General features: G+C 46.0%; 5 protein-coding genes across 5 annotated transcripts; all 5 read left to right on the top strand.

Moving 5' to 3' along the window:
* Nucleotides 1-5730: 5730 nt before the first annotated feature.
* On the top strand, nt 5731-9656 carry LOC138391576 (keratin, type I cuticular Ha4). Its single transcript, XM_069481409.1, has 7 exons — nt 5731-6205; nt 6309-6391; nt 6877-7033; nt 7898-8059; nt 8156-8281; nt 8457-8677; nt 9170-9656. Exons 1-7 carry the CDS (start codon nt 5858-5860, stop codon nt 9255-9257), a joined length of 1185 nt encoding a protein of 394 aa, XP_069337510.1. The 5' UTR covers nt 5731-5857; the 3' UTR covers nt 9258-9656.
* Nucleotides 9657-16312: 6656 nt separating this feature from the next.
* Nucleotides 16313-21885, top strand: LOC138391575 (keratin, type I cuticular Ha3-I-like). Its single transcript, XM_069481408.1, has 7 exons — nt 16313-16723; nt 18108-18190; nt 19161-19317; nt 20248-20409; nt 20505-20630; nt 20806-21026; nt 21439-21885. Exons 1-7 carry the CDS (start codon nt 16376-16378, stop codon nt 21554-21556), a joined length of 1215 nt encoding a protein of 404 aa, XP_069337509.1. The 5' UTR covers nt 16313-16375; the 3' UTR covers nt 21557-21885.
* A 6227-nt stretch (nt 21886-28112) lies between these two features.
* Nucleotides 28113-32559, top strand: LOC138391574 (keratin, type I cuticular Ha3-I). Its single transcript, XM_069481407.1, has 7 exons — nt 28113-28460; nt 29486-29568; nt 30063-30219; nt 31463-31624; nt 31720-31845; nt 32021-32241; nt 32442-32559. The coding sequence occupies exons 1-7, from the start codon at nt 28113-28115 to the stop codon at nt 32557-32559; spliced, it is 1215 nt and encodes a 404-aa protein (XP_069337508.1).
* A 16553-nt stretch (nt 32560-49112) lies between these two features.
* KRTAP17-1 (keratin associated protein 17-1) lies at nt 49113-49445 on the top strand. Its single transcript, XM_069481834.1, has one exon. The coding sequence runs from the start codon at nt 49113-49115 to the stop codon at nt 49443-49445; it is 333 nt and encodes a 110-aa protein (XP_069337935.1).
* Nucleotides 49446-54295: 4850 nt separating this feature from the next.
* On the top strand, nt 54296-55744 carry KRTAP16-1 (keratin associated protein 16-1). The gene has a single exon (XM_069481406.1). The coding sequence runs from the start codon at nt 54296-54298 to the stop codon at nt 55742-55744; it is 1449 nt and encodes a 482-aa protein (XP_069337507.1).
* The last annotated feature ends 5204 nt before the right edge of the window (nt 55745-60948 follow it).

The following is a 60948-nucleotide window of genomic DNA, read 5'->3' as shown; positions in this document are numbered from 1 at the left end:
AATGCTACATGTCTTTTTCCTCCTTGGCTAAGTTTATCCCTAAGTATTCTATTTCCTTTGATGTTATTATAAGTGTGATTTTTGTCTTAATTTCCTTTACAGGTTGTTCATTGCTAGTGTATAGAAATGTGACTTAATGCCTTAATTTTAACACAGCATATGACTTTGATTTTAGATGCATTTTAAACTTCTGACCTACAGAACTTTAAGGTAATAAACTTGTGTTGTTTTAAGCCACTAACTTTGTAGTAATTTATGACAGCGGCAAGGGGAAACTAGGATAGCTCTCATCTATTGAACATCTACTATGAATTAGGCAAAATAATAGGAACTTATCTTCATTAATCTTCATAACAATGCTGGAAATTAAACCGATTTTACAGATCAGGGAACTGAGGTTTGAAAACTTGCTCAACATCATGGTTGGTTATTAGCAACTGAAGGATTTGAACCAGGTTCTATCTATAATTTACACATAAGACACAACTATAAAGTGTGGAGAATGATTTTTACGAGTCAGAGCTGAACAAATACATACAGGTCAATGACATTCTTCAAAATTGTCCCCTATGCACAAAGTCCAGCTATTTGGCAACTCTCTTTAGGAATTGGCGTTAGAGTCAATTGTGAGTCACAAGCATAAGGTGACTCACAAGGTTTTTTTTCCTTGTTTGTTTTTTAAATTATCTAATTTGATTGTCTACCTCATTCACAAGGTTTCTCTTTGAATGGCTTCAAACAAGTCAAACCCATCCTCAAAGTACAAAAGGTTTGCTATCAATAAATTGGATATTAAAAAGATGCAGACATTACCAAAACAAAAATCTCGCTACATGCTTTGACTAGAGATAGCATCCCGGAATAAAGAAAATTCTGTCCAGAGGCAAAACTGATAGGATTTGTAAATTTGCATGTTTTTTTTTTTTTTAAATCTCGATGTTCGTAGCTTTGCCTTAATTTTGTAAATAAACGTGATCTACCTCTCCTAAACACTTCCACATGGCTTTTAAATTATTTCCAGTTGCTCTGTCATCATCATCAATCACACAGCACGGCAGTGGTTCTCAACCTTGGCTGTGCTTCGGAATCACCCAGGGAACATAAACAAATTTTGAGGATCGTATCTGCCCTCTGAGGATCTGATCAAATTGGTCTTGGACTCAGCCTGGCCACTGGGAGTTTCAGATTCTCTAAAGGTGATGACTCTTTCATGAGCCAGGTTGAGACCCACTTAGCAGAACCTGGATTCTAGTTCTGACTTGCCCCCTTGACAGCTCTGTCTTTGAACAAGACACACGGCTTCTCTGAGCATTATTTTCCTCACAGGTAAAGTGGAGCTAACAGTCTCTTCTCTACTTACTTTATACACTTTCCATAAGGAGCATGGAAAACTGTTTATGGAAACACTTTGTACACCAGATATTTTTATTAGGATTATTAATCATTTTGGTTATTGCTGGTCCCAACACGTAGCTAAGATTCTTAAGGGTAGAATAGTCCAGTTACCTTTTTACTTTTTGGTTTTATGCCCAACAGTAGAATTTATATACTGTCTCATTGTCTTTCACACCACCAATTCTTTCTTCTTTAAACTCAGCTCCACACCACCAGCTCTGTATGTTCTACTTGGCACTATTTGACATTTGTTGGCTCCAGGCTCATCTTGTGAGGGGCCCAGGTTCCTTCTTGGTTGACTGGGCTATTTGGCATGTCTAGTGGTCTTTGGCGACCTATTTTATGGGTTCCTGGGCTGTCCTGGTCTAAACTCTTAGCCTGCCGTGCATATTACTCTTGAATATTTGACTTTCCCCTGAGCTTCCCTCTGGAATATGTTTGCTGATTATTTTCCCTTTTTTCCCCCCTACAAGTCTTATATTTGCTACGGGATAGATCCAAGGCACTTTTTTTCATCCTTATACCTGGGGTCAAAGCCATCATTTGAGTTCCTTGTGGCCCGAGGCTGCTGTCAGCATCCGCGGGAAGAGCAGCAGGGTTGCCCAGGAGTGCTCAGCATTTTCTTCTGTAAATGACCATCCCATCAATTCAGGCATCATGGCTCATGACAAGCTTGTAGAATTTGTTACTTTTTAACTCCCAGTTTACTAAGGAGTAGAGCCATGTGCAGGAAGCCTAGGTGTCTTCTTGCCTGTGTGCTCACAGCTGACATTGGAGGTCATGTGAAGCCCTATGTTTTCTCCCACCCTAGCCTAGGTCAGGGTCTCAGCTCTCTAACTCACAATCAGTGATGGGCCAGGCAGACTTGAGTCTGTTTACTTATGTCATTTTGAACAAGTTTAATTTCCACCCAACGTCTCAGATTCTTCATCTCTGGTACATGGTGACAATAATGGAATTTGAACACCCAGGGTTTGGGGTGAGGATGAAATACTGTGTGTGAAGGTATTCAGCAGACTGTCTAACTAGAAAGTGATCTATTGATATTCATTGCCTTACTATCTCACTGTCTGGCCACTGGTTTTATCCTCCATAAATTCAGCTCCTTCTAGCTTTAGAATTCTTTGATTCTTTAGACTTCTTTGATTCTGGGAAACAGAACTTCCTTCTGAGGTAAACTTTTACAGAGTTAAAAGTTTGGGGTTAGGAAGGTAGGCTTCCTCCTAGGTTCTAAATCACCTTAGGTCATGTGATTGTGCATCTTCATTGCTTAGATATTCATAAAAGGTGATCTAATTTCACATCTAGACGAATCAACCAACTACGCAAAAGGATAGTAGTTTCCCCATGGAGAAAGGTAAATGAGTGAAACTCTTGGTCTTAGTTCAGGAAGGTACCATGGAGAGTAGCTCGGTGCCCAAAGGCTTAGGCAGAGAGGCCTTTGGAGGACTGAGGGAGTATGAAGGGGGTGGGGAACAGGGCCCCAGAAGGGACCAGAAAGAAAAACTACAAAGCAGGGGGCAATGGGCAGCAATGAATCTAAGATTTCCTTTTCCTCACAAAACCAGAGAAGTCTTTGTGCTAAATATGAGGTTTTTGCACTGTGTTTAGGTGTTCAGGATCAGGAATCAGACACCTGAGTTGCTCAAATCTCTGCTCCATCCCTTATTGGCTATATCTTGGGCAAATTTTCAGCCTTTCTCAATTTGTTTCTTAATCTGTACAATGGTAATAATAGGCCAAACTTATAGGGTTGTTGGGAGGATCAAGTGAGAAATGTGCCAAAGTGCTTAGCATCTAGTTTGGCACCTGATAAGTACCATGAAATGGTAGAATCATCACCATCCTCGTCATCATCAACAATAACAACATGGCCATCATCATCATTATTATAGATGCTTGCTGAGAGCTGTAAGGCTGGAAGATTCCCAGAGGATGAGTAGGGCCTGTTTCAATGCCAGACCAGAAAGGAGGCTTTGGTGATAATATAATTCCATGGTCCTCCTCAAGACCTACCCCAAATAACCAACCTGACAAGCTTAGGCACTCAACAGATAAGGTAGGGGACAATGGTTGTCAGCCAACTTCCTATTCCAGCCACTAAGTTAATGTCAAAATTTGCATTTTTGTTGATTGATTTATGAGTAGAGTTCTGTGTCCCTAGTGCTTACAAGGTGCATGAGTGAGGTTTGCTCACCACTGGGTTAGCATGGACAATGTGCCCAGGTATCTACTTAACAGTCGTATTTTCACAAAATACTTCACCTGGGTAATCTGGGCCAACATTAGGAAGGATGAAGTTTACAGAAATAGTCTTCATCACTTCCTCCTATAACCATGTTCACACATAGTATATTACTCAACTTTCACACAAAAAGACTATGAGGTAGGCAGCATTATTATGATTTCAACTTAAGCGATGAGAAAAACAAGACCAAACAAAGTAAATTAACTTCTCTGAGCTCATCTTGTAGGTAAGGGTGTAAATCCAAGTCATTTAACTTCAAATGTGTGGTTTTGTTGGGAGTGACATCTGCAAGATGATAGAATCGGAAGCCCCCATGGACACACTGATTCAACAATGATATGCAGATCGATTCCCTTTTTGAGAAATTCAGTAACTAGCTGAAAGGTTCTTGCACCTGGGTGAGTGCCAAAGCAGCCAATCAGAGCTGGCAGAAAGATTGTGGACACCCTCTCACAATAATCCCTACCTCCCAGCTTCATGTCATTTGGTCAGGAGGAAACCCCAAACTCCCAGCTCCTCAGTGGGAGGGAAGGAAAGGACTGGATCATATGTCCAACATTCAGATTTTTCTGGGGCTGCCAAGGCACTAGCTTATGACTTGCCTATGGTAGAGTGTGGATGAGACCCAGCAAACACTAGACGCAGGAGCCATTGAGAACAAGGATGATGATTTGAACTAGCACAATGACACCCACCACACCTCCTTCCCCAGCCCAATGCAGAGCGAGGCAGTGAAAAACTCTAGATCCCAGGTTCCTCCTGGGGAGAGAACAAGTTGGACTGTGTGTCCGGTATTCTGAATTTTCTGGGGACTGCCTGAGGGATGGGCTTCTGTCTCACCTGTGTCAGCGTGCTGATGGAACCGGGAACACTCGAGATGCCTGGAGGCTGCAACGAACCAGCATGGTGTTTTAGACCAGCACAAAGACTGGAGAGGCCCCCAAGTCTCTGGCAAGGAAGATCAGAGAGGGTCTACTTCTGTAAGAGGCCAGCCCATGAAGAATGGGACAGGTGGCTGTTTTGTCTAAGGCACAGATACCAACACAAAGAGTCGAGGAAAATGAAGAAAGAGGGAGAGATGTCCCAAACAAAGCTATGAAATAATTCCTCTGAGTAATGGGGACAGCCTTTCAGATAAGGTCACCATGGATACAGAGATAACTCTGAGCACCTCGTTCTGGTTTTCCTTTCTTGGCGAGTCTAAGGCATTATGCTTCATATTTGTGCTTAACACTTCCACCTGGGCTAGCACACTTCTGGACTATTCTCAGCAACATTTTCCTTCTAGATATTTCTTCTCTTTCTCACCTTTAGAGAGACTGTTGCTGCATTGCAGGTTGGCAAACTTTTTTATTTTAGGCTTTGCAGGCCCTGTAGTCCCTGTTGCAACTACTCAACTCTGCCAGTGTAATGCAGAAGCAGCCGTATGCAACACCTAAACGAATGGGTATGGCTGTGTTCCATTCAAACTTTATTTACAAGAAATGCAGCAGGTCAAACTTGGCCACGGGCCATGTAGTTTGCCAATCTGCCCCTTGAGTGCTATTCCCATTCATCCCCCCGGTTTCCATTGTGCTTTCTCATTTCCCAACCAGGAACATACAATTGTTCTCGATCTCTCCACGTGTTGGCAAATTCCTTAAACCCCAACCAAGAGCAATGCTCAGGATCCTTACAGCTAACACAGGATGAGTTTCTGGTGGAAGGACAAGTTGAACAGAACACTGAAACATGGATAGACTTGAGGAGAGGGCACTTTGAACAGTATTCACCCAAAGCTCTTTTTCCAGGGAGTACAGTGGCAGAATCTTGTGGGTGAGGAATTCCTGATTCCCAGACGACTCCACCCCATGTCCCTGGCTGTCCTCCCCTCTGAGTAATGGGGAGAGCCTTTGGGGCTGTAATAATTCCGCCTCCTTTGAAGCTATCTGATGAAACTCTGATTTCACCAACCACTGGCACCCAGGAAGAGCCTGGTGTGACACAAGCTGAATGGAATAATTTTATGGGGTGAGGGGGGACTCTTTGGAAGCATCTAAATAGCATATTTTGGAGAAAAATTAGCGAAAGCATTAGGAAATGAAACTATGCTGTATGCCAAGCCCCCACCCACCATTAAGGGTATAAAAGGACCATAGAGAAAGGAGAGCCTCAAACAGCACTCACGTCCACGTCCAGAAGCTCACCTGCTCTCCCATTACCTGTCCCAACACCATGTCTCTCACCTGCTGCCGGCCCAGCCTCAGCTGCCGCACCAGCTGCTCCTCCCGGCCCTGTGTGGCCCCCAGCTGCCACAGCTGCACCCTGCCCGGGGCTTGTAACATCCCCGCCAACGTGGGCAACTGCAACTGGTTCTGCGAGGGCTCCTTCAATGGCAGCGAGAAGGAGACCATGCAGTTCCTGAATGACCGCCTGGCCAGCTACCTGGAGAAGGTGCGTCGGCTGGAGCGGGAGAACGCGGAGCTGGAGAGCCTGATCCGGGAGCGGTGCCAGGAGCAGGACCCCTTGGTGTGTGCCAACTACCAGTCCTACTTCCGGACCATCGAGGAGCTCCAGCAGAAGGTGAGGGGTGGGCCAGGTGGGGGCCCAGCAGATGCTGGCCCTCTTTGAACAGTAAAACATTCTCAAGTTCAAGTGGACCTCACAAGAGAAATTTTCTTTTCAGATTCTGTGTGCCAAGTCTGAAAATGCCAGGCTGGTGACGAAGATAGACAATGGCAAGCTGGCCTCTGATGACTTCAGAACCAAGTATGTCGAGCCCTTTGGGCCAGATGACCAAGACCCCTGTGGCTCTTCCATGGCCCTATGGGCCTAATGTTGCCTGGAAGGAAAGAGAAAGCCATTTCTCCCTTTTTATTTCTCAAGTCTGGCTAAGCAATGTCAGTTTCAAACAGGGATTCACGCTTGTGGATGGCCTGCTCTTCAGTCCATATGGGTCTTTCTGGAAGGGCTTCTTAAATTCAGAGATTGAAATAAGTTCTTTTTTGGAATGGATTGATTTGGTGGTATGTTAACCAGCAAAACTGGGAGCAGAGTGAGAGACATCTCATGAGTGCTTGGGGTGTTGGGGTGAGTTAGGGGACCTCTCCAGCCTATCCGTACATAGCTCGAGGGAAACATACGGAAGAGAAGAAGCAGAAAATGGTGCAAGTTCAAAAAGATCCAGGGCAAACAAAACACGAGAGAGGAAGGTGGGCTTCTTTCCTGGCTTATGCTCTGATCTGTGTGTGCAGGTACGAGACCGAGCGGTCCCTGCGGCAGCTGGTGGAGTCGGACATCAACAGTCTGCGCAGGATCCTGGACGAGCTGACCCTGTGCAGGTCTGACCTGGAGGCCCAGGTGGAGTCCCTGAGGGAGGAGCTGCTCTGCCTCAAGAAGAACCACGAGGAGGTGAGAAGAAAGTGAAAAATGCAGGCTTCCCAGAGCCGACCCTGTCCCTTGGGGAACCAGGAGGCAGTTACTGTTAGGCTGCCTGGCCTGGGACCCTTCCCTGGGGAACGCAAAGTTAGCTCAGAGGATGATGATGCCAGACCCGTATTGAGGCGGGAGGTGACCTGCTAATTCTCAAGCAGCCGGGTGAGGGTTTGGCAGGTGCTGGACTCGTGGAGGAAGCACATCGTTTATTGAGCCCTGCTCTCTGCTGGTCACTGTTAGGTCCTGAATTTGGTGGTAGAGATGGAGAAAAAAAGATAAATAAGACATGGCTCGTCCCTTCAAAGAGCTCACAGTCTAGTGTGGAGAGACAGCCACGTAACCACAGTGTACGATACAAGGCAGAGTGAAGTGAGCACATGTGAGGGCTACCAGCAGCGTGGTCTGGCAATGACCCCGCCTGCCCGAGGGGACACGGGGGACTCTGCTCAGGTGCCAGGAGGAGGCTTTCAGTCCTTGGGTGTTCCAGTCTGAGGGAAGAGGCTGAGCAAAGGCTCAGGAGGGGCAAAGCAGGGCATGTTCGAGGATGGCTGGGGACATACGGCACCTACGGGATGTGATGGGAAGTGGGGGAGGACTCACACATGCCAAGGGGTTTGGACTTAGTCTTACAGGAAATGTGAAGTTGTTTCAGCTTTTTGGGGAAAGGTATTGCTGTGATTCCTATTTGAGTTTACTGCTCCTCCATGTGATGTATTAATCTTTGGGAATGAGCAGGATATTCCTTTTAGTGCTTTCGTGGCAGGGTTGTGTTCACTTTCCTAGAGCAGGAAGATAGCAGATCCACTGCTCTGGGTTCATTCTTGTCCCTTTCTCTATCAGGAAGTCAACACCCTGCGCTGCCAGATCGGAGACCGCCTCAACGTGGAGGTGGACGCTGCCCCCACCGTGGACCTGAACCAGGTGCTGAACGAGACCAGGAGTCAGTACGAGGCCCTGGTGGAGACCAACCGCAGGGAAGTGGAGGAATGGTTCACCAGGCAGGTGGGTATCGCTCAGCACATGGTCACTCAGCCCCCAGACCCCCCCAGGGCCCTTGAGGCAGGGTCTGATCCTGTGTCCTCCCCTTGTGTGTTTCAGACCGAGGAGCTGAGCAAGCAGGTGGTGTCGAGCTCAGAGCAGCTGCAGTCCTACCAGGCGGAGATCATCGAGCTGCGCCGCACGGTCAACGCCCTGGAGATCGAGCTGCAGGCCCAGCACAACCTGGTGTGTGCTGCTCAGCCCTGCTGGAGAGCCAGGGGCAGTCGGGGAGGCGGGGCCGCGGGGATGCCCTTTGGGCCACATGCTCTCCTTAGTCTTGGATCTTGTGGAGTCTTCAGACCCCCATGGAGACACCGTTTAAAGGCGCAGTTCTCTGACATGCTTTATCTCTGCCTCACAGAGAAACTCTCTGGAAAACACGCTGACGGAGAGCGAGGCCCGCTACAGCTCCCAGCTGTCCCAGGTGCAGGGCCTGATCACCAACGTGGAGTCCCAGCTGGCTGAGATCCGGGCTGACCTGGAGCGGCAGAACCAGGAGTACCAGGTGCTGCTGGACGTGCGGGCCCGGCTGGAGTGCGAGATCAACACGTACCGGGGGCTGCTGGACGGGGAGGACTGCAAGTGAGTATGGGGCAAAGGATTTCTGGGAAGAATTTATGTAGTGGGACATTGTGGGCACACACACATGGTGGCCGTATTTTCAACTTGCCAAACAACATCCATTAACTGAGTGTCTACTATGTGCTCAGTAATCTGTGATAGCTGAACAAACATGGAAGGAAAAAGATGAAAGGAACAGCCCCTGCCTCTGGGGGCTAGCTCTAGAGAGGTGGTAGGGAGCTGGCCCGTCACAGCATGACTGTTGGGTAAGGCAGATTGTGTTAAGTTCCATGAGAGTTCAAGGGCATGAAATAATATGTTTCAAAGGACAATTTCCCACCTCTGTGCATGGCATTCCGGGAAAGAGAGAAGGATTTGATGACAATCAAAATTTGATTCCAACTAACTCCAACCACTGGGAATTCATAGATTGTCTCATTAAGGACAAGGAACTCTGTGCACCTGAGGTTTCTCTCCGCTCCCCAATCTATTCTAATCTTCTCTGTCCCCCAGGCTCCCCTGCAACCCATGCGCCACCACCAATGCCAGTGGCAACTCCTGTGGACCCTGTGGCTTCTCTCAAAAGTGTGGCTGTAATTGAAAACCTTATGTCCTCTTTGAAGACGTCAACAAAGCCACTTAGATCAAGCACAGGAAAAAAAAAACAAACCCTCAGGTTCTGCCTTTGCTGGAGCTCAGCTGACATTAAGAAACCACGTCATGCCAACTGTGATACTTCTAGACACTGAAATGCCTTCCTGGTCTAACAAGCAAAGACACATATCATCAACTTCCAATATTTGGAAAATGCATTTGGGTTAAGAGTTGAGCTTCTTTGTTTCTGAAAATGTTCAGCTCCCTGTCATCTGAGCTCCAGTTATTAGTTTAGGGTGTTTCCTGTACCTACTGGATTTCCTGCTTTCCTGTCTTCTTTGGTATTCTCCGGAATGCAAGGAGGTTACTTCATTTACTTCCCAATAAACTTTATTTCTCTGGCATAGTAAATGTGCTTCTCATCCATATTCATGCATTGTAAATTACTCATGATGGCTGTTTCATAAAAATACCCCTTCATTAGGAGGATAAAGTGGATTGAATGACTGTGCTCAGCCATTAGGCACCCCCAGAAAGACTGATGAAGAGGGAGGGATGCCCTCCTGCAAGGCTCCCACCATGGGTAGGCCACACAGAAGACCAAACCTGGGCTTCATTACCCATCCCCATCTTGCCTTGACTGCAGGGCCTTTGGCAATTTGGAGAATCTTCCCCAACCCTCACTGCTATCTCCCGCAGTCACCCTCATCAAAATGGAATTTTCTGCTTCCTTTTCTCCTAAACTGCCTGAAGACTAGGTTCTGTAGAAACTGCTCGAAGAGCAGTAAACCTTTCCTCTCAACCTCTCTGCTGCACCTGCATTGCCAATATAGGTACCTCCTCCTCCCTCGAAATGCACCTTCATTGATTTCCGTAACCCTGCACACTCTAGGTCCTTTTGTAACAGCTCGGATTACCTGCCTTCCCTTTTTTGTCCCAAATGAAGGAAATACTTAGATCCCGAGCCCTCTGTTTTTCTCCTTCTATATCCCTGTTCACGGAGAATCAGCACCTCTATCCTGATGGCGCCCACATCTCGCTCTCACCTCAGCTTAAGTTCCAGGTTTTCAGTTGCCCGTAAGACAGTTTCACTGGGCACCAGACCATTACATCATGTTTAATTGGACTAAAACTTAACTTTGACAAACTGGTTCATCTTGCTACCCACTTGTTATACCTGAAATGTCCTCCAAAAGGACCCTTTAAGTGCAGTCAGCCCTCTCTCCTTACCTTTCCCTCTTCAAGTTTCTTCTTTCTCCTTCTTTGCTCTTATCTACAATGTTCTTCCATGGCCTCCTGGTCATTTCATTTCCTATAATTCCAAGAAAGGCTGATGTTCATTAAGCATCTCCCCCAAAACCGTCAATTTTACTGCACCGCTACTTGCCTCATCTCTGAATTTTTAAAGCTCTCAAGTCCATATGCCACAATCTCAATTATCTATTCAAATTAATTCTATCTGATCAATGCAACTGCCGTCGATCATCTGTTGTGTGTGCCAGGCACTGTGTGGGGTACCGAGAAGCACAAATAAGTGAGCCCCAGTCCTGACCCACGGCACGTTGACAGTCCAGAGTGGACGAGACAAACAGGTGGCCACACACATCAGTGCGACTTGAGAAAGGTGTAAGTAAAGAATTGTGAATTTCAGAGGTGTAAGAGAGTGGTAGGAAGAGGCCCCAAGAAGGAGGTAGCATTCACACAGGACTTTGAAAAGCCAAGTGCTCTTTTCATGTAAATTTTGTCTGCCTGTCAGGTGGACTACAGGCCCTTCAACAGAGACAGTATCACCACCTGATTGGAGCCTAGTGTGCACCGTGGAATACTGGCAGTGGAATAAGTAAGGAAGAGTGACACTAATGAGAATTCATGGGAAGGTTATTAAAACTTTATATACTTCCCACAGTTTTAACTTCAATCAGCTATTACTATAGGATATTAGCATAATTCTGAAATAAAGTTTGCTGACATACATTTGGACACATGAGTGTGTGTAGGCCTGAGAAGAGGGAAAGTTTTTCCGAGCATGAACTTTGCCTGGTAAGGAGATGCGGAATCAGGAGGTGTGTTTAGAGACCAACAGCCCAATTCCTACCCTAGAACAGAGGGTAAATGTGGTAATAGAAGATGAAACTGCAAGGTAGTTAGGTAGGACCATATCTGGCAGTGCTTTGAATGGTTCATGAGATGTTCTTGCAAGGAAGGCTGCCATAGGGTATATCTGGCAGCTGTGTACAGGCTGCTTAGTGAGGGGGCCTCTAAGTTGGTGGGGTTGGGTGAAATAGAAAGAAGATCAATTAGGAGATGAGTGACAACAGGACTGAGGTGGGTGGAGCTGGGCGGGACAGAAGAAGGGTGGATTTTAGAAGCATGACTTAGGATATGGAAGCTGATTCGAGGTAGGAACAATGGTGAGGGAAGGAAGGAAACTAGTACTGATCAAATGCGATTAGTCAGGCTCTCCAGGGAAACACAACCAACAGGAGATATATAGAAAGAGTTTTATGATGAAGAGTTGGCTTATGTGATTATGGAGGCTGAGGGCTCCCACAAGGTACTGTCTTCAAGAGAGAGGTCCAGGAAAGCTGGTGGCTTGGTTCTAACACAGGCCCAAAGGACCAGGAATCAGAAGGACTGCTGGAGTAAGTCCTGGCCCAAGTCTGAAGTCCCAAGAACCACTGATGTCAGAGGGCAGGAGATGATGGATATCCCAGCTCAATAAGAGAGAAAGAATTTGCCCTTCCTCTGCCTTTTTGTTCTATCTGGGCCGTCAGCAGATTGGATGGGGCCCACCCACACTCGGGAGAGTGATCTTCTTTACTCAGTCTACTGACGCAAATTCTGATCTCTTCCAGAAACACCCTCATAGACACACCCAGAAATAATGTTTTACCAATGTCTGGGCATCCCTCAGCCCAGTCAAGTTGACACATAAAATTAACCATCACAAACACCTATTGTGGTTCTGAACTTCTTGAGCCTGAGGAAATGAAACAACAGTGGGTCTCCATTGGAGAGAGCTGGAAAAGAATGACTGGATTTGAGAGAGATATCAGAGAGCTAAATAATGATTGTTAGAGCTGTAGGAGTTCAGGCTGCCAAGGGGAAGATGGTAGAGTGTAGAAGAACATTGGGGGCCACTGATAGGAATGATAGTGCTGACCTGGGGCTCTCTAAAGTCCCTGAAATGGGGTTCAGCCCTGGTTTTGGCAGCTCTCAAGGATAGAAATGACAACTGGGTATGAGCAGTTGGAGAGGGACATGGAAAAGCAGTTGAAGTGACACAGAAGCCAAAGGAAAAATTGCAATGAAGGGGTGGCCAACAGCATCCATGGCAAGGACAGTGAGAATCAGAAAAATCTACTGGTTCTAGCACTGGGGAGGTCACTGATGACTATAAAGAGAACAAGGACTGTAGGATGCTGGGGAAAGAAGCCATATTTCAGTGTTTTCTTTCCAAGTCTGTCTCAAATCACCAACTTGATAGTGAACTTAATGCAAAAGTTCAACATACATAGTAAGCATGAAGCTTACTTTATCCTCTGTGTACTGCTTAAAATGTTTTATCACCTGTGTTTCCCCTTGATCTGCAGAGCAGTAGACATAAACAGGCTTTTCACCCCTTCTCTGAGTGGTCAGTCCAGCTTGCCCAGGAAGTCAAGCACAATTAAATTACATTGCCCTGGATTGTTTTATGTTCTTCTCCTCTCTTCTAGATTGGGTAGAGTTGAAAACATAGCACAGATGAACTTTGTGTTTTTCTGACTTGGCTTGGTCCCTGAAGACCCCAAGTTCCATTCCCACTGGGGGACCAGGATAGAGTGTAAGAGAAACAATGGCAGCTTGGGACAGGGTTTGTGGAATTAGCCTCTGAATCCCGATTAGAGGTGTCTGTAGCTGTCTTTGCTCAGCCTGGCTTACAGCTGACACAGCTGATTCTCCAAGTCTCTCCTGCTTGTCCCTCATTGGAAGCCCTGCTGAATAGAGCCAAGCCTGTTGGCTTAGTTCCTGGATTTCCACCACAATTTGTCCCCTCAATGTCGTGAGGCTGGAGGATTGCCCAGTTGGCCACAGTCGCCTTTATGGAACAGCTTGTGGAAGCCCTATCTCATGTTCTTATAAGCAACTCTAACGGGCTGGCCCAGCAGCATGGGCTGGGGTTGATATTGGACAGTGTTTCTGCTTTTCTAATTCCCCTCTGGGATCCCTCTTTGGCATAAAGTCAGTCTTCTTGCTCTGTGTGCAACCAACGATACTACTCCTGGCCTCTCCTTGATAATTGTATATGTTAAAATATACTTAATCTGCAAGTGGCTGGATATGTTACTTTGCATTTCTAAAAGAATACCTTTTCCATTTTTCATGGTGAGAATTTCAGGCACCAGGACCTGGCCATCAGGGAAGATGGTTTTGGGAAGGAGGGAGGCCTCCTAATGCCTTTAAAGTCCTGCCCCAGGAAGGGTGGCCTTAGGAGAAGACCTGTCCTAGCTCCACTCCATGTTGAGTACCACTGGTTTGTTTGCATGTGATCTCTTTCCACAGAAATAGCCTTGGCTTCCATAATAAATAGTATCCTTAAACCTCAACTGCAATTTGCTCACATCTTAAGACCAGAAGCCTCAACCACAGCGTCTGCCACAATTACATGGGCAAGTATAAAACCTTTCTGTTTGTTAGGATTTGATTTGCTCATCATGTTTATGGAAGGGTCATTGACCAGAGACAATAACATTACTTATGTAAAGGTAAGAATTCACACTGCACAGTAAGTAGAATAAATAAAAAGCAATTGCCTTCTAGACTTCCTGGGAAGCTCATTGATACTTGGCTCTTTTCTCAATAAACCCAAGTCCTCTCAACCATTGTTATCTAATGGCCATGTAACTGTGCAGAAATCATGGTTGCTTCTACTCAAGATGTGGGAATAGTAGTGTTTTCTAAACTCTGCCTACCACCTTCAAAGGCACAAGGGTACTTCCCTCTAGATTATTCCACTGTGACTGAGGTAGAGGCTACAGCAACGGCGATGTGGATCGCCATGGACATGTAATCAACAACACTCTATTTCTTTCCTCTTCTTTAAAAAGAACCATTATCTAGATTTTTCTTTTTTGAAGCTTGGGCATAGAAGGAGGGGAGAAGGACAGGAGGTAATTCTAGAAGAGCTAATGAATTCAGCTATTTGCTTTATGTTATTTGATCTCAACCAATAGGACTTTAATCAGCTTGGTACTGATTTTAAACCAACACACCCATTTCACATCTCACACATGGTGGGGTCATTTTAAAGGCAGAGATTCAGGCTGAGGGGCAGAGAGTTGTGGATTGCGAACATGGAGGAGGAGGAGGTAGGTGCCTCCAATGCATTTGCTCTGCAAGATCACACAAAGCTGCTATTCTTTATAAAAGCATGTTTGAAGCTCCTCCTTGGAAATGATTTTCAGAACCATCCACAAAAAGGCACATTATTATTTTGCAATCACAACTTGTTTCTGATCCAGTAAAGATGTTACTCAGCTTATGTACCCTACTCACTAGGCGTGGTTTCAAATGACATCTGGCTGGTTCAAAACATAAACACACCCTTAGAAGATGAAGATTTGCCTTCAATGAGGATGACCAAAAGAATGTGTCTCAGGTTGTGAGGGCAAGTTTGAAGAAAGGGTGATCTGAGCAATGGCTGTACGGCAGGAGTTAGCATGTAGCTCCAAAATGAGCAACTTTGAGGAGTATCTTCCATATTTTGATCACTAAGAGATTAAACACAAAATCCTCATAGTTGATAGCTCCATCTGGAAGAGCACGAGGGCAGAACATCTGTTTGCCAAAATGTACTGATGGTCACACGATGCCACTCAAGCACATGATGACGTGGTGGCTTTGCAGGGTCACATCATTTGGAGAACTAGGAGCAGGTTATCTCCACATCAGATCAGCTGAGGGTTTCCTTTTTTCAAGCTTCTAGTGGGTATCATGCATTCTTACTTAGTAAACGTCCTTCCATTAGAATAGAAATGACTTTTGGTTCTTTGATAAAGAACAGGCTTGTTATCTCTTGGCCCGTTCTAATTTAGGAGGGGATATTGTCTAGTACTAATTGAGCTCCACTGAGCACACTCCATTCTGCATCTCAGTCGTGAGAGGCAACGGGGAAAGAGAGGCAGTGCAGTGTGATGGAGAGAGTGTAGCCACCAGAATCAGAGACACCTGTGTTTGAATCCAGGCTCCACCATGTAGCAGCTCTGTGACCGTGGGCGACCTCTCAGGGGCTCGGTGTCTTCATCTACAAGCTCTTGCAGGGTTTCGTGAGAACTGAAGGACATAATGCATGTGAAGTTCCTAGCACAGTGCCTAGCGCACCGTGGGAGCTCTGTGAGCAGGAGCCATGACCGGTGACAGAGTCACACTGTGTGTGGGTATATAGTACAGTGCTTCATGCATAGTAGGTGCTCCAAAAAATTTAGTTTTCTTAACATTCTTGTGAACACTGAACAATAGTAGAAATGGAGGCTTCCTGTAGACCCGTAGGAAGAGGAGAGAGTTGCCTCCGTCTGTCTGGATGGGATGGCAAAGGGACATTGAACTGGATGGCCTTGCAAGTCCTTTCCAATCTTAGCTTTCAGGGTCCCCACCCAAACAGTCTTGTTTCCAGATGGGCTTCTGTACGTGTTTTTTCTAACAGGCTCCTAACTGAGTATGAGCTGGAAGAAGCACAAACCTTACCTCCTGTAGGAGACAGAAGTACAGAAGTGCCCCCAACTCTTGGGGACAGGGCACAGCTGTCACCCTAACTCAATGCCCCATGAATAAGCACTGCTGCAGGCAAGTTTGGTCACTTTGAAGCCAAACCATGAAGCTCTTCCTTAACCAACCGGCGTGATTGGTGAGGAGTCCTAACTTAGCAAGAAGCCAGAGTAAAACATTTTATGAGGTAAAGGACTCATGTGAGGTGGCTAAATCACAGATGGAAAAATCAGTAAAGAAGGTAAAAGGAGGAACGCTTCACGCAGTCGCCACACCCACGGTTGCCAGGATATAAAGCCCTGGAGAGGACTAGGGCTTATCCCAGAGGAAAGGAATCAGGCTTTGAAACTGACCTTCAGAGCTCCGCTCCCTGCCAACACCATGTCTTTCTCCTGCTTCCTGCCCAGCTTCAGCTGCCGCACCAGCTGCTCCTCCCGGCCCTGCGTGCCCCCCAGCTGCCACAGCTGCACCCTGCCCGGAGCCCGCAACATTCCCGCCAACGTGGGCAACTGCAACTGGTTCTGTGAGGGCTCCTTCAATGGCAGCGAGAAGGAGACCATGCAGTTCCTGAACGACCGCCTGGCCAGCTACCTGGAGAAGGTGCGTCGGCTGGAGCGGGAGAACGCGGAGCTGGAGAGCCTGATCCGGGAGCGGTGCCAGGAGCAGGACCCCTTGGTGTGTGCCAACTACCAGTCCTACTTCCGGACCATTGAGGAGCTCCAGCAGAAGGTGAGGGGTGGGCACCACGCTGCCAGTTTAATGACCTGTTTATCTAAATTTAGCATACCAACTTCTGAATGGATCCAAGGCTGTTCACAGCTAATGTTGAGAATGATAAAGGTCTACAATTCATTGGCTTAGGTATGACATCAAGTGGTCTTAGAAAATATATTTTGGAACCACAAGGGAAGGGTACAGGCTGGGGACTGAGTGAGGTGTTAGACCGAAATCAGTCAGCAGTCTTATGTTGCTTTTTACCCACAACCAGAATATCAGATTCTTTAGTTCAATTATGATATTCTGGTTTTGTTTTCAGAGCATTATGGCACTTTGAAAAAATAATATGCACCCAAATTATTTCTCTGTGCTAGGGATTTTCTGAGCGAATCTTCAAATATTTATAGCCTTTCAAAGCTGTAGCAAAAGACGGTTTCTACAGCTAGGCAAGAGGGCCATTGACTCCAGAAATCTAAGTAGCACGTGTGGACACATGTACCATCCTCTCGAGCAGTCATGTACACAGATGACAGCTCAGGGCCCTACAAGCAAGAGCAGCAGTGGGTGTAAGTAAAGAGTCCACACAGAGGTGGGACTTCATACCTGGGGTAGGTGAGGGAGGGCTTCCCGGAAGAGGCAATACCTGAGTGGGGTTTGAAGGATGACAGGAGTTTACACCCAACTGTATAAGCCCCTGATTCTTGGAGGGAATTGGCTGTCCACTGTTCTGTCGTTCTGGCAAAGCGAATGCCAGAAAGGGGCCGTGCTACTGGAGTATCATTCATTCATTTACCCGTAGTTGGAGGGTATTAGGCCGGTGCTAGGGTGGGGCATAAAGCACTGAGTAAGACGATCTCTTTCCTTCAGCAGCTCACAATCTAACAGGGAGATAAATGTGGAAACAATTGACCACAGGAAGGTCACAGAAGTGTTACTGGATAAGTGTAAACTCCGTAGGTTACACAAGGGGCCCTGCTAGGTACAGGGCATTCGAGGTCCTTCCAGGTGGAAGGAGAGGCTTTGTGCAAAAGCATGGGCGAGGGGAATATGAAGGTGGGTTTGTCCTGGTTTGCCTGGAACTCTTCTGGTTTAGCATCCCAGGAACCCCCTCAGTCCTGAGCAAGCTGAGACGGCTGCTCGGTGAATTCAGTTCAGGCGGGAAGCTAGAGGCAGACCAAGAGGAGTAGAGTTCACGATGAAAGGCACATTTCACCTTGACGTCCTGGTTTTGAAACAATCAGTCCTATGAATGAATCTTCATTTTATCCCCAAACTAAAAATCTGAAAGGACTCAAAGCTGTTTGGAGGGAATATGGTTGAAAGAAAATAGCTTTCGCTTTGAGGCACAGGGCAATCCTTTTGGGCGTGACGCATTTCCAATTCATCCCGTCCCCAGATCCTCTGCAGCAAGTCTGAGAACGCCAGGCTGGTGGTGCAGATAGACAACGCCAAGCTGGCCGCGGATGACTTCAGGACCAAGTAAGATTTTTCTAATGATCAGAGCGGTCTAGTAACAAGACAGGTGGAACTGCAAAGTCATGAACTTCCTATCTTGGGAGTGTGCAAGCAGAAGCTTCCGGATGATATTGGGAGGATTCTTGTATTGGGTTAGAGTTAGGTGAAATGTCAGCGTCTCCTTCCTGGGCGCTAAGATTCTTGAAGTTTGGTTGTAAGAAAATACCCATTCCTTCTCCTTTTCAACTCAACAACTGGACCAAGTTTAAAAGTGAATTGCATACTGATCTCTTAGTCTACAGTAGCCACTATCAGTCCAGCAAAACACGTTATTAAAACACAAAAATATGAGGCAAAATCTATTGCTTTCAGAGAATCAATTAATATTTTTAGAGATGACTATTATAATCATGAGAATCCTTTGCATTTTTATGAGACTTTAGAATTTACAATGTAATTTTACCTACATTTATTTCATCATCTTCAGCCCAACCCTGTGAAGTGTTCATTTCTCTTCATTTTACGGATGAGGAAACCAAGGCTCAGAGAGATTAAGGAATCTGTCCACAGCCAGTTAATGGCAAGGCTGGATCGAACTGCCATCTACTTTTGTGCTTCTCTCATGAGATTGCTTCTCAGCATGGCTGCAAAGGACAGCAAGGTAGTCTGTAGCGGGCTTACGAAGTGCGCCCACTTGCTTCAGGCAGCAGAAATGGCAGGGCTCAGTGGACAGCACCTTGTGAATGGGACTCTTCGAGCAACTGGAGGTAACCTTAGATGAAACTATACACAGGCATCCCACCAGTACCTTCAGTGTGGGTCGCAGGGACGAAATAGACCTTCTTACTTAGCACAGCGGTATTTTTTCCCCTTTAAAACAACTTAAAAAAAAATTCAAAACATAATGAATTTGGCTATGTCAGTCAAGTAGAGCCCAGGAAACAGTCTTCTTCTTTGACCCCCTTATTCTTTTGACCTCTGGCTGTGTGTGCAGGTACGAGACCGAGCGGTCCCTGCGGCAGCTGGTGGAGTCGGACATCAACAGTCTGCGCAGGATCCTGGACGAGCTGACCCTGTGCAGGTCTGACCTGGAGGCCCAGGTGGAGTCCCTAAGGGAGGAGCTGCTGACCCTCAAGCAGAACCATGAGCAGGTAAGAGGGTTATAGCCCCCAACATCTCGATACTGAGAGCTCCATGACTCTCCTGAGTAGGGTAAACACCTATCTTGAGTTCCTTAGTGTTTAGGCAACATTTTGCTGGTTGATCAAAGTATACTTTGGGGCTTGCTGGGGAATGTGTTATAGCTTGTCTCTTTTACACAAACGAATGTGGTCAGCCAAACTATTTCCACTTGGGGACAGATACGTGAGGCCAAAAGGCCACACAAAGATCTTTAAAATATCTTTTGCTGTTTGATAAGATCTATTATTTTCTGGATAGGTGCCAAATTAACAGCCAAGACTGGAAGGAGAGAGCAAACATCCACATACTCTGTTTTACCGAGATAATCAGAGCTCAGGCTGGATAAATGGGTGGACGGATGGATGGATGGATGGATGGGGAAAAATGGGAGAAATGAAAGAACTGAATAATGGTTGATTCAGCTCTTGTGGTGAATGCAGTACTAGAAAATCAGATATGTGTTTCAAACATTAGATGTCATCATGAGGTGTTTTTATACCTTTGATAGACAGTATATAAAAGTAGATGTGAAATGAATGAGGGAAGTTAAACCTGGTTTCTTATAGTTAAGTAGCAACACTTACAAACCAATTATCATGCCAGGCTTATCACTGAGCAAAGGGGAAATCAGAGAGAAATGATAGAACCCTAGAGTGGGAAGAAATATTAATAGTCATTTAGACAAGCAGCTCATTATTCAGATGAGGACACAGACTCAGAGGGGGCCTGACTCTCCAAGGGTGACTTAGCTGGGTGACTTCAACTGGGCTTCAATTCATGTTTCCTAAATTCCAATGTAATCCTCTTCCCTCTGAGTTGGACTTCCACAAAAAGGTTATTTATAGACGGTTTTTTTTTTTTTTTTCCTGTGGGTTTATTCCTTCCCTTTTCTCTATCAGGAAGTCAACACCCTGCGCTGCCAGATCGGAGACCGCCTCAACGTGGAGGTGGACGCTGCCCCCGCCGTGGACCTGAACCAGGTGCTGAACGAGACCAGGAGTCAGTACGAGGCCCTGGTGGAGACCAACCGCAGGGAAGTGGAGGAATGGTTCACCAGGCAGGTGGGTATCGCTCAGCACGTGGCCACTCAGCCCCCAGACCCCCCAGGGCCCTCGAGGCAGGGTCTGATCCTGTGTCTTCCTCTTGTGTGTTTCAGACCGAGGAGCTGAGCAAGCAGGTGGTGTCGAGCTCGGAGCAGCTGCAGTCCTACCAGGCGGAGATCATCGAGCTGCGCCGCACAGTCAACGCCCTGGAGATTGAGCTGCAGGCCCAGCACAACCTGGTGTGTGCTGCTCAGCCCTGCTGGAGAGCCAGGGGCAGTCGGGGAGGCGGGGCCGCGGGGATGCCCTTTGGGCCACATGCTCTCCTTAGTCTTGGATCTTGTGGAGTCTTCAGACCCCCATGGAGACACCGTTTAAAGGCGCAGTTCTCTGACATGCTTCATCTCTGCCTCACAGAGAAACTCTCTGGAAAACACGCTGACGGAGAGCGAGGCCCGCTACAGCTCCCAGCTGTCCCAGGTGCAGGGCCTGATCACCAACGTGGAGTCCCAGCTGGCCGAGATCCGGGCCGACCTGGAGCGGCAGAACCAGGAGTACCAGGTGCTGCTGGACGTGCGGGCCCGGCTAGAGTGTGAGATCAACACGTACCGGGGCCTGCTGGAGAGTGAGGACTGCAAGTGAGTACCTGGCAGGCGGCCCCTCTGTAAGACACACACACGCACAGATCTACTAAAGGATAAAACAGGGACCTTGCAGATCAGGTTTCAAATGCTGACCTGTCTGTAGAGACCAGAGTTTTATATTATAGCAGTAGGAAGCATAGGGTATTGGTTGCTTACATACCTGGGGTAAATGTATTTTCTGTTCCAAAAGATAGTCACGAGGCGAGACTGCTTCTCCCACTGGTGATCCTTTCCGTGCTGATGGGCAAAGGAAGCCTTACACCTTGAGGGTGGCTTGGTGCATCAAAAGGGAAAACAAAACTGTAACAATCACAGGTTCTGCTTGTTCCTGTGTCTCCTTGGGTTGAGCCCCCTACTTTTAAAATCACCCTCCTTGTGCTGATGATCTAATGATTCTGTGTTCCAGGCTGCCCTGCAACCCCTGCGCCACAACCAACGCGTGTGACAAGCCCATCGGACCCTGCGTCACCAATCCTTGTGGGCCTCGCTCCCGCTGCGGGCCCTGCAACAACTTTGTGTGCTAGATACCCTGGGGCCAGCAGGAGGATGGCAAGAAGGCAGAAACACCATCGTCCGACCTGCTCTGCCTCTCTGACGGCCACAGAACCCCACCCCATCCCCATCGGTCATGGCCTGGAAGGAGAACAAATGCCCAGCGTCACGGCCTGGCTCTGAGCCCAGGCCCATCTGATCCTCTCCAGCCACGGCCTCTCTCGTAGTCAGCCTGTGTTCTGACAGTCTGAGGGGTTTGAGCAGTGAAGGTGCCATACGAGGTGTTTTGTGGATCTCTCTGTTGCTTCTACCTCCCTTGCAGTTCCCCAAACCTCCTAATAAACTTTCCTCTTGCAAAGCAGACATAATTCTCATTGGCATTCATTCTTTTCAAAGTGTTCACTCTGTGTGTGCTTCTTATAAAGCCACTTGAAAGCCCAAGAGGACTTTATAGTTTAACCCTCTCCTAAAAGGTCTTCACCACCATTCATTAACATTCATTAAGCACGGTGAGCCCCAGCTTCCACTCAGGTCAGCATAAAACCAGCAGGATCCCTAGGGCAGGAGCCTCATCTGAATATGATAAACACACTCATTATGGGACCTTCTCAGTAAAATGCAACGGTTAGCACTTCTAGAAAGTTCCACTTTTTCTTTTCCAAGTTCCTACCCAAAGAGGACAGAAGCTAATATTTACTGATCACCTACCAAGTACCAGGAACCGTGCTACTAATTTTTTCTCTTATTACTATATAGCGTGGAAGGAGCAATGACAGGGCTGAACCCAGAGTTCACTCTGCACGCCAGTTACATGTGAGGTGCAGCTACGAGAGAAGAAAACTGATTCCAGGCGAACACATGGGGTTCACACATCCTCCTGGGGAGACATGAGGCTGTCAGCGCCCAAAACATCTCCGGAACCCTCCTGTGGGAAATACTGAAAAACTCATAATAGTAAAAGGGATCATCTTTCTTATTTGAGTAATAGCCAACAGATCTTTAAAGTGTTTCTCTTCTCATTTGAAATTTTTAACCGCTGGAACTAAATTTGAATTTTGGGACCCTCCCCCCTAAAAGTTATTTAGAACAAAACTAGGATATTAACGATTCCTTCCTTCTCAATGTTGTGGAATAATTTCTGCAGTATAGGTACCAGTTCTTCTTTGTAGGTTTGGTAAAATTCGTGTGTGAACCCGTCTGGTCCGGGACTCTTTTTCTGTTGGAAGATTTTTTTTTTTTTTTATTGCTGCTTCAATTTCAGTGCTTGATATCGGTCTGATGAGGAATTCTATTTCTTCCTGATTGAGCTGAGGGAGGTTGCATGTTTCTAAGAATTAGTCCATTTCCTCCACGTTTTCAAGTTTTGGGGCATAGAGATTTTTATAGTATTCAAAGATGATGTTTTTAATTTCCATGATGTCAGTTGTGACTTCTCCTTTTTCATTATTGAGCTTATTAAAGTCCTTTCCTTTCTGCTTCTGGTCAATCTAGCAAGAGGCCTGTCAATTTTGTTTATCTTTTCAAAGAACCAAACATACTTTGGACCTTCACATTCTAGCTCATCTGTCACTGTCCAAATCTCTCTGTGATACGTTCTGGTAAATTTCCTTAGATATCCTTCCCAGCTCACGTGTTCTTTTTCCGTCTTTGTCTAATCTGATGTTTAACCCATTGATTGAGTTTTCCAATTTATTTTTTTTAGAGAATAAAGGCTTTTAAATTAATTTTTAATGATTTGACTTTAATAAATGCAATTCTAAGTGGGATTATAATACACTGGCTTTGTAAGAAAAGAATCTTTCAGTTATTAAAGCTAACAATAATTTGATACATAAAACATGATTGCACACATAAAAGTACATAAAGAGAATGATGAAGCAGAAATGTATATCTTGTGTTTTAATATAAATAAGGAAATGTGATATTTCATTTGAAAACCAACAAAATAACATCAGTCCCCAGACAAAAAACTAGTAGGAGGTCTACTTAATTCTATAAAAATAAATTTGTCATTTGATTAAATGTCCAATAGGATTATAAGAGTCAGAACTTTGCTTTTAATTATAATTTTGTTAGCTCACCAGAAGTGGAGAGAAAGCTTAGTACCTTGAATGATATTACTGATGTCAAAAGAAACTCTTGACTTTCTGAAGCTAATAGAGATCTAGTGACTAAAAATTTACCTTTAAAATTTATATTAATAATTATATTTTCATTTCTAGAAGTTCTGTTTGATTTTTAAAAAACATGCATAATTTATGCATTTTTGCATAATGGGTACCATTTTTTAGGGGTTTGATTCCTTATTTTGTACTATAATCTCTTTAAACATAGTTGCTTAACATTCTATACTTTAATCTCTGATTTCTTGTGTCTTCTACTCCTTGCTCATTGTGAATTATTTCCTTGTGTGTTTTGTTAATTTATCAACATGAAGTTCCTGAATCATATGGGTAGTGTAGATTCAACCCCCAAACCATGGTGATAAACAGGTCTGTGGTTTAACTATCTTGTGCTATTATTATTTTTAATTTAGAGCCTAGTAAAAGATAGTTCAATTTTTTAAAAATATTCCTATGGCAATGAGCATGCTTTATTTTTCTAGTTTACCTTTTTACTAAGGGTGCAGTATTTTGAGGGACTTGCATTTTTCAGTGGTCTTAGTTCTAACTCTCATAAAGATCAAAGCCTTGTCCCCCTTCCTCATCTCTCTGGTCTAATATATCCTTTTCCAATTTGGACTCTTTCACAAACTCTGTGTGTGAGCTTGGGCAAGTCACTTCCCTTTTGGGTCAAAGTTATGTCATTTGTAAAATGAGAGAGTCCGGTGAAATGACCAGTTAGGTCCTTGGCAGCTCCAACATGCTAAGCTTCTAGGCTTCATCTGACTTAGCTACTATTTCCAGAAAAGAGATTCCATTATCCTTTATCTGTATGTGGGAAGTCCACTGTAAGGAAGTGGGTCAGGATGAGGTCATGTTAACATCCGATCTTGGACTATGGGCTGGCAGTCAATGGCAGAATATTGCTTCTGGAGTTGTTTCCCTTTGACCTTTCCTTCACCAGAAGCTCAGACCACATGCTGGCAATTCAAGAGCTACAAGCAGCCTGGTTTCCCTTCATCAGTCCTTAATAGCTCACCTTTGGAATTAGCAAAGTCAACAGTTCTCACAAGGGTGTGAAAGCCAATGATGGCGAAGGCTTTATTTCTAGGCTAACGAGCTCAAAGTGCAATTCAGTGATTATGTCTGGGTAGAGACCTTATCAGCTCCTTTTACAACCCATTGCTTCCTTAGAAGACTTGTAAGAATTTCCTTTTGGAATTTTTAAGGTAAATTTTATTTTGTTTCTTGTGCAGAAGTAATACGTATGTTTTCAAAAAATTTGGAGAGAGCAAAAAAGTATAGAGAAGGAAAAAGAAAAAGCAGTCATAATCCCAGCATTTAAAAACATTCAATGTCTTCATGGCAGAAGACAGGGTAGTGGTTTTTTATCTCTTAATCATCCCCTCATTTTAAAACTAATTTAATTTTTAATGTTGCTATGACAATATTTGTGTACCTTATTTTGGGTAAGTGTATTACTATCAAGTAGAGTCATCATTGTTTGACTGATTGTTCTAAGTTGCCCCAAACTGATGGGATATAATTCTATATCTGATGGGATACAGTTGTATCTGAATTACTCCAAATCATTGGGATATAAATGTATCATCAACTTAGAAACCACAACTGAAATCAGAGAGGCAACGAGGAACCTCAGTACTGCTGAATTCTATATTTCCACATTCACCTTATTTCTTCTTCAACAGAGCATACCTGTGGATAACAAGATTTTGTTTTCTATTTTCTTTCTTTTTTTCTCACTGCCTTTGGTTTCTGCACTGAGGCAATGGCAGATCGGAGTGGTTGTGAAATTAGTCAGCGTTTCTGTAGCACGGCGATGGGGCTGGGAGAGCAGTGGGAACTGGCAGCTTTGGGTCCTAAATAAATGATACCAAGCAAGTCATTTCCCCATCCTGAGCCTCAGTTTCCCCATTTGTAAAATGAGGGGGTTGGGTGAGATGACCATTAAGATCCCCAATATCTTTCTTGTTCTGACATTTCCCTCTCTCCTTTGACCTCTTTGAGATTTGGGATCTACATTAGGAGGTGGGAGACAGGAGAGGAAGGGCCCAGTGCAAAGCAGTCTGGGTTTTGATCGCAGCTGTCGCTGGAATGTGCTGGGTAGTGAGCACCCTTCTCAGTGCTCTGCTTTGTCCTCTGCTAGCAAGGACGTAAGGAGCGTCTCCCCTCCCTGGGCAATGTGTACCTTCTAGGCACATAATTGAATTTCTTCCTCATTGTTTCTCTTTAGGATACCAGATAGGGGTCAAAACAGAAGTGGTGTCATATGCATGGGCAGTTCATTACCTATGCTTCTTGGATAATTGTTCTTAAATCACAAACTACTGTGAATCATCAAGTTCAAACAAACCCGTCATCTCTGAACTGCTTAAAGCATACTCCAATTATCGTATGAAAGTCTGTATTGGGTAGACCAACGCTCACAAGCTTTGTGATCAGGTGTACGCATGGATTGTGGCAGAACTTCTCCAAGTAATGAATATCTCAGCTCCATGTGTTTGAAGTCTGAGTTTACAAAAGACCAACCTGGGCCTTACTTTAAGAATGTGCATACAGTAGGCACACCTGTGTGACCCGGAAAAGACCAATGCCAGGACCCGCTCCATGGTCATGATCATATGTGGCCCCTTTGCTCTCCTCCCTGACTTTCTGTAATACTACAAACTCGTCCTCTTCATCTTTTTCTCACCATTTCTCCATTTATACCTGATTCTTTTTCCTTCTTTTTGACCTCTGGTTGAGAAATCCTCTGAAGTCCGGTCTCAGCCCGGAGTTGCTCTTCTCTTTGCGTGCTCTGTGTAGGCTCGTTTCTGTAATGCTTGGCTTGTCCTAAAACCTTGTCTGACATTTATCATCTCAGCCATGAACTCTAGTCTTCTTGGACTGGTGCAGGAACCTTCTTGCTGTTCTCTGTGCCTCCAATCTTTCCTTCATTTTTCCAAAACAGATAAACGTTTGCTAAAACATGTCCTAAAACAGCTTTTGTCACTCCATACGCAGGCTCAAAAGCTTACACTTCCCTTTCAGGGAAGCCCAAGCTCCTCACTTTGCCATTGAGACCTCCACATGGGACCATGACTCCCCCCACAGCTGTATTTTCCACCACTTCCCTTTATAACTCTCCCCTCGCAGCTGCCCAGACTTACCTGGGCACCCCCATCAGCCAGGCCCTGAGCTTTCCTGCCCTGTTCCTGTGTGCACCCCGTCCTCCCACCTGCAGCTCCTACTTTCCCCCTCTGCTTCCTAGACACTTTCCCACCCCAGCATAAATCCGTTCTGTGAACCTCCAGTCCTGGAGGCACTTGCTTTCCCCAGTGTCTAAGCCACCCACTTGCCACCTGTCACCTCCTGCCTCAGATTGTTATGTCCTGCTCATCCCATCACCACTTAGCACACACCTGTTCAACACTGCCTGCTGTGTACCAGGTGCCTAGAGCTGGGGGCTCAAAGTTGAAATAGACCCCACTCTTGCCTTCAGGAAACTCAAATAGAGAGCAAGCTAAGCAATGTCATGCTCAAGATCAAATGAGAGCCCAGAGAGAAGGAAGGGATGACCCTACCTGAAGAAGTTGGGGAAGGAGGTAGGCCATTTCTATTTAAGCAGCATGATGCGGTGGAAAGAACTTCTTATCCCTACCCTCTATGCCTCAGTTTGCCCATCTGTAGAATGGGAATTATATCATTTACCTTGAGGGGCTGTGTTGAGGAGTGAATGTGATCATGTTTGTGAAAAGTGTCTAGCACCACCTGTGAGGTGCTCGACAGGTACAAGCTGCTCTGACCACAGCACTGGTCCCACCCTCCTCTCCTCGCAGTGTCTAGTTCGCTGCCCTGGACCAATCACGATCCTGGTGGATATCCATCGTTTCGTGGATTGACATTGTCATTATCCACCATGTCAGGAAATAGGGCCACCAGGGACCAGGTGGTTTGAACTGTTCCAGAAAGGATCTATTCCTTTTTCTGAGAACCACAAATTTGGAATTTGGCATTTGGAAATTTGACATAGCGAAAGATACATGGGCAAGAGCTATGTTTCTCCATCTCAGCAAGGAGTTGGGGCCCTCAAGCCAGAAAGCAGAGTGACACTGTCCCGTGCCCACCACACCCCACTAATGAACCCGGGGCTTTCATGAGTCTGGCTCTTTGAAGCCACACCATGAAGCTCTTACATCATGACACGCAGCATGGAAAAGGAGTCCTGACTTAGCGAGAAGCCCGAGTGGAGTCTTTTATGAGGGGAGGGACTCTTCTGAGGAGACACAGCAAACGGAGGGGAGGGCTTTTGATATCAACAAATGAGCAAAAAAAAAAAAAAAAAAAAAAAAGGAGGGGAGGCCTCACATGTCCACACCCTTTGCAGCGGGGTATAAATGCTGGGCAGAGGAAGGGGACCCACAGCTCTGCGGCTTGGAGAACTCGGACTCTGTCTTCAGCCAGGCACACGCTCCCTCCCAGCACCATGTCTTTCTCCTGCTTCCTGCCCAGCTTCAGCTGCCGCACCAGCTGCTCCTCCCGGCCCTGCGTGCCCCCCAGCTGCCACAGCTGCACCCTGCCCGGAGCCCGCAACATTCCCGCCAACGTGGGCAACTGCAACTGGTTCTGCGAGGGCTCCTTCAATGGCAGCGAGAAGGAGACCATGCAGTTCCTGAACGACCGCCTGGCCAGCTACCTGGAGAAGGTGCGTCGGCTGGAGCGGGAGAACGCGGAGCTGGAGAGCCTGATCCGGGAGCGATGCCAGGAGCAGGACCCCTTGGTGTGTGCCAACTACCAGTCCTACTTCCGGACCATCGAGGAGCTCCAGCAGAAGGTGAGGGGTGGGCACCACGCAGCATGTAGCAGGAAGCTGTAGGAACAGAATCTGAGCTCTTATTGAGAAACAACATGAGCTCTTGCTGTGATTGACAGGTTGAAGTCTGGCCTTTCCATCTTGTTTTCTCCAGGGCCCATCTCATTTCAGACTTGGGACTGTTAGGTCTGAGTATTAGCATAGTGCTAGTCTAGGCGGAGGTAGCAGCACTTTGCATAAATAAGCTGTAATTAAAAGCCGCCTCTGAATGCGTCCATGCATTTGCTAAGCTCCGGAATTATTACCCCCAGGTGAGAGAAAAGGACTGAGCTCAGGAAGGAAGCTGAGGAAATGGGACCTTTTGTAAGGATTGGGCCATTTTCTCTCTCCCTCGTCTGAGCTTGTGGCTGCTCATGACGCTGGTGGCCTTCCTCTTCTGGGGACATAATTATCCTGACATTGTCACTCTGATCTTCATGCCTCTGGGCTTCTCCTATTACACATTGTCCAGTAAGCATCAAAAATATTTGGCTCAAACCAGAAAGATTGGAAACTACCTAGAAGGAAATAGCACCAAGCCATGCAGGGTATCTGGGAGAATGCAACTGCTTCCCTGACCCGGCCCCCTGTAATTTCTAGTTTCCATATTTATTTTCCCGACTTGATTGAAAGTTTCTTGAGGGCAGGATCCAGTGCTTACTTGTTTTATATCTTCAGCTCCTAGAACCATGCCAGGCACACAGTAGATATTTTTAGTAAGTATTAATTAGTATTATTACTATCAGCTTCTCAGTATTACTTGTTAGGAAAGAAAAAAGATTATCTATTCATACCTTTCTTGCATATTTTGGTTTTCTTTTTTTTCCAATTTAATTTTTCAAAAACTTATTGAGCACTTATTGTACCTAGACAGCATTTGATAGTCTTTAATAAGATACTCTATGATTTCTCATCCTGATCCTACCAAACAAGCACATTAGTGGGGATTGCTGTTGGTGAAAAATAACCAAGTCCTTGCTCGTTCTAGAATGTTTTGGGTCTTCTAGATCCTGTGCAGCAAGTCTGAGAATGCCAGGCTGGTGGTGCAGATCGACAACGCCAAGCTGGCCTCGGATGACTTCAGGACCAAGTGAGTGAGCAAGGGGGGCACTGCTGAAAATCTCTCTCCTTCTCCTGTTTGTCTCCAAATGCTTTCCCCGATATCTGCACAGCCATTGCACACCAGAGCTCAGAGCTCCCTTCTCCTGTCCTCAGACTCCTCCTCCTGCTGCTTCTCTGTAAAGTGACATCCTCCAGTCACACTGCGACTCAGTGTGGACGTCTTGGCCCCTGATATTCTACTATGCACAGAGCTCAATCGTGAGAATAAGGGAAGTGTGTTAATCTTGGAAATCTCACAGTTTCTGAGCTTTTAGCCTCCAAATCCACCGGTTCTTTAAAAAAATAATAATGACCAGTCCATTTTCCTCCATGAGCTACTGCTTGATGTTGAAAACCTAAACCAACGAGATGGCTATAAAACTACAAACCCTAATTCTCAGTTGTTTGACAAACCAAACCAAAGAGGAGTCAAGGCCAGGCCTGTCCCTGCCTGGCTTGTCCCTGATCCCGCTGTGATCACAGGTATGAGACCGAGCAGTCCCTGCGGCAGCTGGTGGAGTCGGACATCAATGGCCTGCGCAGGATCCTGGACGAGCTGACCCTGTGCAGGTCTGACCTGGAGGCCCAGGCGGAGTCCCTGAGGGAAGAGCTGCTGTCCCTCAAGCAGAACCACGAGCAGGTGAAGTTCCCCAAAGAGCGATAGGATCAGACTCGCCTGGGCCTGTTTCCCAACCTCCACAGAGACTGGGCCAGCCTGTCAGGGGGAGCTCCATTAGCCAAGGAAGCTATTCTGCAAACAAAAAGGGATCTGTAGAGAATGAGTAATCTAAGATTCAGTGATATGAGATTAGGATTTTTCTGCCAGAGGCAGCAATGAGAGTGAAGGAAGCTGGCAAGCCCAGTAGTGAGGAAAGGTCAGAGCCAAGGCAGCAGCTGCAGCCTCTTCCGTGGCCGGGTCGGGGCGCTCCTGCAGCGATCTATTCCTGCTCTCCATCTTGTGCCTGGAGACAGCAGGAGGGGTCTCCAGGAGGGCACATGGCAGAGAAGGCTGAGCTGGAATAAAACTCTCCTCATTCCCCTCCTGAGCTCTTTCTGCTATTCAGTGCTGCTTTCCAGCAACATTGAGCAAAACGCTCACTCACCGTCATGGCTCAGTCATGCATGAGGAAGAAGGCAGATGTTTTACACAAACTTCTAATCCCAGAACAGTGTACATGGTGACAGTTCGTATTGAGGGCTTAACGTGTACCAAACATTGTGCTAAGTGCTTTAGAACTCCAGAGGCAGTTCTCGTTTTAGGATGAAGAAATTGAGGCTTCAAGAAGCTTCCAGAAGCTATAAAGTATGTGGTAGAGATGAAACCCAATTCAAATCTGTCTAACATCCACTTAAGCCCAAGTCCCAAGCTGTGCTTAGCAGTAAGGTGAATAGATGCTTATCGCCTTCAGCAAAGTCCACACTGGTGGAACCGACAGATCAACAGATCTATTCTGTCCCAGGAGGGCAGATTTTGAAGCAAGCATTCTTCATTGTTTCTCTACCAGACTCTGTCCTTTTCTTTGCCCACGCTTGAGAATCAACATAAGCACCATGCAGTGTGCAGCAGAAGCCCTGGACTGGGCATCGGGGGACCATAGTTTACACTGGGGTTACCACGTCTCAGCTCTGAGGCTAAACCTGCCTCTCTCTAAATGAGGAGTGGTCCACCGCACGAGAAGGGCAGAGGGAGGTCACGGACTTGAAAGCACTTTGTAAAGTGAAATACTCGGATTAGTCACTGAATATAGAACCTGGTTAATGAGAGGATCAGAGGAAACGAAGCTTGCTGAATGCTTAAGAATGAACAGAAGCTGGACTGCGTTCTCTCAAGGAGAGCACCAGCGTCCTTTGTGAAATTTTAACTTTTGCTCTTTCTCCACCAGGAAGTCAACACCCTGCGCTGCCAGATCGGAGACCGCCTCAACGTGGAGGTGGACGCTGCCCCCACCGTGGACCTGAACCAGGTGCTGAACGAGACCAGGAGTCAGTACGAGGCCCTGGTGGAGACCAACCGCAGGGAAGTGGAGGAATGGTTCACCAGGCAGGTGGGTATCGCTCAGCATGTGGCCACTCAGCCCCCTGGACCCCCAGGGCCCTTGAGGCAGGGTCTGATCCTGTGTCCTCCCCTTGTGTGTTTCAGACCGAGGAGCTGAGCAAGCAGGTGGTGTCGAGCTCGGAGCAGCTGCAGTCCTACCAGGCGGAGATCATCGAGCTGCGCCGCACGGTCAACGCCCTGGAGATCGAGCTGCAGGCCCAGCACAACCTGGTGTGTGCTGCTCAGCCCTGCTGGAGAGCCAGGGGCAGTCGGGGAGGCGGGGCCGCGGGGATGCCCTTTGGGCCACATGCTCTCCTTAGTCTTGGATCTTGGTACTTCTCAGGAACCCCATGGAGACACTCTTTAAAAGAGCAGCTCTCTGACGTGCTTTATGTCCCCCTCGCAGAGAAACTCTCTGGAAAACACGCTGACGGAGAGCGAGGCCCGCTACAGCTCCCAGCTGTCCCAGGTGCAGGGCCTGATCACCAACGTGGAGTCCCAGCTGGCTGAGATCCGGGCTGACCTGGAGCGGCAGAACCAGGAGTACCAGGTGCTGCTGGACGTGCGGGCCCGGCTGGAGTGCGAGATCAACACGTACCGGGGCCTGCTGGAGAGCGAGGACTGCAAGTGAGTTTGGGGCTGGTAAATTTTTCCTTGGGACACATGAGGTTGCTGTGGGGCTGAATAGTTTTCTTGATGGAAATGAATTTATAATTCCAAGCTTTTTGTTGGAGGGAGTCCAAGGAAGAACAATATTCTTACACAAAGCGCTTTTAGTATCTTCCTAGCTCTTCGGCTCATGTTACTCTATGATTTTCTGTCCACAGGCTCCCTTGCAACCCCTGTGCTACAACCAATGCGTGTGACAAGCCCATTGGGCCCTGCGTCCCCAATCCCTGTGCCTCACGTGCCTGGTGTGGGCCCTGCAACACCTTTGGGCGCTAGAGGCCCCCCTGCCAGGAGGAGGAGATGGGCATCGGTCACACCCAACTCATCTTCATCCCAACATCTCTAACAGGGACCATGCTTTGGACAGAGGCAGAAACCTTCCTACCAGCCCCAGTTTCTGGGGGTCAGCTTTAGCTTTCCCCTGTATTCTTAGCTTGATCCTTCAGCATAAGAGACTGCAAGATCTGTCTTCTGCGTCACACAGAGAAACCTACAGCAGGATCATGTAATATCTTCTAAATGTGACTTAAAAATAATTACATGAAGTATGGCAGAACTGATGGGCATGCTACGGAATGGGACATAATGGGAATAAATCTTCCTTGTCGCTCTTTTGGTCTATGGAGATGCAATAAAAAACCTTTGTTTACCTCCTAATAAACTCTCATTCTGGCACAAAAGCTGTAATTGTTTCACTCAATTCCAAAACTGGGTGTCTAGCATAAATAAAAGGTCACCAGATGGAGGGGTTATTCACTCCAATATATGGTCTGTGGCTTCCTTCAAAGCAAAAGTCTCCACCAGCCATCACCCATGGGTCTGGGAAGAACAAGGTGGGAAAGAGAATGGCAAAGCCACGTGACAGTGTCTAGACGCACAGGAACTGTTCATTTCGAAACACGAAGTACGGGGATGTGTAAACATTTGGAGTAAAGAAAAAAATGCATTAAGGTAATGTCAATCTATCTATCCTAGAGGGTGTGTGTATATATATCTCATAGACACACATACACACCCACGCACTGAGTATGTGGACAGCTAAGGAGATAGGCCCCCAGACTTGTTCATAGCCGCCTTCCCTCACCGGGTGTCTCCAGGCCAACCTCTCCTTGTGCCAGGGCCCACACTGTGCCAGGGCCCCCAGCAATGCCGAGTTCTGAGAGACTCTGATCCCCCACTGCTCTAGGTGTCTTTGGGAGCAGGATCCTATAGAGCGGAGAACGGGTGGTCCTGAAGATCCGAGCGTCTGCGCCCCTCTTCCCTGGGGGAACCGCCCGATTTGGACAACTGCCCGAAATGCCAGTCGAGGACCACACATACAGAGCGCTGCTTTATTTGAGTTTGGCAGAGAAGAATCAGTAGAACGTATTTCCATCTACTTTAAAAATAAATAATGTGGATATGATACAGATTTCAATTAAATCAACGTGGAAAGTCACATTATCGTTAATAATGAATGTCTGTTGCTTGCTTGGAATGAGGAGATAAATAAATGGGTTTGGAACTTTCTCTTTCTCTCTCTCTCTCTCTTTCTCTTTCAGCAACAACACAGAGGCAGAGAAAGAAAAAAAAAAAAAAAACCAAACCACAAGAACTCTCAAAGGTAAGGGTGTGATATTCAACCCTGGGTTCTTCTTGGTTTAAACTTAATTTCTCCTTCCCTTGGGGTCCTGGGTCCACAATCGCTGAGACCATCAGCTCCGAGGGCCAGGCCCTCTCAGAAAACAGTGCTCTAAGGGCGGAGGCTCACACAGCAAGGAAGCCGGGAAACCGGCACCTGGGGAACGTCTCCTGGTCCCTGCTCTGCCCCTCCACGTGACAGACACGACAGTGCTGGGTGACGCGTCTTGGACTCGGCAAGGATGGCTTCACTGCCAAAGCTCTTTGACGCCTTCCCTCCGTGCACAGGGGAGCTGATGTCATTTTAACTGAACTGACACTCACCCACCCCGCTGTGCCAGGCCTCCCGGATGTGTGTGTTGAAAACCTACTTGGAACTAAGTCCCCCTCCTCTTGGAAAGGAACGCCAGCCAACACCTGGGAGATGGTAGGGAGGTTTTGGAATTTGGGGATAATTGGGTGAGGAAGAGGCTTCTTCTAGGCCAGGAAAGCGTGTGTGCTGGTGGCCGGCCCGGAAGGTAGTTTTCTTTAAGCAATTTTATTTTCGAATCCTTGGCATAGCTGGGAGGAGCCTGTCCCTCCTCTTCCCTTTACCCTGAAACACTCCAAGCAGGATGCTGTGGCACCATGGATGTCAAACCTTTTTTGAAGGAAACAACTTCTTTTTCCAAATAAAAACTTAAAGGAATATAGAAAAAAAAAAAAAACCACCTTTTTTTTTTTTTTTTTAAAAGGAAACTACTTCTTTTTCCAAATAAAAACTTAAAGGAATACAGAAAAAAAAAAAAAAAAACCAAACCTTTTTTTTTTTTAAAAAGGAAACTACTTCTTTTTCCAAATAAAAACTTAAAGGAATATAGAAAAACAGCAATGTCTTATTAGTTTATCTTTAACTTTAGGATATGTTTACAACAGTTACTTAAAAATTCCATCCATGGGATGAATGAGGTTGTTTGGATTCATTTGTTTGTTCAATGTGTATTTATTATGCAGTTACTCTGGGTTGGGTCTTGTTCTTGGCCCCCAGATGCCTCGGTGGAGAAGACAGACAGGATCAGCCTCTCCTGGGGTGTGCAGGCCAGTGGAGGAGAAGCAGAAAACCGGAGCAAGGAGGCAGACACAGCAGGAAGAGGGTTTCGAATACTAACAAGCACTAAGAAGTAAACAAAGCAGAGATTGATGTGGGTCTGGGCAGTTGGTTACCATGGTCTCTCCAGGAGGTGACATTTGAGTTGAGACCTGAAAACTGAGAAGAAACAGATCAGAGAGAAAGAGCATTCCAGGGAGAGGGACCAGCCAGTCAAGGGAAGGATGCGGGGAGGTGGATCCTTTGAAGGAGGAAGGCAGGCCAGTGCCTTGGGGTAGGTGTGTGGGGTGTGGGGGCTCGCTGGCTCTGGGGGGAATCCCATTTTATTTTATTTATTTTTTATTTATTTATTCTTTTGGAGACAGAGTCTCACTCCGTCGCCCTGGCTAGAGTGCAGTGGCGTCATCACAGCTCACTGCAACCTCTAACTCCTGGGGTTGGCATGAGCCACCATGCCCGGCTAATTTTTTCTATTTTTAGCGGCATGGCTAATTCTTTTTTCTATTTTTAGTAGAGATAGGGTCTTGCTCTTGCTCAGGCTGGTCTCGAACTCCTGAGCTCAAATGATCCTCCCACCTCAGCCTCCCAGAGAGCTGGGATTACAGGCATGAGCCACTGCACCTGGCCCGATTTTATTTTGAGTAAAGACAGAAGCCATAGGAGAGTCAAAAGGATGGGTTTGATTGACACCTTTATTAACAGGAGCGCTTTGGCGGCTGAGTGGGGGATTTACCGAACAATACCATTTAGAGCTTCGGTAGCGGATGACAGTAACAAGTCGGATGCATTGTTTTGTTTTGTTTCAAACAAGAGTCACTGACATCTAACAACTGCTCACATTCGTCATCAAAAATAGGAGAATAAGACAAGAAGTGCCTCGAATCACAAGAATGGCTCAAACTGTAAAAAGATACGGTCATGACGTGGCCTGCCCCTTGTTATTGTGAAACTCAGGCTGGCACCTTGGGGAGGGCGTGCGCCAGGTGGATGGCCCGGCTGTGCCAGGCTGCTGTCTGAGAGCAGGTGTGCGGAACCAGTGCTCTCTCACTCTCACTTGTTTTACATGTGGGGACAAGCTCCGGGCTGACATTTAAAGCCCTGGGAAGATTTACAGCTTCCTCAAAGACATATTTACAAGAAACTAAGTATGTGCTCGGCAGTAGCCAGGACATGTTGGCATCTACACAAGGTGACTTCGTGTGGCAGCAGGAGTGAAGCTATTGGCGACCCCAGTGAAGTAAAGCTTGGGTGTGGCACATTGGAGTGTGTGTGTTTAAAGTTTTAAAAATGGTTAAAAGAAGAAAAAAGAAAGGCTAGAAATCAAGTCCCAGAAAAATCTTGTGTTTGAAAATGACTGAATCGGAACCTCTGTCTGGATCTCAGCCCTCAGTGCGTTACTTGGCCGCTCTTGGCCTCAGTTTCTTAAACTGTAAAATGGGGAGTATAATAGCCACCTCATTGATTTTGATTTTAGAAGGATGGAAGGAGATGATGTTGGTAAAGGTGCTTAACCCAGTGCCTGATAGATACTAGGAGCCCAGTAAATGTAGCTACTGTTCACTTCCTTGGGGGCCCTGAGAACATTGTATCCCTGCATCCTGACCCCTTCCCATAGCTCAGGACGGGGACTCCACAGCCTGGACATTCAAAGGTTTTGCTGACCTGAGACCTGGGAACCCAGCTTTAAGGTTCCTCAAGTTGAGGACTGTAGGAGTCTGGCTGGCTGGGGCAAGAAGGTGAGGGACCTGGGATCTGAGAATCAGAGAGAAATGACCTCACCTGTGCATGGGGGCATGTGCATGCCCGTGTTTGTGTGCACATGCGTGCCTGTGTGCGTATGTGCACCTAGGCATATGAATGTGAGTGCAGGGGTGTGTGTACGTGTGTGTTATGCTAGGTGGAAGATGGCTAGTTATAATTATTAGGCTGGTGGTATTGTCACTGATTATAATAATCAGAATTTTCAAATGGGAAGATAAAAGTAAAGCACAGATCTGGTGGTGTCAAAGAGTAATTTTAGTCACTTATGGGAGCTGGCTCCCCCTTATACCTATTTTCTACACAGGAACGCAACACTGACGTTTATCATTAAAGACCTGAGTGAAATTAACACATAGGTATTTTGTTTTAATAACAATTTCATATGTGCACATGCTGACTTTGTCGTTGGCTGGTTGTGGAGCCTGGCTGACTGCTGGCCGCTGAGAACAGTGTGAGGGGACACCTAGACCCCAGAGCAGAGTGTGAAGGGGGCAGGGGTCGCCGTAGGAAGTGCACCCACAGGCTCTGTGGGGTAATGCCAAGCGCCCACCCACACAGAATGGTGCGCTCTGGGGGATGGGGGGAGGGCTTAGGTGAGAGAGTTTCAAGTCCGTTCTTGATAAATGCTCCATTAGATTGGCTCCCCAAGGCAGCGCATCTTGGAATGAAATGCAACGACCCTCAGGTTGGCTGGTGGGAAGGATGACAATCCAAGGGTGGGAGGTGGGGTGGGGAAGTGTCCAGAATCTTGCAGCTGGGATGTGGTGAGCTCTGTTGGACATTTGGATGTCAAGGGTTTTAGAAAGGCAGATGTCTGCCTTACTGCTCTGTGTTTGACAGAGGGTTTGCATTGCTGTCCTGAGATTGGTACTTAAAGATGAGGGTGGCAGGGGCGAGGAGGGAGGAAGGAGAAGGAGAGGAGGAGGAGGAAGAGAGGGAAGTAGGGAGTGGTGGGAAGAAGGAAGGAAAGAAGAAGGAAGGAAGGAAGGAGGAAGTGGAAGGAGGAAGAAAGGAAGGAAGGAAGAAAAAGAAAAAAAGAAAGACACAGAAAGGAAAGAAAAGAAAAGAAAGAAATAAAAAAGAAAGAAAGAAAGAAATTGTCAATTGCAGTTGTCCTAGGCAGTTAGTGAATTGTCACTTTATTATGTCACTTGGCCTTCGTTTGCACCGTTTCTGCCACTCCTTTGCCTTTGTCTCCACTTCTAGTCCCATGTTTGACCCTTGGATTTAATAGTGGTTCCACCTTTTCAGGTTCCGGCCTTGGGTGCCCCGGGACACTATTTGCCCTGTTCTCTAGCTCTGCCTGCTCTTGGCCTCCCAGAGTGTGTCAGAGCAAGGCTCCATCTCTGGCGGACGTGGCCTGGCAGGCACCTGGCGTGGCAGGCAGCTGGTCTCCCCCACAGCCGGGTGCTCTTGTGCCTGGCACAGCACACGACTGCAAGTGGCAGCCCTGGGGCAGTCATGCAGCCTGCTGGGAGCCCGGCCCCTGGACTCCATCCAGGCCACTGTCCCTGCCAGACTGGCCCTCAAGTCAGACAGTTTAAATAGTTTGGAAGAATTTTCACATTTTATTTATTTATTTATGTATTTATTTATTTTTTGAGACACAGTCTTGCTCTGTTGCCCGGGCTACAGTGCCATGGCGTCAGCCTAGCTCCCAGCAACCTCAAACTCCTGGGCTTAAGCGATCCTACTGCCTCAGCCTCCTGAGTAGCTGGGACCACAGGCATGCGCCACCATGCCCGACTAATTTTTTCTATGTATTTTTAGTTGTCCAGATAATTTCTTTCTATTTTTTTTAGTAGAGACGGGGGGGTCTTGCTCTGGCTCAGGCTGGTCTCGAACTCCTGAGCTCAAAGGATCCACCTGCCTCGGCCTCCCAGAGTGCTAGGATTACAGGTGTGAGCCATCGCACCCGGCCAATTTTCACATTTTAAAACCAATCTTTGTAGTAGCTTTATGGTGGACACAAAGTAGGCACAGAGTAGGTGCTCAACAAATAATTAAGCACCTGCCTGCCCAAAATTAATAACCCCTTTAGGTCAGACGAGGAAATAGAGGGGTTGCTTGAGCAATGTTATGCAGCAAAAAATGTTTTTATTCACCTGCAGAAGATGCACATAGGCGGCTCTGAGGAGAGCAGGAAACATGTAGGTACACGAGCACCTTTCTCTAATGAGAAGGGAGTGATTCCTTCTTCTTTTAACCTTGACACCATGTTCTTTGGAGGAAGTATGTTGTTCCTACATTAACAACCATGACACCCACAGGATGAAACACGAAACTTCATTGTGAAAGGACTCTGGTGACATGAACAGGAAGGGGTACAGAGTGCAACTTTTGAAACAAGCTCCATAAAATTAAGCAAAGAACTAAAGAGGTTTGACCACACAAAGACAGAACTCATGCCAAGAATTTTTCCAGTTCTTCTCAGAGGTGCTTCAGCGTAGACCCAGAAAGTGCCCTGATGTGCTTGGGTGACAGGCCAGCTCAGTGAGGAGCAGAGACCAGAACGCTCTGGTCTGGTCCTGCTGCTCGTCTGTCCACGGAGCACTGTGGGTGCCTCTTGCAGGACATAAAGCTCAGGGGCTTTTGAATCAAAGCTGATCCAATGTAACAACATAAGGCACACATTCTAGAAAGTTTTGGATTCTAATTGAGGGAGTCAGGGTGTGTCTACATTTTTTCCCCCCATTAAGGAGCATTAGCCCAAGCTGTGACTGACAGCAAATGAAGACCCGCTGTAACAGTGAATCTCTTGGTGGGACCAAGGAGTGCTCTCAAACTCTCATGAATTGCATATCCAATTAAATCAGTCAATTGAAAAAATACCAGTTCATGTTTATGCCTAGATTTAAAAAAAACTTGAACTTGTATATGAATTTATAAAACCATAAAACGCTAGAACGATATGTATATATATTAAATTCATGAGTGTGATTGTCTCTGGTAAGAAAAGATTGGGACAAGAATGAGTACGAAAGTCAAGGAAGTTCTCAATGTTATCTTTAATGCTATATTGACTTGATTTCAAACCCAGTGAGAGCAAATATAAAAAATATGAACAGCCACTAATCTTGGGAAAGCACAGGTTTTAAAATATATTTTCTCTGTTCTTTTTTTCTTTTGTTTGACTAGCTGTTTTTTTTTTTAAAGTATTTTATTGCTATTAAAACAAAACCCAATGCAAAAGAATAGAGTGGAAAAGCAAGCTGATGTCTTTATGTCAGCCAGTGATAGCTGTGGTCAGCCTGTGTTAGACCGTGAAGTCTTCACAGCATTGCTGTTTACCTGGTGGAAACTTACGATGCTTAGAATAGGCTGGGTAACCTGAAGGATGTGAGTTCTTATGTTTGGTCCTGGACACTCACCGTCATAGCCACGAAGTAATGGCAGATGGCATTTGTACAGGCCCCTCCAATAAAGTATCTGTGTAAAGCGTATTTATAAATTTCATAGTTACTATGATAAGGACAATGAAGATCAAGGTCAAGGGAAGCTCTGCGATACCTGTCTAGTTGATTCGTTGTCTTAGGACATTTTTCTGCTCACGGTAGTTTCCTTTTTCAAAATAAAATTCTTGATTTTTATTGAGAATATCGTCCAGTGGCATCCTTCTTGGTCAGAAATTTTACATCAGAAGCAGAAAGAAAAATGGGGTTTGTGGCAGGAGAATTCCAAGATGCCAGATAATGGTGTCTATCGTTCAGTTAAAAGGTTATTAACAAACTTGAGGAAATGGCGGATACCAGCTACCTCCTGGTTTTGTTGTTGGGGAGAAAGGAGAGGGAAGAGGCAGAGCATGATGACTGCAGCGTTAGCATCACACAAGGCAGGGAAAGGATTACCTGGGAGGACAGAAAGACTATGGAAAGAGGACTCTGCAGCCTTATAAGCTAACAGGACGCGCTTCTCACAACCCGTTTGCCAGTCCTCCCCTAGACATAGACCCTCCCCTTGAACCTGGGTGAGGTTGTGACTGCAGCGGAAATGAGGCTACGTGACATTTGAGGATAGGTCATAAAAGGTTCTGCCTGGTCCTCATGGCCACTTGGAGCCCAGACCCTGGGCCGTGAGAAAGCCCAGGCAGCCTTCAGGTAACCTCCAGCTCTCCAGTCTTTCCAGGTGAGACTCCAGACGTCCTAGAGCCGAGACAAGTCATCCTGCTGTGCCTGTTTGGAGTTCCTGACCCATGGAAACCATGAACGCAATAAAATGTTCGTTAATTTATATGCAGCAGTAGGACTGGAACAAGAATGTTCTCTGCGGCCTGTGGTTTGTCTTTAGCTTGAGTGGGAACCAAAAGAAGGCATCAGCTAGTTACATCTTCACTTCCTAGCATCCGTGAAATTCTATGGGCATCTAAACAGGGCTGGCTGTCTTTTGTCAGCATATTTCCAAAGACCACACCTGTAGGTATTCTCTAGCTTGTTTTTTTGCTCCTTTAAAGATAATAACATACTTCATTATAATAATCTGTGTTTGATGATTTCAGTATCTAAAGTCTTTGCAGGTCTATTTATGTTCTGTTAGTGCCAATGACACTCATGGTGCCTTGTTTTCTTGTGTGCTTAGTTATGTGTGATTCTGAGTTGTTCATTATCTCACTCAAGGTAGGCTGGGTTATGGTCACTGCAGTAACAAGCAACTCCCAAAGGTCCCAAATCTTTCTCATGAGAGTTTATTTCTTGCTCATGCTCTATGTCCAACTTAAGTCATTACGGGAACTCTAATCGTACTTTTTTAATTTTTATTTTTTATTTCAGAGTTTTATGGGGTATACGTGTTTTGGTTACATAATTTGTTTTTTTACAGTTGGAGTCAAAGTGTAAACGTGCCCTTCACCCAGTTAGTGTGATTGTACCTGTTAGGTGTGAATTTACCCATCCCTTCCTCCCCGCTACCTACTTGATTTCCCTTGAGTTTTCCTTCCATATGTGCACGTAAGTGTTGATTGATTAGTTCCAGTTTAGTTTTTCTTTTTCTTTTTGTTAGAGATGGGATCTAATTCTGTCATCCAGGCTCAAGTGCAGTGGCATGATTATAGCTCACTGCAGCCTCAAATTCCTGGGTTTATGCAATCTTCCCATTTAGCTACCTGAATAGTAGCTAGGACTTCACCCATATACCACCATACCTGGCTAATTTCATTTAATTTGTTTTACTTAAATTTTTTTTTTTTTTTTTTTTTTGTAGAGACAGGGTCTATGCTATATTGCTCAGGCTGTTCTCGAACTCCTGGTCTCAAGCAATCGGCCTCCCAAAGTGCTGGTATTACAGGTGTGAGCCACTGTGCCTGGTCCTAATTAGCATACTCACTCAAGAACTTAGGCTGACAGTAGCTCCAACTCTAGATTTACTTGGGCAAATCTGCCTGGGAAAGTGAAGAAAAAGTGTATTGGCTCATCAAGCTTTGGTCTGGAAGTGACACACATCACTCTTGCTCACGTTATTAGCCAAAGCAAGTCACTTGGTCACACTTAATTTCAAAAGAGGTAGAGAGGTAAATTCCGGCCATGTTTCTGAAAGGCAGAGAGACAGAGATATATGGCAAATAGCTCTAATGATTACCACACTCATTTCCTTGGAATACTATTTGTGGGACTTTGTTGAAGTAGGATGATGTACTTACATTTATACAAATGTAAATTTATTTACATTTATTTCTAGTAGTGCACTGGGACACTACCAGTCAGTGTCTTTGTCTTCTTTACATGCATGGCCTGAAGTTTTTTGAACCACCCAGGCAATGTACGAGACAACTTTCCTTATGGTGCCCTGGTGGCAGGAGTGGGTGGGCTGAGTTTATTTCGGGGTCACCATTACACTGAGAGTGTGGTCCTTTGGAGTTCCAGGTTTATGAAGGGGAGGATCTACCAGAGGAGCCTTTACCTTGGGTAGGTCTTGGACTTTATCTTCTGTTTCCATCTCCCTGGGAGGTAGTGAAAATTGCAATTCAAGTTTAACAAGTTCAGCAAATGCCCTTGAGGGAGAAGCAGCTTCAGTGCTTAGTTCACCTCTCAGTACTTCTTTTACTTAGTTCTTTGGTAATTATTTGGTAGCTCATACTATCTTCGCAGCTCCTTTATGCTTTTAAGAAGTTTCAAACTTAAAAAAACTACAGCATCTTTAGTTGTTTTCATCATGTGGGTTAATCCAAATATCCCAGCCTGTTCCTTCATCTGAAACAGAACCTCTGGAGCTGTATTGTCCAATACGGAAGCCACTAACTTCATGTGGCTATTTCCATGCAAACGTAGTAAGTCAAATTAAAAATCCAATTTCTCCATCACATCAGCCACTTTGGAAGTGCTCAATGGCCACATGCAGCTAGTGGCTACCATATTGGGCAGTGCAAACATAGAACATTTCTGTGGTCTCAGAACGTTCCATTGCTCAGCAGGGCTTCCAGATCCAAGATGGAGTAAAGCCGTGATTGGTAACAAGGATGGTGAGTGAGGAAGGGTGGCAAGGATCCCACTGTCTGCTAGTTAACATTTTCACCTGTGCTCCATTGCAGGCGTCATTGCACTCATTTATAATTTTATTTACTTAACAGTTACTTATTGAGTGCCCACCATACAGTAGCCACTGGAGATACATTGATGAATATAACGGCCACAGTCTCTGTGTCTCTGTGGTTGTGAAACTTACAATCTCTTGAAGATATGATGATGCTGAGACTGACCTGAAGAAAAAGAGGCATTTTTTTTTTTTCTTTCTGTGATTCCCTCAGGAGAGCCAGGCATAGAGGACCGGGGTGGGCTTCAGAAGGAGACAGATCTGGGTTCAAATCCAAGATCTGCATCTTCTAAAGTAATTGATGTCCACGAGCTTCGCTTTCTTCATGTACAAAATAGGGAGGCGAATACTTCTTGTATTTGGTTATCTTGAGCATTCACCAAGAAAACACATATAAAATACCTGTTGCAGGGCCTGGCACATGGGAGGGACTGATAATGTGCTTCCTTTGCCAAGAGATGGCTAATGAACACGGGATTTAAATCAGTTGCATGTAAGTATAATAACCTGCTCGCATCAGACCGAGGTTTTTGTGGAGTTGCTGAAGCAGGCATCAGTGCGGGTCTTGTGAGCCCTTCTGAAACACTTGACGCTGCATGTGTAATGCCACGAGAGGAACACTAGAGGCCGCCAGAACAGGTTTTTGATGACCTCTGCATCCTGTTCTTTCTAACACAGTAAACCTCCTTGGCATAGGCACTCCAGTGCCCCGATTGGGAAAGCCAGGATGTTTTATTTATTTATTTATTTATTTATTTATTTTTTTTGAGACAGAGTCTCACTCTGTTGCCCAGGCTAGAGTGAGTGCCGTGGCGTCAGCCTAGCTCACAGCAACCTCAAACTCCTGAGCTCAAGTGATCCTCCTGTCTCAGCCTCCCGAGTAGCTGGGACTACAGGCATGCGCCACCATGCCCGGCTAATTTTTTCTATATATATTTTTTTAGCTGTCCATATAATTTCTTTCTATTTTTAGTAGAGATGGGGTCTCGCTCTTGCTCAGGCTGGTCTCGAACTCCTGAGCTCAAACGATCCGCCCACCTCGGCCTCCCAGAGTGCTAGGATTACAGGCATGAGCCACCGCGCCCGGCCCAGGATGTTTTAATAAAGCAGTATCTGCCACACACAAATGCTGCGTGTGTTGAGGTAGGTATGTGCCAGAATAAATTCCTGACGAATAATAGCATTAAGTGTAAAAAATGCAACCATAAAAAACTAGAAGAAAATAAAGTGAACGGTTGTCTGATTTGGGGATGGGGAAGAACTTTCAAAACATAAAACCATCAGGAAAAAAAAAAGATAGATTTACCCACATAGAAAGGAAATTCTGTGTATAAAAATACCATAGATACAATTAAAAGGACATGACACCCCAGGACAAATTTTGCAACATGTGTCAGTGACACAAAGGAAAGCTAATATTCATAGCATTAAATGATTCATTTAAATAAATTAGGAAAGATGGGTAGCTTAATAGAAAAATCAGCATAGTAGATAATTTCCAAAAGAGGAAATAACAGTGACCTATAAAATAAAGGCACTGATAATTAAATAAATACAAATAAATATTACAATGAGACTTCATGACTGGACTACCCAGTTAACAAAGAGATTTTTAAAAATAACTGGTATTGGTGAGGGCACTATGAAATGGATACTGATGAAGAGAATTTTTCTGGAGAGTGATTTTTAAATATTTATTAATAACCTTATGATTGTTAACATGCTAAAGACTCACTGATTACATTCCTAGGAATTTATTTTAGAAAGAAAAAGGATGCACACAAGTTTATATTTTAAGGAGATTCACCTCAGTGTTTTGCTTTTCATTTATTTTTTTAGTGTTTTGCTTTTAATATTGGAAAACTGGAACCAACTTAGATCTTCAATAATGGGGAAGGTTCACATTGACTTGAAAATATAAATTCTCAAATTTTTATAATATTTTATAATTAATATGCTCATGAAAATTTTCTCAGGTTAAATAAGATATTCAGTGCACAACTCAAATTGTACGCTAGGGTTTCCATTGTGCAAAGATACGTGTCAGGAGTCATTCACTGGTGTAATTTATCTTCTGCAATTTCTTTCACTGCTGGTCTTTGCTCATGACTTGGGCAGCAGTGGGGACTTTGTATATTCACTGCCTTCAGCGTAGGATTGGTACTGTGCAGAGAGAATGACTTAAGTCAATGCTTAGCATATGTAATTCAAAGTGGACCTTTGTGGTGGAGGAGAGTGGGTGGACAGATGGCCAGGACCTTCCAGCCTCTGGGATGGGGTGATGGGAGGATGCAGAATTCATGGACTGGGGAGCAAGGAGAACCCCAATGTCTCAGCTGATACCATAGTGGAATGCTGGGGAGAGTTAAAGAGGACCGTGTACATTTCAGCAGATGCCCACTGTGAACCTGTTGTCACCCTCTTGAATGCTATGAGACTGTCTAAGCTCCCCCAAACTTAGCACCTTCAGATGAAGGATGGTGGTGGGGAGAGAAATCCTGAATAACTTTTGAGTTTACGAGAAATAAATTTAAACAGTCTGAGAGAAAAATTAAGTTACAGATTTTTAACATATCTTAGAACATGGATTTAGAAATTTGTACCTACTATATGTTCGTATATATATTAATAGATGTATATATCATATATTTATCTACATTTATATCAATATTTATATGCATATCTTTAGGAAAAAACGCTAAAAGGAAAATTAGAATATTAGCAGTAAATATCTTTGTTATGGGATTATAGATGATATTTATTTTCTCTCTTTGATTTTTTTTTGTATTTTTCAGAAATTCACAGTATGCAGGTATGAAATTTACAATGCAAACATTTTATTATTACTATTTGAATACAGTGTCCAGGCTAATGACAATCTGGGAAAAATATTTTTAACTCATACTACAGACAAAGCTTTGATTTTCTGTTTCACAAAGGATTCCCATCCATCAAAGAAAAAGACCAACACCCCAGTAGAAAAATGACAGTGGAGATGAAAAGATAATTCACAGAAGAGGGAACGTGAATAGTATTTGAGCACATAAAATATCGCAGGTGGGGCCCTGTCCCTGGGCTGCTGCAGAAGAGTCAGGAGGGGGCCCCATGTTGACTGTGGAGAGTGTAGGGGCCACCTTCTCCCCCCCCACCCCGTTCTATTAGGGACGGAGAAGCCATTATTTGTTCCAACCTGGGGCTCTTCATCTGGTTTACTATTTGCAGTTACTTGAATTAAAAAAAAAATCCTTTTCTGGGAAAAAACCCAAACCCCACTATGTATATTATTTGTGTAATGAACACATTTATCATTCGTGTAATGAACAAAAATACTCTATATATCTTTATCTATTTAGCTCCTTGTATATGTATAATATATTAATAACTAATGCTTACCAAGCGATATGTGGCCAATCATTGTTCCAAGTGTTCTATATGTATATATATTCACTCGTTTAATCACAGTGGCCCTATGAGATTAGCACTATTATTATCTTTTTTTTTTTTTTTTTTTTTTTTTTTTGAGACAGAGTCTCACTCTGTTGCCCGGGCTAGAGTGAGTGCCGTGGCTTCAGCCTAGCTCACAGCAACCTCAAACTCCTGGGCTCAAGCGATCCTCCTGCCTCAGCCTCCCGAGTAGCTGGGACTACAGGCATGCGCCACCATGCCCGGCTAATTTTTTGTATATATATATTTTAGTTGTCCATATAATTTCTTTCTATTTTTAGTAGAGACGGGGTCTCACTCTTGCTCAGGCTGGTCTCGAACTCCTGACCTCGAGCGATCCACCCGCCTCGGCCTCCCAGAGTGCTAGGATTACAGGCGTGAGCCACCGCGCCCGGCCACTATTATTATCTTAATTTCTGTTTTATAGATGAGGAAATTCGGGCACAGAGAGGTTAAGTGATAGGGGGTGGGTGAGAGGCAGAAGAACTGAATGGTGAGACACGGGAGGATGAGGGAGACTTTTCACTGCATTAATCTTTTGTGTCTTTTACCCTGTGAATGCATGACCTAGTATATAAATAAATACGTACATAAATACATAGATAAAAGGATGCATCTGCCGTGGACATTGCTACATTATATTCACCCAGAGGTGCCATCTGTGGACCTGGTCTGGCTTGAGAAATCTTGGACCAGGAAGCAGGACATCTCGGTTACAGGTCCAATCTACCACTGATGGGTCTTCTCTGGGCCTTGGTATCATTTTCCGTAAAATACAAGTGCTTGGGGGTGATGGTCATGGTCATGATCAATTATACCAGTGTTTCCTAACCTATTTGATAATCTGAGTCACCTGAGAAACTTAATAACATATAGCTTCTCATGCTCCCAGGAGCACCTGTTCTCATTTAGCATAAGGACTGGGAGGTAGTTTGGGGATCTGTATTTTTCGGACGCCCCCACCCTAGGCAATTATGATGTAAAACAGGCTTAGCAACCCTGGACCAGATGATCTTTCAGGGGCTCCTCCCGGCTCTAAAATTCCACATTCTGTGAAGTACCGAGTGTCATATCAGGTCCAAGTTGCCCACCTACCATTCACCCCTCAGCCCTTGCCCCATCCACAGTCCTTCCAGCCCTCCCAGGGGGCTGCCTGGCTTCCAGGTCCATCTAAAAAGGAAAGGGAAATGCAAGGGAAAGGCTGTGCCCCTTGATCCAGATCCCCACCCCCACCCAAACTAGTAATATATTCCAGGGGGCTGAGCCTGTAGGCTCCAGGGCTGCCATGCTCATTCCAAGAGGATGACAAGGTCCCAAAGCCCAAAATGGACACAGAAATTTTGACCCATCTCAGAATGTACACAGGAACCTAAATCCTCTGTGGATTCTAGTCTCTTTCCAAAGCCACTTTATCCCCTACGACGACATTCGGGGCATTTTGCATGCTACTTCCTCATTCTGCCAGATGGCCTATAAGGTTGGAGCTTTTGCAAAAAAGTGCACACTATTCCTATTTTAATGCAGTATTTTGGATATTTAGTGATCTCCTCCCTCTGTCCCTCTCTCCCTCCTTTCCTTATCCTTGTCTTCCTCCTCCTGCATCTCTTCCTTCTTGCATGGAGGAAAGGCCTGGGGTGGGGGTGGGGGGGGGTCATAGGTTCTGACCACAGCTCTTCCCACCTGTTTAGAGCGTTCAGTTCACTGTGCCCGGAGAGAGAACATGGCTCTCTGGCCTCCTGCAGCTTTATGATGAGTCTCTCTTCGTTTCGAAGGCCAGTCATTACTCATGATTGATACTCACTGACCAAGCCCAAACGAACGTGTGGCACACTCCACATACCACACGCAGGCACAAATATTTGCGAGGAGGATGCCATTCGCACCTGGGAGGAGTCACACGATGAGACCTTCTGAGGCAGCCTCTGCCTGCGACGGAAGGAACAGGGCTTGCAGATGTCACCATTCTGGTTTTCCAGGCATAGCATCCATGAAGAACAGGGTCCTCTGCCATCTTGCCACGGGAGAAGGTGTGGGAAACGAGCCTCCCATTCCAGGGCCTTCCCCTTCCTCTCTCCACCCCGAGGTGATGACGTCCGGCTGATGTTTGGCCGTGATGCCACGTCTTTTCCAAGATGTATTTTTACCCTCTGGACAAACAGCAGTTGGAATGAGTCGGGCTTTTTTTACGAGTTGAGGTACTCAGGGCTGGAAAATAAACAGCCGGTTAATGAGATGTTCTTACAGGAACTGGCATAAATAATAACAAAGAAAATATCCTGTCCCGTGTGCCAACACCCCTGGGTGAGGGGATATAAAAGCTGTGGTCCAGCCGGCCACGGTCAGTCTGGGGGGACCCGGGCGGCGAGACTGACCTGCGACCTGACCAGCCAGGACCATGGGGTGCTGCCCGGGGGACTGCTTCACCTGCTGCGCTCAGGACCAAACCTGCTGTGAAGAGTGCTGCTGCCAGCCGGCCTGCTGCGGCTGCTGCGGGTCGTGCTGCGGCTGCGGAGGCTCGGGCTGCGGAGGCTCGGGCTGTGGAGGCTCGGGCTGCGGAGGCTCTGGCTGTGGTGGCAGCTGCTGTGGCTCTTCTTGCTGTGGATCGGGCTGTGGTGGCAGCTGCTGTGGCTCTTCTTGCTGTGGATCTGGCTGCGGGGGCAGCTGCTGTGGATCCGGGTGCTGTGGCCCTGTGTGCTGTCAGCCCTCGCCGGTGTGCGACACCAAGTGAAGACCTTTGCCCCACCACCGACGCAGTCCCACCGAAAGCCTCCATCTGCCCCTGAGGGAGAGCCCCTCATTTCCAGAACTTTCCACGTCCGAAAGACAGTGTCCCGGCTCTGCTGTTATTTGTAGAGAAGGGCTTGTTCTCCAACGCCTGTCCTGGAGTTTCAAGGCACCGAGAACAAGAGCCATATCCTGGCGAGAAATTAAAACGGGGTCCCAACAAAGTGCTCCCTGAGCTCAGAGGGTAAATCTCCAGTGCTTTATTCGCATGAAGTTAAATGTCTGGTACCGTAAGCCACTCTCTTCTTCAAGGTGTCTTTGGGACCAATCCCCTGCCTGGATTTCTACTGCTTTTGAGATGCCAAAATCCCCAGTTTTTGTTAGCCTCTTAATAAATTCGAGCATACTGGCATAACCTAATTAGTTCTCTTGCCTCTTCCTTGACCAACTTTACTCTGGCATCCGCACTAGGGTTTTTTAAACGTGATTGGTGGATCGCCTGCAAGGGAATCATCACCCAGGGGCTAGTTAAAACTGGAGATTCTGGGGCCCTCCCTGAGACACATAGAATCAGAATCCACAGGAGTGTGGCCTGAAATCTGTGTTTTTAACAAGAATGTCAGATCATTCTTATGCACTGAAGTTTGAGAAACATACATGTAGACTGAAGCTTCCATCTTCTGCATGAGATTCACTCAGGAGGCTTTTAAAACTACAGATCCCTGGGCTTCACATTAGAGATTTGATCCATTAGCTCCAGGGCCTAGGGTGCCCTGGGACCTGTGTTTTTATAAGTTCCTGGGTGAGTGGCTGACGCTGGCCAAATTTAATCCTGATCGGGGCATGGCTTCCTTCTGTGCCACGGTTCTCCTAGCCCGACTCTGCAAGAGGCCGTCGGGCTGGGTCAGAACTTCCTGGCACAGAAAGGGGAGGAGACTCTGGTAAAACAAGCTTGATTCTGGAATTCTGTGGCAAAGCTTGTGAACGCAGTTTTTGAGGATGCTCTGGGCAATTCTTTCAACCCCATGCTTTGCCCAGTCTCATTTTTCTGTGTTAGGTTGTCTTGTCCCAGAACCAGATGAATTTCTTTGGCCCGAGTCCCAAGGAGGAGGGAGCGAGTGAACATCTGCCAATTCAAACTGGGCCCCAACAGAGTGATCCCTGACCAAGGTGTGTGGGCCCACCTGGGAGGTTAAAATTCAATATTGTCCATTCAACCTCATGATGAAATGATCTTAAGTTACATGTGGAATAAAACTAATTCTGTTCTTGCCCTGGAAGAACAATATTTATTTTTACTCCTATAAAGCAATATTTCATCTGAAAAACAGATGAAATTTTTTTCTGAAAATAAACATAACAATGGTCCCTAAAATATGAAAAAACACACAAAATATAAAGAAGAAATAATGGCTCCTGGAATGCTCACCGAACTCAGAGTTGATTACTGATATGTATATTTCCAGACTCCTTTCTAAGCATATTTACAAATCAAACTGGGATTATGCCGCTTTTACTTTTTTGCCTTTTTAAAATTTTGGTTTTTTATGTCAACTTTATTGAAATATAATTTACATATAATAAAATGCTCCCATTTTTAGTGTGCAGCGTGATGTGATTTGACAATTGTATATACTTATGTAACCACCACTGCACTCAAGATGTGGAACTTTCTGTCACCCTACAAATTCCCTAGTTTCCCCTTGTAGTCAACTCCCCCATCTTCACTCTCTGGCAACCATCAGTCTGTTCTTTATGTTACTACAGATTTCAGTATTTCTAGAATTTCATATAGAAGAAATCCTACAGTGTGAATTCTTTTTTACTTAGCATAACATTTTTTATATTTATCCATGCTGTTGCAGGTATTAATAATTTATTCCTCTTTATTGACTAGTGTTCTGTTGTATGGATGAACTACATTAAAAAATACACTCACCTACTCATGGGCATTTGGGTTGTTTTAAGTTTTTGGCTATTACGAATAAAGCTGCTATGAACATTCTATGTTCATAAAGCTGCTATGTACAAGCTTTTGTGAGAATGTATGTTGTGTTTATTTTGGATAAATGCCTAGGAGTTAGATTGCTGGGAAAATGGTCAGTGAATGTTTAACTTTATGAGAATCTACCAAATCATTTTGCAAAGTGGCTGTACCATTTTGTATTTCAACCAGCGATGTCTGACAGTTGCAATGTCTTCATGTCCTTGCTAACACTTGGTATTGTCAGCCTTTTTATTCCTAGCCATTCTAGCAGGTGTACAGTAGTAGCTCATTGTGTTTTAGTTTTTTTTTGTTTTCATTTACAAACCCAGCAATATTAGTATGTCTCCTTTTGGAGAGAATTTGAGATTCAACTGCCCTGGTTCAGTTTCGGACTCTACTATTTAAGTCGTTTTTGCTCTGGCTGCAATTGGCCTCCTAGGAGCTGGCTCTTAACCCCCAGGACAAAGTCACAGCCAGAGCAGGAGCTGCCAAGAGGACACACTTGTCTGGAGGCCAGCAAGTCTGCATGGAGCAGTTGTGAATCAGAGCATCTGATTATCCTATTGCTCATGGTCATGTCTCCTGGATGCATGAGTGGAGGTAGTGATTTCTCTGAATTGCTGATAAAGGGTTGCCCTTCTTAGCTATTCACAGAGGTTCTCATTTATTCACTCAATAAATATTAATTGTGCACCTCCTAGGTATCCGACACTGCTCTGGGTGCTGGGTATACATCAGTGAACAAAGTCCTTGTCCTCGTGGTGTTATGTGATGTCAAGGGGCAGGGAGCAGGGTCTTGGGAGCTCCTGCTCTACCTTCCCCTTGGCAGGCTGTTCAAAAGTCCCCTGTGCCTGCTTGCTGAGAATCACGTTGAAAAAAACGGCATCTGCTGATCCTAATTTTCCATGTTCAACCACTAAGACCTGTAGATGCTCCCTCTTTACTTTGAAGCCTCTCCTATTGCTCCAGCCCCAAGGCACTGCCCAGTTCAGGTTGTCACTGTGAAGCTTTCGAATAATTGCCCCAGACCCCCAATGGTCTTCCTGCCTCCAGACTTGTCCTCACACAGCCAGACAGAACTTTCCATAGGGCAATCCTGGTCAAGTTATTCCCCTGCTTGAACCTTGAGGTATCACTATAAAATCCAACTTCTTAATCATGGTCTGCAAGGCCTTTCATGATTGGGTGCCCAGTAACCCCTCTACTCCCATCACCATCCCTTCCTGTCCCCTTGAGCTTGTCATCCTGGCTATGTTGGACCATTTGGGACTTCCCAGATGTATCATGCTCTTGTATCTTTGGTTTCTACAGCTCATTCTTTTCCTGCCCTTACCACCCCTTTCCAGCCTTCTTCCTTGAGCCATCATGTTGCTTGAGAAGGTTTCCTTAACTTCCCCCAACCCCCCAGAGCACCCCATGCATCCCTCTTTCATAGCACTTGAATGCTATGCCATAAATATTTATGGATGTGTCTATCTCTCTTCTACATTTGGGTTCCTTGTGGCTAGAATTACAGCTCATTTGTTTTGTATCTGTCACACAGAACTCAGTGTTGGCTGAGTTGAATGAATGAATAAAAGAGAAATTGAATCAATGATTGCAAAAATCAATGAAGGAAGCGGGGATGAATGGTTGGCATGATGGCTCAGCTTTTCCCAGGGAGAGCCTACTTTTTGCATTGATGATAAAAATGTGTGGTGGAGGCGAGGTCGGCCCTTCACTGAGCCAGGATGTCAGGCCTTGGTGTTTAGAAATCTTGGGTTCATTTCTCTCCTCCTCTGTCTCAGGCAGTAGCTGAGATGAATCTTCTGCTCACAATGTCTTTGAGAGACAAACATGGGAAGCCACCCGTAACCTCTGATTTTTCCTCTTTATCTTTTGGGTCTTGGAGGCATCTTTTTTTAGGAACTGTCAAGATCTCCAAAGGCAAGGAGGGCCCTGGAGGTCTCCTGAATGTTCGAAGAGGAGCAGAGAGGATGGGTCAGGTGCTTTCCAGGGACAAGTCGAGCCAATGTCCTGGGGCAGGGCTGCTCCTAGGACAGGATGGAGGATGGCAGGGGGCTGATCCCGTGATGTGTGACTTTGATGAAGTCTACCAAGAAAGGTTGATCTAGACAGGCTGGTGAGGAGGAAAGACAGCAGCCCTGGATCGGGGGTGGGCTGTGTGTGCTCTTTAGCAAGGGACTGAAACCTCTCACCCTCTGCCCCCATCTCTCCATCTCTAACGAGGGAGAAGAATCTCTGCCTGGTGGGGTTGCTGATGGTTTTAAGGACCATCATTGCTGTAAGGTGCAGGTGTTTAAAATGCAGCCAGGTGTGCCCCTCCTGACCAAGGTCACCACTGCTCTTCTCTACTAATCCCTGTGTGTCTGTTGTTGAACTTGCCGTTGTGTTGCAGAGAGTTTGTCTGCAGCTTGTCTGCCAACTGGACAGTGGGACCCATGAGAAGGGTGTTATTCATTTGGGCGTCCTCTGTGCCCAACCCAGGGCCTTGTACAGAACACTAGAAGGTGGATAAATTATCAGTTTCATTCTTCTTTCCCTGTTCGTGATGCTCAGAAATATAGATCATCCAGCTTGGAGGTGATAGTGCTTATTCTAAGGCTACCTATAGCTCTGAGGACTCCAAATTTAGCAAGTCAATAAATAAACGCTCCTTTATGAGTAGGCAAACAGCCTGCAGATCAACAATCATTGGTATAATAAGATGTTCCTCTGCAAACTGGCCCAAACAGCAATGAGGAAAAGATGCAGGGGCCCAAAACAGCATGTGCCAGTGAGGGGGTATAAAAGTGAGGGTCTCAGAGAGCTGTCACAGTCAGGCAGCCACCTCTTGGCACTCACAAGGAAGCACAGCCACCTCCACCATGTCTGGCAGCTGCTGTTCCAGGAAATGCCCATCCGTGCCAGCCATCTCGCTCTGCTCCACCGAGGTGAGCTGTGGAGGGCCCATCTGCTTGCCCAGTTCCTGCCGGAGCCAGACGTGGCAGCTGGTGACTTGTCAAGATAGCTGCGGGTCACCCAGCTGCAATCCACAATGCTGTCAGCCCTCTTGTCCCGTGAGCAGCTGCTGCCAACCTGTGTGCTGCGAGGCCACCGTTTGTGAACCTTCTTGCTCTGTGAGCAGCTGTGCCCAACCCCTGTGCTGCGAGGCCACCATTTGTGAACCTTCTTGCTCCGTGAGTAGCTGTGCCCAACCCCTGTGCTGCGAGGCCACCATTTGTGAACCTACTTGTCCCGAGAGCAGCTGTGCCCAACCAGTGTGCTGTGAGGCCACTTCCTGCCAGCCGGTCCTCTGTGTGCCCACATCTTGCCAGCCTGTCCTCTGCAAACCCAGCTGTTGCCAGCCAGTCATCTGTGAACCCAGTTGCTGCTCAGCTGTGTGCGCCGTGCCCAGTTCCTGCCAACCCGTGGTCTGTGAGCCCGTTTGCTGTCAGCCAGTGTGCCCGACACCTAGCTGTGGTCCCTCTATCTGCTCTGTGTCCGGTAGCTGCCAGGCTGTCTGCTGTGACCCCAGTCCTTGTGAGCCATCCTGCTCAGAGCCCAGCGTCTGCCAGCCGGCTCCCTGCGTGGCCCTGGTCTGTGAGCCCGTCTGCCTCCGCCCTGTCTGCTGTGTTCCGAGCCCCTGTGAGCCGCCTTGTATCTCCAGCCCTTGCCAGGAGCCTTCTTGTTGCGTCTCCAGTGTCTGCCAACCCATCTGCTCTGAGCCCAGCCCCTGCTCACCGGCTGTCTGTGTGTCCAGCCCGTGCCAGCCTACCTGCTACGTGGTCAAGCGCTGTCGTTCAGTTGGCTGTGAGCCTGTTTCCTGCCCATCCACTTCCTGCCAACCTCTCTGCTGCCGGCCGGGGTCTTCCGCATCTGCCATCTGCCAACCAACTTGCCCTCGGACTTTCTACATACCCAGTTCCTGCAAACGGCCTTGCAGTCCTGCAGTTTCCTACCGACCGATCTGCCGCCCAGTCTGCCGCCCGATCTGCTCTGGACTCATCTCTTACAGGCAGCCGTATGTGACATCCATCTCCTACCGTCCTGCCTGCTACCGCCCCTGCTACTCCATCCAGCGCCGCCCAGCCTACCTCACTTCCTACTCTTACCGCCCTGTCTGTGCCCGCCGGCCTTGCGCTGAGTCAGACTCCTGCAAACGGGATTGCAAGAAGTTCACTTCCAGCGGACCCGATTGTGCTGACTCGTCCCCCTGCAAGGCGGAGGCCTCAGAGGAGGGTCCCTGCCAGCCCAGTGAGGCCAAACCCACCACCCCAATTACCCGTGAGGCTACAGCCACTCAGCCTTCTGCCAGCAAGCCTGCCGACTGCTGAACCAGCCCCAGCCCACCAATTCCTGCAAAGTAAGCCACCACCTGGAGAGAACACTCAACTGCCCTCCTGAAGCTCATTAGGACTTAGCCAGGATCTTTTTTTCTTTCTGCACTGCTACTCACCACCTGCTTATGCTTCAAAGAATCCATGAGAAATGTCAGTATCCCAGTGGTCCAAGTGAAGGCCTCCTGGGCATTGACAGTGGGGCGTTCCTAGTCCCTGTTTCCTGCTGCTATTAAGCTGAGAAGAGCTGCGTCATCTCAAGTCTCTTTCCTGACATAAAATTTTTTCTGTCCTCATGCATGTGCTCCCTTGCTATGCATGCTTGTGTTCCTTGGGGACTTCTTTCATGAGGTAAAATATTTATCTGTCTAATAAAAATGGCTTAGTTGAAGTGACATGCTGTTTTCATTGCACTCCTGTTAATGCCATAATTGTATCAGTGACTTGCTTCATCTTTGAGAGCTGCTCCATCCATACATTCATCCGTCTGTCCATCCACACAGCTGTTCATCCATGCAGCCATCCATCCACACAGCCATTCATCCACACATCCATCCATACATCCATCCATGCATCCACACAGCCATCCATCCATCCATCCATCCGTCCATCCACGCAGCCATCCATCCACTCAGCCATCAATCTACTCAGACATCCATCCATCCACGCAGCCATCCACCCATGCAGCCATCCATCCATCCATCCATCCATTCATCCACACAGCCATCCATCCATCCATCCATCCGTCCATCCACACAGCCATCCATCCATCCATCCATCCATTCATCCACACAGCCATCCATCCACTCAGCCATCAATCTACTCAGACATCCATCCATCCACGCAGCCATCCACCCATGCAGCCATCCATACACATAGCCATTCATCCACACAGCCATCCATCCATCCAGCCAGCCAGCCGGCCATCCATCCATGCCTTCAGCATTACTAAACAGTTGTTAGGTGCCAGGGACTGTGTTAGGAATAAAAAGAGAAAAATCTCAGTCCCCACCCTCAAGGAGCTCACTCTTTGTTGGGGAGAGAGACAGACAAGGAGACAATTTTTACATTCCTTTACACTAGGATAGGGGTAAACACAGGGCACCATGAACTTAGCAGGGCATGGGGGGAACCAGGAAAGAATTCTTGGGGAATGTGATGCTGGAGCTGAGTCTTTCAGCACAAGTAGGAATTAACCAGTTATAAATAGGGAAGGAGGAGCTTTCCAGGCACAGGAAACATGGTCAAATGAATGGGTCTTGAGAGCAAACTGTTCGTTAGGCAAGGCTTGTGCAGAATTGTCCTTAGGGGAGTGGTGAGCTCTAAGGTCAGAGAGTAGACAGTGACCTGCCCATGTTGGGCCTTGCACGCTAGACAGAGGTGTTTGGGTTTGGGGCAGGGCCATGTACAAGGCAGGGACATGAAGAGCACTGGGTTTTGGAACATCCCTCTGGACTTGGTGTGGAGAACTCAGTGGAGGAACATGGTCCTGAATGGAGAGAGACTAGGGAGGAAGCCAATGGCTTCGGGGTCCATAGTGGGATGGAAACAGCATGTGAGGATCACATTTAAAATAAGGAAGGTCGGGTAACCTGGATTTCCTGTGCAAGAATTTCCTTATGTTCTCCTCATCCCTGCCAGACACTTTTTGGGCAAACTCCAAAGTACTTAGTACACAGAGAAGAGGGCTACCCTCGTCCTCAGGCGCAGCTTGGTCATCACAAGCACAGCGGGGGACAGACCAGGCTTCTCGACTTTGGCACTACTGACATTTGGGCTGGATGATTCTTTATTGTGGGTGCTGTCCTGGGCATTGTAGGATGTTAAGTAGCATCCCTGGCCTCTACCAACTACATACCCGTAGCACTCCTTGAGTGTGATGACCATAAATGTCTCCAGACATTGCAAAATTTACCCCTGTTTGAGAACCACTGTGTTAGACAATAGCAGAGGAAGAAAGTCAAAAGCAAAGCATATCCTGCATGTTGGTTTGGAGTCACTGTCACATCAGGCTATGGGGATGAGCTTCTGTCTCCTTCCAGAGTCAAGAGAGGAGCTGACCAGGGTTTAAAACCTCTGTGCCAAGCACTAGACTTAGTGTTTCACATAAATCACAGCAATTTTGTGAGGTAGTATTTTTTCTCCCCTGTTTTCTCCCCTATGTATAAGATGAAGAATCTGAAGGACAAACAATCCAAGTACCCATCAATAGACAAGTAAATTGTGGCATATTCACACAATGGAATATTACATGCAGTGAGAGTGACTGGGGAATGGCTCCACGAAGCAACATAGGTCAACCTGACTAGCGTGATGTGGATTGACATAAACAGACCTCAGAAGACCACCTCTCTCTCTCTGTATATATATGTTAAGTTCAAAAACCACATACACATATGTATGGGTATGCATGCACATATATATATACCCATACATACACACACACATGTGAGCGCACACACACACATTTGGAGTGATAAACAAAATTCAGGATAGTTACAGCTAGTAAGTAACATGCACATGACTAAAACCCAGTTCTGTCCAAAGCCTATGTTTTTTAGGAATCACTGTATTTCCTGACGCAGTCACAAGACGTCTCTGATAGATTCACTAGATGTCTTTAGTGCCTTGAACCACAGCAAAATGAATGTTCCCTCTATTGGGAAGCTCTTTTAAGAGGAAAAGAAACAAGAACAGAATCACTTAGAGAAAAGAGATGTCAAAACGGATTGCTTTATAACCGTAAAAGTAGTGTAGGATATTGGCACCTTTTTCAGATTGAAGTTAAGTTTCTCAAATATATTCACGTTCCCATTTTGATTGACCTATTTGATGACCAAAAGTCTTTCCTCTTGGGAGGTGAAGAGCTTTGGTGCGTGCGTATTCAGGAATAACGTAGTGCAGGGATCCCTGCTGCTTGGAAGATGCCAAGGTAAACAGAGACAGGAAGGCAGGCAAAAGCCGTGACCCGTGGTGTGCCATAAAAAACGGTGGGGGGGGGGAGCATTTAAATGACAATGATAAAGGTTTTACAGACATTGTTCTGATCAGAAAAGTTTCTCTTCTTTTTAACATGAGGATGAGGAGGGTGCCAAGGAAAAGGCATTTTGTAGCTGGTACTTTGCAAAGTACACCCCAGAATTTCCAACATTTTCAATAATTTGTGGCACAGCCAAAACAGAGCAAAAATAATCAGAGAAACAGGGGTGCAGTTGAGGAAATCTTGGCACTTGGAAGACTTGGTTCATTAGCTAACTAACATGTCCAACAGCATGAGTTAGGGACAGAGGCAGAAATCGAGACCAGCTCTGCCTGGCTCCCCACACCGTGATCTTTCCACCCCGTCACGTACCTCCAGCATGAACCAGGTCGGGACGTGGACTGATGGAGGATGCTGAACTTGGCAGGTAGGCAGCTTGGCAGGTAGGCAGCGCCAGGGCAAGCAGAGAGTCAGGAAAACCCATTGTGAATTCCTCCTGGAAGGGATTTAACCCTCCAACCACTTTGCAGTGATGTCCTTCTATCATTCCCACAGGTTGTGTTTTCTGTCTTTTTTTTGAGACAGAGTCTTGCTCTGTTGCCCAGGCTAGAGTGAGTGCCGTGGCATTAGCCTAGCTCACAGCAACCTCAAACTCCTGGACTCAAACGATCCTCCTGCCTCAGCCTCCCAAGTAGCTGGGACTACAGGCATGCGCCACCATGCCCGGCTAATTTTTTCTATATATATTTTTAGCTGTCCATATAATTTCTTTCTATTTTTAGTAGAGACGGGGTCTCGCTCTTGCTCAGGCTGGTCTCGAACTCCTGAGCTCAAACAATCCGCCCGCCTCAGCCTCCCAGAGTGCTAGGATTACAGGCGTGAGCCACCGTGCCCAGCCAGGTTGTGTTTTTATACTTAGAGAATGCATACACTGTTGACTCCACAGGATTAGCTTAATCCTTCTTGGTGAAATATTTTGCAGCTTTTAAAATTTCCAAATTGAAAGATTGTCTTTCAGAGGATTGATAAGGAGAGGTTAGTACTCACACCGGTTTGATCCAGCTGATGGTGGCAGTCACTGGAGGGGGCAGATGATCCCTAGTGGGCACCTGGGAGACCTGCTCCTGAGCCTTCAATCACCATAGCAAAGCCCCCTCCCACACTCTCAGCGCCAGGAGGTCTAACAGGTGGTTGAGATCAGGAGTTGGGGACTTAGCTGGAGCTAGGTTTCAATCACGTTTCTATCCCTTATTACTTGCACAATTTTGGGAACATGATTTAAACTCTCTTAGTTTTGCCACTTCTGATTTCTGCTTTTTTTTTTTAATGTATTTTCTTTCTAAAATTCTTATATTTATGAATCTTAAGATATACAGAGTACAAAATGTAAACATTCAATAAAGGCTTTAACAAGAAGCTAAAATAAATTCCTGTAACTGAGAACAGGAAGCAATATTATAAAAATATTGTCACATTTTAACCATACATATTATTTGATTAGTTAGTTCTACTCTTAATTACTATTAGTTCACACTGTTCACTAGTCTGATTGTTGTTTTATCTTAGTATCATTTATGTAACAGAAAAGCAAATAATACAGAGTAATATATAGTTTCAAATAAAGACCTATGCCTCATATTTTATTAAAGCTATAATACATATGTATATCATTTTTCATTATATAATATTGTTATGCTTTGGTTCCATCTGGTATGGCTGTACCCTGGGTTGTCTCTCTGTTAACACAAATGTGGTCACACTGATCACCAAGTTTAACTGTCATTCTCAGGACATGTCTTCTCTTCCCTCTGATGGACACTTTCTTCAATCACATCTTTCAAGATGATTTAAGATCCACATGGAACGTTATCCCATCAATAAAGGATTTTTTAATCAAAGCAATCAAAATTAATACTCCTTTGTGTCCTTACAGCATACCTATCTTACAATGTGATTGGTACTAAAGGTATTTGTGTGCATGCAAATCTTTCTTATCAAATACAGATAATCCAAGGTCGGGAGCCCTGCCTCCTGTAACTTCACCTGCATACAGCATCTCTGGTAGACGGAGGCCTTTAATTAATGATGATTAAATGTGTCTTTGCAGCCTCTGATAATTAAATACAAAATAACTAAATCACAAATTAGCAAGTCTGCCACATGCATGCATGCAGATAAAGTCAATAATTACAAACTTTATTTCTTTCCAGATGATCAGAAT

Source organism: Eulemur rufifrons, chromosome 9 (assembly GCF_041146395.1).
Source record: "Eulemur rufifrons isolate Redbay chromosome 9, OSU_ERuf_1, whole genome shotgun sequence".
NCBI classification, from domain to species: Eukaryota; Metazoa; Chordata; class Mammalia; order Primates; family Lemuridae; genus Eulemur; species Eulemur rufifrons.
This window is presented reverse-complemented; position numbering and strand designations above follow the sequence as displayed.

Bases quoted from the DNA above. Each gene is read 5' to 3' on its own strand.
- LOC138391574 (XM_069481407.1), top strand. From the start codon at position 28,113: ATGTCTTTCTCCTGCTTCCTGCCCAGCTTCAGCTGCCGCACCAGCTGC. The intron at 28,461-29,485 runs GTGAGGGGTGGG...TGGGTCTTCTAG, and splicing joins TCGAGGAGCTCCAGCAGAAG to ATCCTGTGCAGCAAGTCTGA. The intron at 32,242-32,441 runs GTGAGTTTGGGG...TTCTGTCCACAG, and splicing joins CTGGAGAGCGAGGACTGCAA to GCTCCCTTGCAACCCCTGTG.
- LOC138391575 (XM_069481408.1), top strand. From the start codon at position 16,376: ATGTCTTTCTCCTGCTTCCTGCCCAGCTTCAGCTGCCGCACCAGCTGC. The intron at 16,724-18,107 runs GTGAGGGGTGGG...TCCCGTCCCCAG, and splicing joins TTGAGGAGCTCCAGCAGAAG to ATCCTCTGCAGCAAGTCTGA. The intron at 20,631-20,805 runs GTGTGTGCTGCT...TCTGCCTCACAG, and splicing joins TGCAGGCCCAGCACAACCTG to AGAAACTCTCTGGAAAACAC.
- KRTAP17-1 (XM_069481834.1), top strand. From the start codon at position 49,113: ATGGGGTGCTGCCCGGGGGACTGCTTCACCTGCTGCGCTCAGGACCAA.
- LOC138391576 (XM_069481409.1), top strand. From the start codon at position 5,858: ATGTCTCTCACCTGCTGCCGGCCCAGCCTCAGCTGCCGCACCAGCTGC. The intron at 6,206-6,308 runs GTGAGGGGTGGG...TTTTCTTTTCAG, and splicing joins TCGAGGAGCTCCAGCAGAAG to ATTCTGTGTGCCAAGTCTGA. The intron at 8,282-8,456 runs GTGTGTGCTGCT...TCTGCCTCACAG, and splicing joins TGCAGGCCCAGCACAACCTG to AGAAACTCTCTGGAAAACAC.
- KRTAP16-1 (XM_069481406.1), top strand. From the start codon at position 54,296: ATGTCTGGCAGCTGCTGTTCCAGGAAATGCCCATCCGTGCCAGCCATC.